Consider the following 72,089-nt stretch of genomic DNA (forward strand, 5'->3'; position numbering starts at 1 on the left):
GTTACATGAGCCAGAGGCGGTTGGCTCCAGCGAGGAGGAGGAGGAAGCAGCGACGGAAGAATCAGATGTCCGGATGGCGTGACTTTTATTCCAGGATACGCCGGGTCGCGGTCGGGTGAGACGGCCGTGGATTCGGCAGGGTTGGGGCGCAGTTGGTGGGGGGGGCGGCTGCGGACACGGCAGCGCCGAGTGGGTTTTTGTGTTTTGATCAGGCATGGGGTATTTTACTGCAGTGGTATATACGGTTGTGGAGAGTGCGCATGCACCGCCGGGGGCATGGACGGGATCGGTGGTTAGTGGGCGCAGGTGCGGCAAGCAGAGTGAGGGCGCATGAGGCGGCAGGGGAGCATTTTCGGGCAGAGGCGGCAAGGGCTGTGACAGAGTGAGTGGTGAGGAAAGAAGAGGGGGTGAGGTGGTGCGTCTGGATGACAGTGGCCAAGTGTGAGAGGTATGGGTACTTCGAAGGCCCGTTGGGGGGGGGGGCTCACCTGCTGGAGGATGTGAGGGATAAGATTTGAATGGGGGAAAGTGTAGAAATAATTTCGCTGCTCCCCCTGGAACAGTGGCACCTGGATTAGGTTAAGCCAAGTGATTCCGGGAAGGATAAGTAGAGGGAGGGGGGAGCGCCGGTGGAGGCTCACCCCTCGTACATTTGCAACGTGGCTGCGGGCATTTGCGTTTTTGGCAAGGGTATCAGGGGAAGGAATTGGGTAATTGGTTCGGCATGGTTTGGTTATATGGATCCATTTGGGGTGGCGTGTTAGGTCATATGGCGGTTTCGTCTGGCTTCAGTACGCCGAGTAATTTCAGCAAGGGAAGGTTGCGTGCCGGTATGCGGTAGGATCATACGGGCACATCCTTAGGGCTGCAGTGGATGGCGGCTCCTAGTCAGCCCCTTTTGGGGGGCAGTTGGCGGCTCGGGGCTTGGAACCCCGGCGACACAGACAATGAGGGTTGTTTGGGGGGCATAGAATGATGGGTGGTGCAGATTTGGCGCGGACGGTTGTCTTAAGCATAAGTGTTGGGTGGTGGTAAAGATCATAGTAATGCTGTGTCTTTCTATTTGTATTGGTGGATCTTCGCCTCCTTATTGGAAGTTTGCGCTGGGCTAGGGGACGCCTGGTGGTTGTCGGTGGAAATAGGGGTCAGGAAGTGGCTTTGGGCAGGATGGGTGGGCCATTCGGGGCCCTCCTTGTCATGATTGGGTTTCTCTGTTGGGGGGGCAGTGCCGGAAAGGAGCCGTATATGTATATATATAATATATATATATATATATATGTATTTCGGCTTGTTCAAAACGTATCTTATCTGGAGGAGTCATCGGTGTATGCCTGCTTGGCTCCAGAATTGTCGGCGGTTTATTATGTGTCGTTTGACAGAGGGTGGGATTTGGTAAAGGCGGTGAGCCGTGGAGCATTGATGGCAAAGGCGGTTTTGGAGGCGGCATTAGGTTGTTACTGGTCTACCCTGCTAGCTAGCAGTTCGGGTGCTGCGGGGGGGAGGGGAGTTATTATTATGTTGATCGGTGGGGGCTAATGGGTTTTGTCCCATTTTATGTTCCTTTGGAGGCGGTTATTCCTTGGTGGAGTGTTTGGTGCGTGGTGTGTCCAAGCCTACACCTCTCATTCATTATAGGTTGATTCTCTTTCCATCGGGTTGGCGGGTTGATGATTCGTTTGGGTTGATTGTTTCAGTGCAGATGGTGGTGGATACTCTTTTTTTTTTTTTTTTTGGGCCGGTTGGCGCAGGCGAAGACTGAGGGTCCAACGCCAGTGATACGGTTTGTGGGGGATAAAGTTTGATGTTATGGTCAGAGAGGTAGGCTTCGTGGGTAATGGGGTGGTCCTATGGGCTGTGATAGAGGCAGTTAGGCCAGCTAAGACGGTGTGGTTTCAGGCGGTGCAGTCTTTGCTGGGGCGGTCGAACCACGGGTGCAGAGTTACGCCGCTGGGGCGAGTGTCTGCTGGATGGCTGGCGATGGCTGCGCCAAGGGTGCAGCCATCGGATCATTTGTGTGGGTCACGAGGGAGATCAATGATGATCTGATGGTGTAGGAGGTTTTTTGTTTTTCTTACGGCGATTTAGTGGCCGCGGATTCTGGCTGGGTAAGGTGGTACCTGATGGAACGTGGCTGCGGTACTCGGTTGCAGCGGGTCCAGTTGTTTTCGGGTTGGGCATCGTGGGTAGCACTTCCAATCGGTGGTAGGGGTCGAGTTGTGGAGGTTGGCAGTTTTTTCCGAGAGGAAGGTGTGCTGTCATTCTGACTATCAGTTGGTGGAGAATTAGATTAATAGTTGGTTTGCTAATCCTGGGGCCAAGGGTGGCGTACTTGTGGCAGTTGGTTTCTCAATTGTATGCGTTTTTAAAAAAAAAAAAAAATTTTTATGCGTGGCACAACCAGTACTGGGGGTTCGCCAAGGGTATAGCAGCTGCTTTGTTTCCTTCCAGTTCTGCAGGTTTCGGGAGTTGAGGCCGGGTAGCAGACGAGGTGGGCACGGTGTGTCCGGAGGGCTTGTGGAGTCTGGCGTGGCTGTGTTGGGGAGCGGCTCGGAGCTCAGTGACTGAGGTTATTTGGTGCTGATATCCAGAAGTGTGGGTGGCGCGGATAACGTTGTTTGGGGCCATGTGTGAGGAAAGCCTGGTGGAGTATTTGGTGGCGGCGTTGGCAGTGGTGAGTAACGGTTTTCAGGTTGCTAGGCCGGCGTCGGCAGTGGAGCAGAGGGTGGCGGCTGTGGCTGTCTTGTTGAGGATTAGATGTGGAGAGATGTTTTCGCAGGATCTTAGTGCGCGGCAGGCCTTGAAGGGGTTTTGTCGTACGGGTGTGAGGGAGCGGGACACAAGGGTCCGTCTCCGTTGTTTTGTGGCAGCGTTTGGTGAGTGTTTTGTGGTTGCTATGTTCATCTGAGCACGAGCGGGTTTTGTTTCCTCTTGTCCACAATGGTTCGTGTTAGCCTTTTGGGGGGCTTTGAGATTGTGGGGTTGGTCAGCCCATCTACGGTTAAGAGCGGAGGTTGAATGTTGGAGGATGTGTCCGCGGTGGTGCAGTGGGTTGAGCGCCGGCTTCGTCGCTCACCGAATCAGGTTAGGCGGATGGTGAAGGTTGGTGTTGTTGTATGCGGTCCCGGGTGCGGAATTATGTTATGAGGACGCCCAGGGTTATTGTTGTGTCACATTAGTTAAGGTACCATTTTGTGGCAGTGCTGCAGACTTGATTGCAAGTGGCGGGGGTGGGCGCCCGGAATACTACGGGTCGTATTCCTTCTGGATTGGGCTGCCACGGAGGCCCCTCGGTGGTCTCAGAAAAAGGGTTGTGAAAAGTATTGGGAGGTGGGAGTCCTCTCGTTTGTCGGCGTTACGTTTGGCCTCAGTTGTTATTGGGTTAAGGCCAATGGGGGCGTTTGAGTAATTTTGGGAGTGGAATGGGTTGGTGTAACAGGTTGGTGTTATTTGTGGGTTTATAACCTCTGGGTTTTGTGGTGAGGGTGTGCCTCATTTGGATATTTGGGCATTCGTTGGTTCTCGGGGCCTCGGGGGTCTGAGGCTCGCCCGAATTTTGCCAGTTGGGTCTGGACGGGTCGATGGTACTGGTCCAGTAAGTGGGAGGCAGCGATTTGGTACCTCGAGAAGTTATTTATGAATGTTTAAAAAAAAAAAATTGTTGTTGGTTTGTTGCATTGTGGAAGACATACCCGGGCTTAAGCGTGGGGTAGTTTTGATAGTGTGACCAGGTTGGAATGGCGTGGGGCTCATGCGGTAGACAGTATCAATCGAGCCTTATTGGGGGCGGCGCCAAAGTTGGTGACGCTGAACTGGTGGTTTTGGAGATGCGATGGGGGTGTATCTTAACGTTATTGGTGCTGTTTTGTGGACGCTGTGATTGCGTGGAGGTGTGGTACAAGCTTTTGGTGTGTGGTGGGTCCAGGCCACGTAAGGAGTCACGTGCCCTGTCCTGTGGCGGGGGGTAGGTCTGGTCCAGAGGTGGTTGAAGGCAATGGTAACTGGACAGAGAGACACCATCTTGGTATGGTGGCTCCAGGTTCCGGGATGTTGCAGGCACGGGGTTCTGCAAAGTTGGGGGGTTAATCCGTAGGTGATTAATACCTCATCTCTGGGTCGGTGTGTTGCGGCCAGGGATACTGGAGTGAGAAGTGGTTCCTGGACTGGGCCTACCCAGGGTTGTATATTTACTGTATTGGTTACTGTGTTACCTATTGTTATTTGTTGGGGTCGCCCGTTGGACGGCGCCCCCTTGTGTTAGTATGTAAATAATAGGTAATAAAGGCTGCTGTGGCCAATTTTAAACCAAGTCACATGCAGTTCGTGTATTATTTACAGATGGTATTGGTGGGTAACACACATACAGCACGACTGGAGAATCCTTCCTCAATGGTCAAGAAAGCCATGGAACCCATAGGGTGGAGGGGCGACATGACTAGAGGGAAGGGAAGGAGTGATGGGGTTAATGGAAACAGGAATGGTTTGTTTATAAGGCAGAATAGAGGGATTGGTGGGTAGGAGGAGTTCCCTGGAGGAAGAGGTGGGACAGTTGAGGGGTGTAAGTAAAGGACCTTGACTTACCCCCCTCTCTCTTGACTTCCGGATATGGAACGATCCCCGCCCACCCTCCCTTGTGTTTAATACCGAGGGGAATTTTGTCTGGGTTGTTTCTTTGTCACAGCAGCGGGGGGTAGGTCTGGTCCAGAGGCGGTTGAAGGCAATGGTAACTGGACAGAGAGACACCATCTTGGTATGGTGGCTCCAGGTTCCGGGATGTTGCAGGCACGGGGTTCTGCAAAGTTGGGGGGTTAATCCGTAGGTGATTAATACCTCATCTCTGGGTCGGTGTGTTGCGGCCAGGGATACTGGAGTGAGAAGTGGTTCCTGGACTGGGCCTACCCAGGGTTGTATATTTACTGTATTGGTTACTGTGTTACCTATTGTTATTTGTTGGGGTCGCCCGTTGGACGGCGCCCCCTTGTGTTAGTATGTAAATAATAGGTAATAAAGGCTGCTGTGGCCAATTTTAAACCAAGTCACATGCAGTTCGTGTATTATTTACAGATGGTATTGGTGGGTAACACACATACAGCACGACTGGAGAATCCTTCCTCAATGGTCATGAGACTACCTTCATTTTATAGACAATCTTCATGGCTATCTCATACATAAATCTGACTTGCAACTATTTATCATATGATTAGTTATGCAGATTTTTGTCATGTCACTGCATTGTTACTGTTTTGCTCCTAAAATTCTAAATTTTAATTTTTTATTATTTTGTTAGTATTTTTTTAATCGACCTTTGGCTTTCAACACTGGGCATGTTCTCGATCAGATTCAAGCATGTCTCAACCGAAATCTGATCCCAGGTCTCTTCTACACGTTCCCAATGTTGGTGCATACTGGTCGCCTCCCTTGGGTATACAGCTTTTTCTTCAACTCTACCCACAAGCATTCAATTGGATTGAGGTTTGGGAACTGTGGGGCCAATCCAGCACCTCTACTTCATTGTCATTGAACTATCTATTCACCAATCTCGATGTATGCTTTTGGTCGTTGTTCTGATGTAAGTCTATGCTGTAATTTCCGACAAAGTGTTTTGTCTTGTAAAATACTCATATATAACTCAGCATTGAGACCCTATCGACCCTGGTCATATCCAGTGCCTTTCGCTGTGAAATAACCCCTTCTACTGTCAAGTTTTCTTACTTTTTGGCAAACTCCAGACAACTCTTAATATCATGATATCGAAGTCAAAGATCCTTCACCTATTTTGGGCCACCAGTCCAGACTTGTGAAATGTGCCTCTTACAGTGCTTACATGGATGTCTGTGATCTCACTATTGCAAAACATACAAGTGTTTTTCATGCCAGAACCGATAGACCTTGGGATGAGCCGACTTGTTGACTCTATTAATTTGCCTGGACGTCCACCTCTTGGCTTTTGAATAGATGAATGGACTTCATTTCATATTCTTCCACCTGTCCAGAGGCGTATCTAGGGGGGGGCTGGCTGGGCATCTGCCCCGGTCACAGCTGTTAAGGGGGCGCTGTCAGGCTCCCTGATGCACCACTCTGAGAGACTCCCTGGCGGCTGTGTTTTACCGCCCTCCATAGTGGCAGCCGGTTATTCTCCGAGTCCAGCAGTCAAGCTGACAGCCGGAGTCAGAGAAAGTGTGGTGTGCGGCTCCCTGTGATCATTTGCATGGACGGTGGTAGGTTTGTGTGACCTGTGCAGTGACACAGGGCGCCGGTGGACATCAGAGGGGGGGACCTCCCCCAGCCTCTTGCTCCTGCACATCTGTCAGATTTCAGCGTGATGGGGGATGGGCCCGCACGGCAGTGCTGCATAGTGCCCATGTACTCAGCCTGTCACCCTCCCATCCTGTGCACTCAGGCCTGTGTGCTCAGCTCTAGCACCGCAGAGGAGACAGAAGAGGAGAATCAAGCCAGCGCTGATTGACCTCACATTAACCCCTTAGTGTCCGGCTGCTGCCTCCATCTTACAGGAGGAGGGCGTTAGTCAGGAAATTGTGCTGCACCTGAGCTTACTGGGGCAACTAAGCAGCAGGTATTTATATCTTAGCTAAGTGTGTTTAAGTCTAATATATATCACCATATATCTAATGTATTAGTGACTTCAATGTTCATTGTATGTGTGCTGTATATGTCCAGTGTGTGAGTGCTGTATAGAAGGTGTGAGTGCTGTATAGACAGTGTGAGTGCTGTATATGGGGTGTCAGGGCTGTATATGGGGTGTCAGTGCTGTATACAGGGTGTCAGTGCTGTATACAGAATGTGAGTGCTGTGTATGGCTTGTGTGAATGCTCTATACAGGGTGTCAGTGCTGTATACAGAATGTGAGTGCTGTGTATAGCTTGTGTGAATGCTCTATACAGGGTGTGAGTGCTGTGTACAACATGTGTGAATACTGTATACCGGTTGTGAGTGCTGCATACAGGGTGAGTGCTGTATACAGCGTGTCGCGTGTGTGAGTGCTGTGTAAGGCAAGTGAGTGCTGTATACGGTATGTGAGTGCTGATTTTTTTTCCCGTTTTTCAGTGCACTATATAGTAAAACTAATGGTTTCATTCAAGTGGACAACTCATTCTGCAAAAAAATAAGCCCTCATATGGCAATCTTGATGGAAAAATAAAAAGTTATGGTTCTTGGAAGAAGTGGAGTAAAAAATGAAAATCGCCGGGGGGTGAAGGAGTTAAGGATTATCAGGATAAGGAGAAATGTAGGCCATTTTGTAGTTAAGGAGATTGCATAAGTGTTTAGGGTATAAGAGAGATATTTATAAAAGATATTTTAGGTATTCGAGCACCCCGTTAAAGGGAATCAGTCACCAAGTTTTTGCTCCCCCATTTGAGAGCAGACCCTGATTCCAGCGATGTGTCACTTACTGAGCTGTTTGCTGTTATTTTGATAAAATCAATGTTTTCTCTGCAGATCTAGCAATTATATAGAGCTCATTAATATGCTAGACTACCTGGCAACATGCCAAGTAGTCCTGTAATAATAATCTACTGTTGAATAAACAGTGATTTTATCGAAACTACACTAAGCAGCCCGGCATCAGGATCTCTGCCCCTACATTATGCTGCTCTCAGATTAGGTGGCAAAAACCTGATGACAGATTCCCTTTAAGTAAAAAAGAAAAATAAATACATTGGGATGAAGATGTTTTCTAAGGCTACATTCATACGACACTTACATTTTTGCGGTCTGCAAAAAACGGTCTTGTTTTTGCATAGATGCATCCGTGTGACACCTGTGTGCAAACCGCATGAGTTCCGTTCCGTATATACGGTCTGCGTGCCATCAGTGGACCGCAAAAAAACGGAAGGAGCATTACATACAATCCATGGTATCTGTCCAGATTCTCATCCCCATATGAAGTCTATGGGGAACAGAATCCAGCGCAAAGGGGTAGGAACAAATGCTACATACTCACCGATCATCGGGGTGGCTCACACTGCTCCCACAGCAGCTCTTTCTTCTTCTCGAGCCGGCCGCTCATTAAGCTCATACATATTCACTGCTTTCCTCACTCACCGGTGTCTGTGATTGGTTGCAGTCAGACACACCCCCATGCTGAGTGACAGCTGTCTGACTGTAACCAATCACAGATGTTTGTGGGAGGGTCTATATCGTACAGTAAAATAAATAATTTTAAAAAAAATGGCGTGCGGTCCCCCCCAATTTCGATACCCAGCCAAGATAAAGCCCCATAGCTGGGGGCTGGTATTCTCAGGCTGGGGAGACTCACATTATTGGGAACCCCCCAGCCTAAAAATATCAGTCAGCAGCCGCCTGGAATTGACGCATCCATTAGATGCAACAGTCCCGGGACTTTATCTGGCTCTTCCCGACTGCCTATCAGTGTAATAAGGAGTTAATAGCTACCACTAAGTCCTAGTCCTAGTCTATGAGACGCCCCCTCATCACCAATCTGTAAGTGAAAGTAAATAAAAACAAACACCTAAAAAATACTTTATTTGAAATTAAAGACTAAAAAGCACCCACTTTATTAACCCTCAAAACACCCCTCCAGGTCTGACATAATCCACACGAGGTCCCACGATGCTTTTGTGGCGCCCTGGACAAGCCAGGTCGTCACAGGTACTGCAACAACACACCCCACACCCCGAGATAGGCACACCAGTCACACACAAATCCTTGTTGCCTCCCTCCAGGGGCTGATGTCCACACCAGGTGGGGTGGAGCCAGGCGGTTGGCCCCACCCACTGAGGAGTTCACAGTAACTTCTTAGGGGCAGCATCAGGGCCAGGTTGTTTGGGCGGGAGAGAGCGGAAGCCGTATGTTTTAATAAAAGTGACTACTGTTAGTAACGTTAAAGTACCGTGCCTCCCGTTAAGGGAAGATTCATGAAAAATGCTTTGTTTAAATGTTGTTTACCTTTTTCTACAGTTTAACAAAAATAAAACCGGTGATGGACGGGCAGCCCGCGGACGGTCTGCATTTAACCAAGGGGGAATGTGGCGCCCTGGACAAGCCAGGTCATCACAGGTACTGCAACAACACACCCCACACCCCGAGATAGGCACACCAGTCACACACAAATCCTTGTTGCCTCCCTCCAGGGGCTGATGTCCACACCAGGTGGGGTGGAATCAGGTGGTTGGCCCCACCCACTGAGGAGTTCACAGTCCTGGAGGCGGGAAAGGAAGAGAGTTGAGTTGAGTTAGGGAGAGTGAAGGAGAAGGAGTGAAGTAGTAGTTGAGGAGCAGACTGACAGTGTCCGGGTACGTGCCCCGGGCACCGAGAGCAAGGTTGGCAGACGGTGGTGGCCGTCTGCAGGAGAGGCTTATTGACGCGGAACCATAGGACCGGGGACAGGCGGTGGCCCGCTGGTACCGAACCGGGGAGCGAAGAGAAGTCAGCACAAACCGGCAGGGCCTGCGGACCCCGACCAGGCTAGGAGTCACCGTTAAACTGGTCAAATCCGTTAGCGACCGGAACCTCCAAGGTTTCCTAGCAGCAAAGACCCAACTGAAGGCAACCGTCCAAACCGAGAAAGGGAAATACAACTACCACCACAGTTAGAATTCCCAGGGCCAGAGCCTGCGGGCAAAAGGGGCTCCTCCGGCCCATATCCAAGTTGGGGAGCGGGTTACCGGTGGGAAGCCATCGGGACCGAAGATACACAACAGGTGCAGGGAAAGGCAGCCACCACCAACCTACCGGGAGTAGCTACCGCAGAAGGCTGCGGGACCCGTCCATCCAACCGTTTGTTTTACCGGAGACTCTGTATCCATCATTGGCTGAGTGAGTACTACCGTGCCATCTGGCACCGCGCTGCCCCCCCGACCCTGCACCTCTTTAACCCGGCCTCCCCTTCCCACCTCACCGGGCCCCTGGACCACCAACCCCCCTACCAACGGAGGGGAGAGAAACATCTCGGCTGCTCCCTGTCATCGCTCCCGGGATCCCCGTCCAGAGCAGCGGTGGTGTCCCAACCTCACCACAAACCGTGGGTGGCGTCACGGACCAACTTTCCAAACCCAAAACACCCCTTTCACTGTCCGGGCGAGGAGCGCCGCTCGAATCCCCGGATCCGGCCCACCACTCGAGCCACCGAGCAGCAGCAGCAGTAGCAGCAGCGCCGGACCCGAGTGCCAGCGAGGGCGCAGCGGCGGCATCCTCCCCGCCCGCGACACAATGAGCGCTGCTATATCTGATTGTCACAGCAAGAGCCATAGAACATGACCGCCTGCTGTGAGATTCAGGCCGCAAGTGAAGTGAGACGCTTGGTCAGTGAAGACGTCACTCAGGTGATTTCCTGTCACCAGTGGAGGACTCCAGCTGTGATCGCACATCACCTGAGTGATGTCACAGCTAGTCACAGCCTGCGATAATTGATGTGATATGGCAGACCATGGAACTCCGTGACAGGCGCCGATGTCACGAGTTCAGTGGAGCTGATCACCGCATGTAATGTACTTAGCTAATCTCATAATGTCAGCGCTCATCATAGATAGATACAGTAGATGAAAAAGACATATAGTGTCCCAGTCCCCTGCATTTTGTAATTTTGCACCCTTTAGTGCCTTTCATGTTGGACTAAAGGGTGTTTAGCCTTGTACTTAGCCAAAAAATAGATAAATAATTAAAAAAACTACGTGGGGTCCCCTCTATTTTTTGTAGCTAGTTAAGGTAAAGCAGATGGCTGCAGCCTGTAGACCACAGCTGGCAGCTTCACCTTGGCTGGTAATCCAAAACAAAGGGCACCCCACACTGTTATTTTACATTAAATAAATAATTTAAAACAAAAAACTTGGGGTCCCCACAAATTCGATCACCAGCCAAGGTAAAGCGGACAGGTGTGGTCTGGTATTCTCAAACTAGGGAGGTCCAATGGACCCTCCCTAGCCTAAAAATAGCAGGCTGCAGTCGCCCCAGAAGTGGCGCATCCATTAGATGCGCCAATCTTGGTGCTTCACATCAGCTCATCCAGTTGCCCTGGTGCGGTAGCAAACGGGGTAATATATGGGGTTGATACCAGCTGTGTAATGTCACCTGACATCAAGCCCTGGGGTTAGTGATATCACGGCATCTATCAGATATCCAACATCACTAATCCCAGTCAGTAATAATAAAAAAAAATAGATGACAAACAAATGTTTATTTGAAAAAACACTCCCCAAAACATTCCCTCTTTCACCAATTTATTGGAAAGAAAAATCAAATTCGGGTCCGGCGTAATCCAATAAGGGGGTCCCACGACGATCCATACCATAGTCCCTGTCCCAGTGAATGAAGAACAGAATGTTCCCCCATTGGCTGGGAGTGCAGTGCAGTGACCTGAGCTGACATCAATAGGTCAGCAGCACAGGCCACCGCAGGGGATTATGAGCACCAACATCATAAGGTTAGCTAGGTTTACCTGCGGTGATGAACTCCACTGCAGTCCTGATGTCAGTGATCACCACTGACTTCCATTGTCCACCATGTTCACAAGCAAAGTATCACGCGCTGCACGTCTCGTCACCGCTAGTCACAGTCTCGGGCCGCTTGCGAGAATTGATGTGAGAATGCAGTGGGCATGGAAGTCAGTGACAAGTGCTGACATCAGGAGTGCAGCGGAGATCGTCACAGCAGGTAATGATCTAATATAGCCTCTTGATCTCAGCGTTTGTCATCCCCACAGCTGCTCACACTGCTGTGATGGGCAGATGCTGGCACACTGCAGTGTGAGAAGCTGCTGACACACTGCAGTGCGAGCAGCCGCGGGGCTGGTGCGGGAGCGGGACACAGACTGCAGAGGCACCCGCCGGAAGTCACATGGAAGTGCTTCTGTGTGGCTTCAGGGATTTTGCGGACCCATTGACTTGTATTGTGTCACAGTCCGCAATTATGGAACAGAATAGGACATGTTCTGTAATAAGAGAATGCACTACGGCATCCAATGTGTTTTTTGTAGGAACTGATGGCATACGGAAGTGCTTCTATGTGCCATCTGATCCTACACAAAAGACATTGAAAAGATCGTCTTGTCAGTAGGTCAGGAACTCAAGAGGACAAGCGGAAAGGTCGTCTGAATTAACACTTATATTTATCTAAGCCCCATACATGATTTACAAAAAAGCAAAACACAGAGTGTAAAATTGAAAAACTTACACATTTAGCATGCGCCAAATTGTCAACCTATTTTCTCCCGAAAGAAACTTTAACAAATAACTACATAAATCTTTTTGCAGCTTGTTAACTGGTCCCATATTTCTAGTAACTGATCCCGACTTGCTCTTTGATTTTTGAATCAAGAACACACTGCACTTTAGCTATTCTTTCCGTTCCTTTATGTTGCATATTTTAAATTAAAACAGGCCCAAGATTGTCCAAAAAAACAGAACCATTTACCTCTGTAACAGTGAGAAGGAAAGCAGAAGATCTGGAGCTCGATTTCAGAAGTGTTCTGACTCCTATGAATAGTATGACGTTCGGACCTACGGTATTTACACAAAATCTCAAAACTATTTTTTGACTAAGCTGAAGATAGCTTTTTGTTCTTAGATTTTCATGTTAAATATTGTCTATTCTTTTTGTACAATTCTTTCTTGTTTTTGAAAGCTCATTAAGAAAAGGAGAGCTCCAAGCAGCAAAACTTCCCCCCCAAACCCCCCCCCCAAACCAATATCTGCTACTGGGCATTTACGACCACCGGCATATCTTACATACCTGTGTTTCACAGCACACATTCCCTGGGGTATACATAACAAGCTGGTGTTGAAATCCTTCTGGGAAAAAAAGCCGCAGTGTTACTTACCATAGTGTTCTGGGAACAACAGCACAGCCTTGGGGGGAGTCATTCAAGTTAACACCCCCTGTTTCTTCCATCTTATAATTATTACTGAGCGAATATGTACATCAGTGCTGAAGACTCGAGTAATGTACGAAGTCCACGGCTATTGATCCACTGTACTGATGAGAGTGTATGTCACCCCCTGCACAGAGCAATATTTTGCCATGTTGTCATAACGATTTAGGACAGGTTTTCATATGTCCGAACCATCCGTATCAGATTTTATGGGTCTCAGCTGATGACTACTGACGTCAAAACAGCCTCAGATGTCATCAGACTTTTTTTACACCAGTTTTCACTGCAAAATTGGTGCGGTTTAGTTTACTAGTTCTATGGGGGGTAGTCCGTCCACTGAGGCAGTGTAATGACGGAGGGCAACTGTAAATGGATTCCATAGTTCGCCATTGGATCTTTCACATTTGTCTGGAAACAACAGCATGGAAGTGTGGCGCCCCTGAAGCTTCAGTCGCCACAGAGGTACTGCACCTCAGACAAAGGTTCATCTCCATAAACCTCTTTTTATTCCATCTCAGGTAAGGAGGAAATCAACACCAATTCACACAAAGCACAACACCCAGGCTCAGAAACACCTTATCAGAGATGGCAGAGGGCGTGATTATACCCGAAGCCAGGCTGGGGGGTGGAGTCATAGGAGTGGGAACACATCAGTATAAAGTGGGAACACATCAGTACAAAGTGAGAACACAATGTGAAGTGTGGAATTCAGTCTGAGGAGCAGTGGAGGAGCTAAGACCCGCTGCCTGGAGCAGGTACCACTCGGCCCGGGCACCAAGAGAAAGGGTCCTAGAGACCATGGGAGCTACCCTTCCGTGGCCTTGTTCCACACATAATCTACAGGTGCAAGGACTAGGTCACACCACGGGGATTGGTCCCTAGGCTAGAGAAGTATAACCTATGGGCTCCGCTAGCAAAACCAATGGCTGGGGTGACTCCAAACACCACAGCCACACACCACACATGAATTTGCTGTAAGGTGACCCAAAAGGACCAAGGGATAGAGCTTCAAGCCACCCCACAGAGTTCACTTGCACTGATACAGGGTTCAGTGAGCGAGGGCGCAAGGCAGGAGGACAAAACAAGTGCAGAGACGACCAGGAAAGAGTACACTTTAGAAAGGTGCACTGGACTCTACCTCCGAACTACCCAGGACCGGCTGGAGCCCATCACGGTGAATCCCGGCACTCCAAAGGTGGTCACTGGCATATCGTGTTATCTGGAAACCTGCTACAATGAGTAAACACCGTGAGACTGTATCCCTGCGTCGCTCCGTTATTAGCCTGCGCCCACCAACATAGACTACTACTACCACCCCCACCCGCCCTGGAGCCTAGCTCTACCTGTGGGGAGCTGCTCTATCTAAGCTGCATCACCATCTGCCCCAGAGAGCCCCATCTTGCAGTGGCGGCACCTAACTTGCCGCATACCACAGGTGGCGTGATGAATAGACTGTGATCATCCCCTTGATATTCCCACTGCAGCACCCCAGATCCAGAATCGCTGCCCGGTAACGAGTCATCCCACAGCCCTGGTGCGGGCGTGGCAGAAGACTTTATATAGCAGTGAGCAGCGAAGCTGCAAATCCAGCCCCGGTGTGAGATGAAACATTAGAAAACAAGAGGGTTTCGGTGTGTCTTTCTGGCTCTGTTTCTTTTCACTTACAAAGTACTATGTGGCCACTTTTTCTTCTTACTTTAATTCCTGCTGCTTTGTGGAGTATTCCAATCATTTTATTTCTCCTAAATCTGCCAAAGAAATGCATCTTTTTTATCTAGTTCAACTTTTTATGCCTTTTAAAAGGGGGGAGGGGTAGCTAATGGGATTCTCTGTGGGCATATCTTTGGGCTGCTCTATATACAGTTGTGTTCAAATGAATAACAGTGTGTACAAAAACATGAGTTAAGCCCAAAATCTTTATAATAGTTTTTATTTCCATGCATTGGGAACATTGCACACTGTTTTCTAAATCAAAACATGCAGAGAATTTTTATATATTTTTTAACTACTTTATAGAAAATATAAAAAAAAAATGAACATTGGGCTGTGCCAAAAAATAACAGTGTTTGCATTAGTCTTTACTTACTCAAAATATGTCCTCTTATTATTTAGGATTTAGCATTCGTGTGAATCACTAACCTAATATTTAGTTGTATAACCTTCAGTTTTGTACAACTGCTTCACATTTGTTGTATATGTGACGCCATGGCAAAACTAGGTAGTCACAAAAGTGTACAACCTCCTTGTCACCACCAAAAACCCACACTCAGGTACAACAAGCAGCCATTAAAGCCTAGCCACCCCCTTGTGACGCCCTGGCAAAACCAGGTAGTCACACAATAGGCCCCCGCACAACACCATCCCTCACCTAGGTCACACACAGCCGACCTGAAACGCTAGTCACCCCCCCTCAGGGCAAGACAGGCACACCAGTGGGTGGGACCAGGCGGTTAGGGAATGCCAACCTAGGGGTCTAGACAGCTCGGGGCGGGAAAGCAAGCAGATTAAGCTGTAGTTCAAGTTGAGAGGAGTATGGGCTGGAGCTAGTTGTAGCTCCAGTGGAGGAGAAGTTCAAATTGGACAGTGCCAGGGTTGGAGCCCTGGTACCTTGGCTAGATGGCAGACAGTGGTCTCTGTCAGCAGGAGACGGGAAGACGGCTCTGCAGATCCGAGGAGGACCGGGACAGGGTTGGAGCCCGCCAGTACCGAACACCGGAGACCCGACCGGAAACCGTGCACAGAGGGGGTACTCGGACCCTGAAGCCAGGACCGGAACCAACGGCCTAGGTAATCAACGGATTGAGGGCAGGATTATAGGTCCTGTTGCAACTAAAGTTCCAAAAGCAGACAACCACCTACAGAGAGGGATAGGGCAATCGCCAGGACCCATAGATCTCACGGGTCATCGTCAGCGGGCACGGCTCCTCAGGCACACAGAAAGCCGGGAGCGGACTCCCATGTTCCATACCGGGAAGTCTAAAAACACAACCACAACTAGTGCAGAGGAGAAGACGGCGACCATCAGACCAGGGGGGGGGACCAGAGTACAACCAGCCGCGGCGGCCGGCCACCAGCACCTTGGTTTACCAAAAGACTCGTGTGATTCATTTACGTGTGAGTAACCAAACTTCCCCTGGTCCATCCGGGCGCGCAAGCCCCTGCCATTGCCATAACCTGCACAGAGACACTGGGCCCCGGGACAACCATCCCTACCCACGGAAGGGTTAACATCCAGCTGCCAGCCCAACGTCCCCAGTAGTCCCGCAACGACAGCGGTGGTGCTACATCTCACCACACACTTTGTGTGGCGTCACAGACATTTTACAAGTAATCCCGTATAAATACGTCCCCCTTTTATTCGGAGTGTCCGCGCGACCCCCGGGTCCGGAAAACCCCTCGAGCCGTACCGTAAATCCGGATCCGAGCAGCCCCGGCTGCTGGCACAGTAGCGGCACACCCTCATGATAATAAGGGCACACCAGTGGGTTGGATCAGGCAGATGAGAACGCCTACCTAGGGGTCCTGAGGTGTCAGAGGCGGGAACACAGTAGATCGGAGTTGAGTTCAAGTTGAAGTGAAGTTCTAGTCTGACAGTGGAGTCAGGGGTAGGGGCCCTTGGACTACCTGGCTAAGTGGCAGACAGTGAACAGGGCCACAGGCGACGGAGATCCGGTCGCGGGAGACCTAAAGTGGACCGTGGCAGGGTTGTAGCCCGCCGGTGCCAACAGCAGGAATTCGGTCCGGAGGCTGTGCACAGTCGGGGTACCTGGACCCTAGGGCGAGGAAGGTTGCAAGCCCCCTTGTCAATTGACCAGCTGGGGACAAAGTTTCAGGCCTTGTTCTCCCGAAGCCCAGAGAGCGAAACGGAATCCCAACGCAGGGAATAGTGTGTCTGTCAGAACCCACAGAGATCCCAAGGGTCAGAATTCGCGGGCCACAGCTTCCAAATACATACAAAACCGGGAGTGGACTTCTCCGTTCCATGCAAAGTCATCCAAAAGGAGAGACAAACACAGCGTGCAAGAGGAAGGGACACCTGTTCACTAACCAGGGTGTGGGACACAAATACACCCTCCTATGGCAGCCGGTCTCTGGCAACTTGGTTTACCACTGGACTTGTGTGCAATTACTGAACTGTGAGTACACCATTGACCCCCGATCCAATCTGGCGCACCACCTGCAGCCGCCATCATTCCTGTGTACTGACACAGGGCCCCAGGACTACACCTCCCCTACCCGTGGAGGGGATCCCATCTAGCTGCCCCATTCCACCAGCCCCGGGCGCCCCATCACTAGGTAGCGGCAGTGTCACCATCCCTCACTGCAACCCATGGGTGGCGTCACAGACAATTCCCCCTGTACATAACCCCCTTTTTCGACGCTTGTGAGGATGGACGGCTGTGCGAGCCCGGGTCCGGTCACCACTCGAGCCGCAGCAGCGAACCTGGACCCGAGCGGGCTCCAGGGAAGCGGCAGCGGTCCCCGCCCGCAACATATAGAGTCACCACCTTTTGTCATGTGTCAACTCTTATTCCATACCAGGATGCTTTGACTACATCCCAGGATTTATTTGCATTTGTTGGCTTTGCCTCAGTAATGGCATTTTTTATGTCACCCCACAAGTGTTCTATCAGATTAAGGTCCGGGGATTGGGCTGCCACTCCATAACCTCAATTTTGTTGGACCAGAACTAAGATTTTGCTTGTTTACTAAAGTGTTTAGGGTCATTGTCTTGTTGAAACACCTATTTCAATGGCATTTGCACTTCAGCATAAGGCAACATGACCTCTTCAAGTATTTGGATATATATAGACGGGTCCATGATCCCTGGTATGCGGTAATTAGGCCTAGCAACATAGTAAGAGAAACATGCCCATATCATGAAGCTTGCACCACCATGCTTCATAGTCTTCAAAGTGTACTGTGGCTTGAATTCAGAGTTTGGAGTTGTCTGACGAACTGTCTGCGGCCCTTGGACCCAAAAAGAACAATTTTGCTTTCATCGGTCCATAAAATGTTTCTCCATTTATCTTTAGGCCAATTAATGTGTCTTTGGTAAATTGTATTCGCTTTAGTACATATCAATTTTTTAAGGCTATGTGCGCACGTTGCGCAAATACATGCAGTTACGCTGCGCTTTGTAGCGCAGCGTAACTGCATGCGTCCTGCGTCCCCTGCACAGTCTATGGAGATTGTGCAGGGGCCGTGCGCACGTGGCGCTTTAGAGCGCAGCGCTTCGGCTACTGCCGAAGCGCTGCGTAAAAAGAAGTGACATGTCACTTCTTTCCTGCGCTTTGCCGGCAGCTCCTGCTCTGTCTATGGGAGGAGCTGCAGGCAGAGCGCATGGAATCGGCTTCACTACGGACATTTTCTGCAGCGATTAGAAGCGCACGTGTGCTCTTCAGATCGCTGCAGAAATTTCTGCAGTGAACTGTACGCAACGTGCGCACATAGCCTTACAGTGGAACTTTGTAGACACGTCTTAGTAATAGATTAGCTTCACACAGACGTCTTCTGTCACAGCACTCACAGGTAACTTGAGACGTCTTTGATCATCCTGGAGCTGATCATTGGCCGAGCTTTTGCCATTCTGGCTAGTCTTCCATCCATTTGAATGGTCGTCTTCCATTTTCTTCCAGTTCTCTCTGTTTTTGCTTTCCATTTTAAAGCATTGGAGATCATTTTAGCTGCACAGCTGATGATTGTCTGCACTTCTTTATAGGTTTTACCCTCTCCAATCAACTTTTTAGTAAATGTACGCTGTCCTTCTGAACAATGCCTCAAATGAACCATATTTCTCAGGCTTTCCAGGAAAAATGCAAGTACATCTGCTGGCTTCACCCTTAAATAAGGGCCACCTTCTTCACACCTGTTTCTTCACGGAATGATTGACCACACTAATGTAAGTCCACACTGCTGTTATTTTGAACATCTCCCTTTCAATTAATTATTCAAATACACAGACTCAAAAACCTGCAGATCATGAATGCCGAGTCTGGTGGTTTTCTAAGAATCTACTGCACCAACTGGTACATTGTCTGACATGTGGTAATATAAATTATACTGAAAACAGTGAATAATCTAGTTAGTCATATTGGACTGCTAATAATTGGAACACTACTGTATATATGTTGCAACTTATAGAGAATGGGGTAAGAAGTGCTCCTGCGAGAGGATGTAGTTTATTGATGTAGCATACCCAGGACTGTGTAGCTGCCGGTGCCACCTAGTGTCTGAGAATCTAGTGTAGAAATGTATTATAACTGCATTAGTTATATACACTACATATACAGTATATATATATATATATATATATATATATGTGTGGCGCCCCTGACCTGGTCAGGCACCACTGAGTACTGCACCCATGCTGGGGGCGGTGCAATACAGGTAATCCAGAAGGCTGACCGAGGTGTGACTACACAGGCACATAGTAATCAGGTCTCACTCATCTACCTTTGATAGGGACCCCTGGGGAATCCAGGAGGGGGCGTAACCTCCATGTCCACTCAAGGGGTGTGGTGGAGAGCCTGGTTGCTAGGTGGCGTAGGCAGGAACAGTGGGGAGAGGAAGTTGAGAGGAGTGAGGAGTCTGGAGTGGAGCTCAGAGAGAGTAGACATGCAGGACCCACTAGTGAGCCAGTCTGAAGTGGAGCTCAGGGAGAGCAGACGCAAAGAGGAGACCTGAAGCTGCCACTAGTCAGACAATGTACGCGCAGTGACTACCAATGGGGGAGACCGGTCACCTGGTAGTGCCACCCGAAATTCACCCTGGGCTAGAGAGCGCAAAGGGGTGGCAGAGTAAGGGGACTGCCAGGGAGGTAACAGGCCTGCAAGGGTAACAGGTCCCAGTGCAGATGTGGAGCCCAGGGCTGCTGCAGCGGTCTGGTGCTTTACTTTCAGGAACTCCACAGGACGGTCTGGTCACAGGTGGGGAACCTTCTCTTTTAATTTTCGTGACGCCACTCTCGGTATTGCGGTCAGGGTGACTGCCACTGCAGATTAAGGGGTGCCTGGGGGTGATGGTGGTGCAGTTAGTTGTAGTGGCCTCCCGAGAGTGAGGCAAGCCCCAGGGCCCTGTGTGAGTGTGTGGAACCACAGGTCGCAGAATGACTCAAACACAGTCCAAAAAGTCTTTTAACGTGTTTACTCACTGTTTGGTGGTCACTGAGATGCCCGGGCGACACTGCGATAACCAGGTGGAACCAGGAATTCCAGAAGGCCGTTCTGAGGGTAGCTGTCCACTCGCCCTCCTTGCACTCCTTTTGTTTGAGAGGATCCCTTACTTGAAGTATGGTAGGATTCCTCCAGGGAAGCTGTTTCCAACCCCGCTCCCCTCTCTGGCCCGTCTCCCGGCAGCGTGACCTTGGTGGGATGGCTTCTGGCCCTGTCCCCTTATGGGCCTCCTGATTGCTGCTTGGCTCGGACTCTGTGTTGTGGTGGTGGTGAGGGCATGAAGTACCCCCACCTGAAGGTTGAGCAGTTCTGGATGATTAGCTGTCTGCTCTGGGGACCTGTCTCCCCTTGCGTGCTGGAATACCAGGGATCTCCTTACTCGGCCACCTTTCTCTGGGTGTCTTTTAGGCTGACCCACAGGTACCCTTTCTCCCCCGTTTTCAGCTACTGCACTCCGCAGGGCCTGGCTAGCATGAGAGCCCCTCTGCTCCCTTCCATACTCCTGAACACTCTGCTTCAGACTCCTTGCTCCTCATTCTCTTCCTGTCTGCCCTGCTTCTTAACAACCAGCCTCTGAGCACACCCCTTGATGGGAATTGAAAGTTAACCCCTTCTGGCTACCCAAGGGTCCCTTCTAATGGTGTGGGAGACCTGGTCACTATGTGTTTGTGTGTGCACCTCATCCTGGCCTTTGGAGATTACCTTGAAGCACTGCCCCAGCATTGGTTCAATACTCTGTGGTGCCTGACCAGGTCAGGGGCGCCACATTCCCCCTTGGTTATCAGCAGCACGTCCTCGGGCTGCAAAGACAAGAAGAAAAAGGGAATTACAAAATTTTCCCACACAGGGGCAACTATTTACATTTAAACATGTTGGTACCATTCCACCACCAACCACCCACAAGTTCGAAACCCACCCAAAAACCTCCAGGAGGTAGGTCACCGGTCCTTTTGGTGACCAGATCTGGGACATCCATTTCCCCAGACCTTTCCTCCAATCCTCCTCTCCTGAGGAGGGTGGTGTAAGATACACCCGATAAACAGGCGTACCCGCTTCCGAGTGTTGGAGGGCAGGCCCCATAAACAGTGCCCCCTTGTTGGTGCAGAGCCATGCCCCTCAACAGGCAGACTCTGGAGTTGGTACCAAGGAGGTAACTTTTTTACAAGGCGAGAGTTCGTGGTTATAGCCAGTTCATAACCTATGGTCCATGTTTTAAAGTGCACATAACCAAGTGCAAAGAAAAACATTTTAAAGAGTTCTCACAATAGTCCTTGTGGGCACATTTCACTTAAACGTTACTCAACTGTAAACAGGTTAAACAATACATGTTATACTGACATTTTGGATTAAACTGTACTTTCTCTGTAGCGTAATGGGAGCTGACCAAAGTTGCTGCGGGTCGATCTACGCAGTACTAGGGTAAGTTAACACAATGAGTTTTTCGCGGCATCTTTGCGCGTTTTTCGGGTACGTTTTTGGCCTCAAAACTGCATGACTTTGCTTCCCCAGCAAAGTCTATGAGTTTTCATTTTTGCTGTCCGCACACAACTTTTTTTTAAGCTGCGTTTTTGAGCTTAAAAAAAAAAATGGATATGTCAATGCAATGCATTGGAAAAACGCATATAAACGCAGAGATCAAAAACACAGCAAAACGCAGCCAAAAACGCACCAATTCGCGGTTAAAGCGCATGCATTTTTTGCCCCTTTTTTGCCGCGGGTGCGTTTTTGTGCGTTTTTAGCGGCCAAAAATGCACAAAAACACAGCGTCAAAAAAACGCAGCGTGTGCACATAGCCCTATACTGTCATCTGTCTGAGGTTGTTTCCTCCCACCCGGTATATATGTCTCAATGTGAATAATGGGTGTACTGGGTGCTGATACCAGTGCATGGTCTTGTGATTCAGCTACGTTTGGCTCTTCAAGGTTCTGAACAGGTTCTTCTGGTTCTCTTACTTCTTCTCTGGGTCGAGGGAAGGTAATGACTGGAATAACAACTGCTCCATTGTATTGAGGCCAACTTGCTGGAAAATCTCCAAGTACAGTATGGATCATCTTTTCACTTGGTTCTTCGACTGGCGAAGGGTTGGGAACTTCTTCAGGGATTCTTAGCTGTTCAGGACATCTCTTTAGGCGATCTCTAGAAACTACAGCTGTTGTCTTTCCTCCATCTTTGCTGATAAGGTATGTCTTTTCACGGATAAAGGCTACTTTACACACTGCGATATCGGTCCCGATATCGCTAGTGTGGGTACCCGCCCCCATCTGTTGCGCGACACGGGCATATCGCTGCCCGTGCCGCACAACATCGCCCAGAGCCGTCACACATACTTACCTGTCCGGCGACGTCGCTGTGACGGGCGAACCACCTCCTTTCTAAGGGGGCGGTCCATGCGGCGTCACAGCGACGTCACTGAAACGTCACTGAACCGCCGCCCAATCGCAGCGGAGGGGCGGAGATGAGCGGGACGTAACATCCCGCCCACCTCCTTCCTTCCGCATAGCGGCCGGGAGGCAGGTAGGGAGAGCTTCCTCGCTCCTGCGGCGTCACACGCAGCGATGTGTGCTGCCGCAGGAACGAGGAACAACCTCGTTACTGCTGAAGTAACGATAATTGGGAATGGACCCCCGTGTCGCCGATTAGCGATTTTTCACTGTTTTGCAACGATGCAAAATCGCTAATCGATGTCACACGCAACGGCATCGCTAATGCGGCCGGATGTGCGTCACGAATTCCGTGACCCCAACGACTCCGCATTAGCGATGTCGTAGCGTGTAAAGCCCGCTTTAGCGTCGATGGTAACACAGTATAGGGTTCTTCTTCCCAGTGATTGTCGAGTTTATGTCATCTTCTCTTTCTCTTGAGGACTACGTCTCCAGGCATCAAAGGAACAGCAGGTGCTTTTTGATTGTAGGCTTTTTCTTGTTTCTCACGCTGCTGAGTCAAGCTTCACTCCACACACTCTTGTACTTTCTTGTATTGGGCTTGGCGGTTGGAATCCCAATCAGCACCTTGTAGAGGGTCTTTAGGGGTCTCAACTTCCATTTCCAGATCTACTGGCAGTCTTCCTGGTCTGGCCCTCATCAGGTATGCCGGTGTACAGTTCGTGGAACTCACAGGGATGTTGTTATACATGTCCACTAGGTCAGGTAGCTTTTCTGGCCATTGACTTCGTTTTTCTAGTGGGAAGGTTTTCAGGAGGTCGAGAATAATGTAATTCATCTTCTCACACATGCCGTTAGTCTGAGGGTGGTAAGGCATGGTATGGATCTTCTTGCAGCCATAAAGGTTACAAAATTCCTTAAACACCTCAGCTTCAAAGGCTGGTCCTTGGTCAGTGATCTAGATAACCATGTGGTCGACAGAAATGTGTCTGGAAAGCTCTGGCTGCAGTCTGGCCTGTCAAGTCCTTCAGTGGTACTACCACCAGGAATCTGGAGTAGTGGTCAACCATAGTGAGAGCGTAGTTGTAGCCTTGTCTCCTGGGCGCCAACTTCACATGGTCCAGGGTCACGATCTCCAGGGGCCGTTTAGTTTGGATTGACTAGAGTGGTGCTTTCTGGCTGTGATGGTCTTTTCTTCTAAGATTGCAGGGCCCGCAGTTTCGACACCACTTCTCTAGGGCAGATCTCATGCCCACCCAGTAGAATCTTACTTTAAGTAGTGCCTCCAGTTTCTTCCAACCAAAGTGGCCTGCGCCATTGTGATAGGCTTCTAGCACCATCCTTGTATCCTTCTGTGGTACAATTCACTTGCCACACCTTCTCATGCGTCCTCGGGTCAATGATGCTCCTGTAGAGTTTGTCTTGATAGATGAATAATCGACCCCTCTCCTTCCACAGGTACTGTGCCTCAGGTGGGGCTCCTTTGTCAAGGCTGGCGCCAGGTTGGGTTATCAGCTTCTTTACCAAGCCTACCGCTGGATCATTTTCCTGGGTCTCCTTCCAGTTGTAGTGAGGTAGTGTATTCAGGGTCACCTCTTGGCGGTTGGCACGTGACTGCCGACACTGTTTGGCCCCATGGCGATGGAACGCTGGCAGCTCAATCTCTTCCAGATCATCTACATCTTCACCCTTGTCTGCTAGGTGAGGCATCCTGGACAAAGCATCCGCGTTGCCATTTTTGCGGCAAGCTCGATACTTGACAGTAAAATCATAATTCGCTAGTCGGGCTACCCAACTTTGCTCCATGGCACCCAATTTAGCAGTGTCCAAGTGGGTCAGGGGGTTGTTGTCCGTGAAGACGGTGAATTTGGTGGCTGCCAGGTAGTGCTTGAATCGCTCTGTGATAGCTCAGACCATGGCCAGGAACTCTAGCTTAAATGAGCTATAATTTTCTGGGTTCCTTTCAGTAGGCCTGAGCTTCCTGCTGGCGTAAGCAATCACATGTTCTTTGCCTTCCTGCACCTGTGAAAGCACTGCTCCCAGTCCCACATTACTGGCATCTGTATACAGTACAAATGGTAGACTGTAGTTAGGGTAGGCTAGGATCTCTTCACCAGTCAAGGCCCCTTTCATTTGTCTGAAGAAGTGTTCTTCTTCTTCTCCCCAGTGAAATGGTGGGCCGGAGGTCTTTCCTTTCTTCTTTGCTTGGCCTACCAGGAGCTCTTGCAAAGGCGCTGCCATCTTCGTGTAGCCCTTGATGAACCTTCTGAAGTAGCCTACCAAGCCAAGGAACTGACGTACCTCCCGGGCGGTAGTGGGTGTGGGCCATTCCTGGATGACTGTGACCTTCTCTGGGTCCGGCACTACTCCTTCTGCGCTGACCACATGACCCAGGTACTGGACCTTTGGCTTCAGTAGATGGCACTTGGATGGTTTCAGCTTCATCCCATATCGAGATAGTGCTTCAAAGACTTCAGCCAGGTGTTTCAGGTGGTCCTCGTAGGTCTTGGAGTACACGATGACGTCATCCAGGTAGAGCAAGACAGTTTCAAAGTTGAGATGCCCCAGGCAACACTCCATCAGCCTCTGGAAGGTCCCGGGGGCGTTGCAGAGTCCAAATGGTATGCTGTTGAACTCAGAGGCCCATGGGGGTGGTGAAGGCCGTCTTCTCCCGATCTTCCTCTGCTACGGATACTTGCCAGTAGCCACTAGTGAGATCTAGGGTAGAAATGTAGTTAGAGGCTTTCAAAGCAGCGAGGGATTCTGTGGTGCCCTGGACAAGCCAGGACGTCACAGGTACTGCAACAACACACCCCACACCCCGGCTAGGCACATCTAGGTCAAACACAAATCCTTGTTGCCTCCCTCCAGGGGCTGATGTCCACACCAGGGGGTGGGCCAGGCGGTTTGCCCCGCCCACCGAGGAGTTCACAGTCCTGGAGGCGGGAAAACCGACCAGGGGAGATAATTTGCTAGATCTGGTCCTGTCAAATAGACCGGATACAATTTCAGATCTACAGGTCCGGGAGCACTTGGGCACCAGCGATCATAATATGGTAAGCTTCAACATAATATTCAATAGAACATTTCAAAGGGGGAATGCTAAAACCTGGAATTTTAGGAAAGCTGATTTCAACAAATTAAGGGAAGAGCTTAAATGTGTAGATTGGGACAAAGTTATGGTAACTGGGGATACCGAACATAAATGGGGTAAGTTTAAGGATATACTACTAGAGTCCTGTAAAAAACGTATACCCTCTGGTAATAAAATGTCCAGGAATAAAAAGAAACCACTATGGATAAATAAGACTGTACAAAGTAAAATAAAACAAAAACAAAGGGCATTTAAAATCTTAAAGGCTGAGAATACAGAAATAGCATTTCAGAAGTATAAAGATATCAATAGGAAATGTAAAAAAGAAATCAAACAAGCAAAACTAGCTACTGAAACAAAAATCGCCAATGACATTAAAATAAATCCCAAAATCTTTTATAAATACATTAATGCCAAAAGGAAAACAAAGGATAGTATCGGCCCCTTAAAATATAATAACAAGTTAGTTATAGAGGACAAACAAAAGACTGAGATATTAAATAGGCATTTCTCATCTGTATTCACCAAGGAACTGACTGTACCAGGGATCATTCAACAAGTGAAAAATCAAAGTCCACCACCCGATATAATTAATTTAACACAAGATAAAGTACGCCTACGTCTGAGTAAATTAAACATTGACAAATCCCCAGGGCCAGATGGCATTCATCCACGAATATTGAGGAAATTGAGCTCCGTAATCGACAGACCGCTGTATCTCATCTTTTTAGACTCACTTGTAACAGGGTTGGTGCCTCAGGATTGGAGCATTGCTGATGTGGTACCGATATTTAAGAAAGGTAAGAGGGTAGATCCAGGCAACTACCGTCCAGTAAGCCTGAGATCAGTAGTATGCAAAGTTTTTGAGGGCATTTTAAGGGATGACATGCAAAAATATATTGCAGAAAATAATATGATAACTGACAAACAGCATGGATTCATGAAAGATAAGTCGTGTCTAACCAACCTGTTGGGGTTCTATGAGGGGGTAAGTTCAAACCTGGATATTGGTAATGTAGCTGATGTGATTTATTTGGACTTTGCAAAGGCATTTGATACTGTCCCACATAATAGCCTTATACTAAAGCTCCAGAAGCAAGGACTAGGGGACACAATATGCAACTGGGTAAGGAATTGGCTAAAAGATAGGAAACAAAGAGTAGTCATAAAGGGTACATTCTCTAAATGGGCTATAGTCAGCAGTGGGGTGCCGCAGGGATCTGTACTTGGACCGATTCTTTTTACTCTCTTTATTAATGACCTTGTGGATGGGATTGATAGTACAGTGTCAGTCTTTGCCGATGACACCAAACTATGTAGGATATTAAAAACTGACCTGGATAGTACAATATTACAAAAAGATCTGGATAAGATGTCAGAATGGGCAGATACTTGGCAAATGAGATTTAATGTTGATAACTGTAAAGTAATGCACCTAGGACGGAGTAATCCTATAGCTGCGTATACATTAAATGGAAGTAAACTCGGGACTACAGAACAGGAGAAGGACTTGGGTATTCTCATTACAAATAAGCTGAGCAGCAGCACTCAATGTCAAGCAGCAGCTGCTAAAGCAAACAAGATTTTAGGGTGTATAAAAAGAGAGATCAGATCCCGTGATCCCAACGTATTGTTACCCCTCTATAAATCACTTGTAAGGCCACATCTGGAATATGGGATTCAGTTTTGGGCTCCACATTTTAAAAAGGACATTCAGAAGTTAGAGTCAGTTCAAAGGCGGGCAACTAAACTATTATAAGGAATGGAAGGCCTCACATATGATGACAGGTTGAAAAAGTTAGATATGTTTAGCTTAGAAAAAAGACGTCTCAGAGGAGATCTCATTTATATGTATAAATACATGTGTGGTCAATATAAAGGACTGGCACATGACTTATTTCTTCCAAAGACCGTACTAAGGACCAGGGGGCACTCACTGCGAGTGGAAGAAAAGCGATTCCGACAGCTAAATAGGAAAGGGTTCTTTACAGTTAGAGCAGTCAGACTGTGGAATGCCCTACCACAAGAGGTAGTAATGGCAGATACTATAACAGCTATTAAAAAAGGGCTGGATGATTTCCTCAGTACACAAAACATTGTTGGTTATAAATGACTTAGTGACTAAATGTAGAACTGGTGGAGGAAGGTTGAACTAGATGGACCTAGGTCTTTTTTCAACCTAAGTAACTATGTAACTATGTAACTATGAAAAGGGATCAGTTCAGATCAGTTTTGAGTTTGAGAAGTGAAGTGGCAGTAGAGGAGACTGACCGTGTCCGGGTGCGTAGCCCGGGCACATACAGCAAGGTTGGCAGACGGTGGTGACCGTCTGCAGGAGAGGCTGATTGAAGTGAACCGTAAGGATCGGGGACGGGCGGTGGCCCGCCGGTACCGGATCGCGGAGCGAAGAGAAGCCAGCACCATTCGGCGGGGCTTATGGACCCCGACCAAGCTAGGAGTCGCCGTAAAACCGGTCAAATCCGTTAGTGAGGGGAACCTCTGGGGTTTCCCAGCAGTCAAGACCTGATTGAAGGCAACAGCTCAAATCGTGAAGGGAAACACAGTCACCGCCAAGGCTATAGTTCCCAGGGCCAGAGCCTGTGGGCAAAAGGGGCTCCCTCAGCATCCATCCAAGCTGGGGAGCGGGTTACTGGTGGGAAGCCATTGGAACCGTGAACACAACACAGGTGCAGGGAAAGGCAGTCACCGCCAACCTACCGGGAGAACTACCGCAGCCGTCTGTGGGACCCGTCCATCCAGCCGTTTGTTTTACCGGAGACTTTGCATTCATCATTGGCTGAGTGAGTACCACCGTGCCGTGCGGCACCACACTGCCCCCACGACCCTGCACCTCACCAGGCCCCGTAACCCGCCTGCCATCCCTAACCCTCACCGGGCCCCGGGACAACCAACCCCCCTACCCACGGAGGGGAGAAACAACATCCAAGCTGCTCCCTGTCATCGCTCCCGGGATACCCGTCCAGAGCAGCGGTGGTGTCACAACCTCACCACAACCGTGGGTGGAGTCACGGAAAATATCCCTAAACCAAACCACCCCCTTTCACTCACGGGTGAGGAGCGCCGCTCGAGTCCCCGGGATCCGGCCCACCGCTCGAGCCACCGACCGAGCGAGCAGCAGCAGCAGCCGGACCCGAGCAGTGGGTGAGCGCAGCGTCCCCTCCCCGCCCACGACAATTCCTCTATCCGTGGCAAAGGGTAGGCATCCTTGTGTGTTATCTGATTTATCCATATGTAGTCTACACACATCCTCATCGTGACATCCGTCTTTTTCACCAGGACCAGGGGAACTGCACAGGGCCTGCAACTGTCTCTTATGACTCCTGCCTCCATCTCCTTCAGCATGTCCTTCGTGCGCTGGTAATGGGCTGGTGGTATGGGCCTATATCTTTCCTTAATGGGAGGATGACTGCCTGTGGGTATGTGATGTTGCACCCCTTTGATTCTACCGAAGTCTAGTGGGTTCTTACTAAAGACCTGCTCGTATTCCTGCACGACCCTATGAACCCCGTGTTTCTGGTAGGTGGGTGTAGAGTCAGTCCCCACATGGAGTTTCTGGCACCAGTCCTCTAAGTGCTTTTGGGAGGTCTCGTCCTCTTTTGAGTCGGCTTGTGTCAGGGGACCTACAGGTGTTATATCGTCATTTGGGCAAGTAAACAGTTTGGCTATGGTAGCGTACCTTGGTAGTCTGGCTTCCTCCTCCCCACAGTTCAACACTCGTACAGGCACTCGTCCCTTGTGTACGTCAACTACCCCCCTGGCTGTCAGAATCGTGGGCCAGTGTTCTGAATGAGTGGGCTCTAGTACAGCCTGGTAATCCTATCCTCTGAGACCTACCGCTGCTCTACACCACATCATCATTTCACTCCGTGGGCGTATCACAATGGGGTTAGCATCCATTACCCGTACACTACTAATCTCACCGCCAGTCTGTTTTACCTGCTGCTTCCTCAGAATGACTCGGATCTCTTTTTGCAAGGCTCTCCGCGATCCGCCCTCAGCACCTTCAGCAATCTGGTGAAGCAACAATAATACTTCCCCTAGGCAATTTTCTATGACATTTGTGCCTATATCATTTGTGGATTCCTTTCCCTCGCATCAGTATCTACAACAATCAGTCCTTGTCCTTTCATTTCTGTTCTTCCCACCTTTATGGTTACCTCTTTGACTCCAATCTGGCCTATAGGTTGTCCATTGGCTGCATAGATGATAAGGTCAGGGTTCGGTGGTCGGAGATCGTCGTCCGACCAAAACCTATGATAAAGGACATACAGGATTGTGGTTACCTGAGAACCAGTGTCCAATAATGCCGGGGTAGGGATCCCATCCAGGACGATGGACAGGACCGGATGTCCACCTACGTACTGATCACGGCAGTGAACTGGGCCTAATCTTCTTAATCCTGAGGACTGGCCCTCGGCCCCAGGTTTGGCACGTTTAAAGGACAAGCCCTTGCATAGTGGCCTGCCTCCTGGCAACGACGACAAATGGGTTGTCCAGATGAGTCATAGCGATCACTCCTCCTGCCTCGGGTTGTAGGACCTCTTCTCCCCCGCATCCAAGGGACGTCCTCCAGGCTGTCAGCTAGCAGGATCCGATGAGGGACTTTGGTTTCTAAGGGCAACTGCATTGCTTTCAGGATTCGTGCGACGTCCTTGCTGAGCTGTTGCACCTGGGAGGATAGTGTATTTTGGTCTCTGCTGGCGTGTTGAGTCCTTTTGCAGTTATCAGGGCCTGCAAGGAGGATTCTGCTCCTGCAGCCGGGGACTGGCAGGCCATGTTGGTGAGACTTTGTCTGTGTCCACAGGAGGTTGGGGTGCTCTCACTGCCCTGTCTTTCAGAATGGCAAATTCCACGTCAGGGTGTTCCAGGGACCACAGCTTCATCTGCTTCCCATCCTCAGAAGAGTGCAGGCCCCGCAAGAATTGTTCTTTCATCATCCGGCTTCCTTCCTGATCACTGATAGGGTCCACCAGCTTGAGAGCCCGTAGTGCAGCCTGCAGCCTGAGGGCATAGTCTCTTATGCTATCTTGGGGCTTCTGGCGGCAGTTATAGAAGTCCGTCCTCAGCTCTCCCTCGGTGCGGTGTTCAAAAGCAGCTGCCAGTTTTCAAAGATGGCTTCTACAGAGCTCCGGTCATCACTGGTCCAGGACTCAGCCTCCAATTCTGCTGCTCCAGTCAATTGTCCCAGCACCACGGCGGCTCTCTGCTTTCCGGTCATTTCGTACATGTCCAGCAGGGTGTTGATCTTCTTCTTAAATCCAGCCAGTGTGTCTATTTTACCGGCATATTGGGGCAGCCAGTGCGCCCCTGGGACGTACGGTAAGGAAAATCGGCATTATCGGGGAGACTTCGGCTGGCGCAGCTGTGACTGCAGCACCGGCACCAGGCGCTGCTGCGCTCACTGCGCCGGGGGCTGGCATTGCTTGGGCTGCATCGCCCTGACCGGGGGCATTACCTCCCGCAACGTCCATTTTCCTCCCGCTTTTCTTTTTTAAATCTGCGCGCTCCCCCCACTTCCGGGGTCAGAATGCTCTGGGGATTCTGGGGCGGCCACACCTCTTCGTGGGCAAGGCTCTTTTCCCTCGCGCGGGCTGCAGTGCGCGCTTTGGATGATGGCAATATGGCGGCGGTTCAATTTTTGCGGTCGGACCTCTGAGGCGCACGGTCACCTGTCTGAACAGGTCTAGTCCTTATCCTGTTCGTGACGCCAGAAAAGATGTGGAGCCCAGGGCTGCTGCAGCGATCTGGTACTTTACTTTCAGGGACTCCACTGGACGATCTGGTCACAGGTAGGGAACCTTCTCTTTTAATTTTCTTGACGCCACTCTCGGTATTGCGGTCAGGGTGACCGCCACTGCAGATTAAGGGGTGCCTGGGGCTGATGGTGGGTGCAATTAGTTGTAGTGGCCTCCCGAGAGTGAGGCAAGCCCCAGGGCCCTGTGTAAGTGGGTGGAACCACAGGTCGCAGAATGACTCAAACACAGTCCAAAAAGTCTTTTAACGTGTTTACTCACTGTTTGGTGGTCACTGTGAGATGTCCGGGTGACACTGTGATAACCAGGTGGAACCAGGAATTCCAGAAGGCCGTTCTGAGGGTAGCTGTCCACTCACCCTCCTTGCACTCCTTTAGTTTGAGAGGATACCTTACTTGAAGTATGGTAGGATTCCTCCAGGGAAGCTGTTTCCAACCCCGCTCCCCTCTCTGGCCCGTCTGCCGGCAGCGTGACCTTGGTGGGATGGCTTCTGGCCCTGTCCCCTTATGGGCCTCCTGATTGCTGCTTGGCTCGGACTCTGTGTTGTGGTGGTGGTGAGGGCATGAAGTACCCCCACCTGAAGGTTGAGCAGCTCTGGATGATTAGCTGTCTGCTCTGGGGACCTGTCTCCCCTTGCGTGCTGGAATACCAGGGATCTCCTTACTCGGCCACCTTTCTCTGGGTGTCTTTTAGGCTGACCCACAGGTACCCTTTCTCCCCCGTTTTCAGCTACTGCACTCCGCAGGGCCTGGCTAGTATGAGAGCCCCTCTGCTCCCTTCCATACTCCTGAACACTCTGCTTCAGACTCCTTGCTCCTCATTCTCTTCCTGTCTGCCCTGCTTCCTAGCAACCAGCCTCTGAGCACACCCCTTGATGGGAATTGAAAGTTAACCCCTTCTGGCTACCCAAGGGTCCCTTCTAATGGTGTGGGAGACCTGGTCACTATGTGTTTGTGTGTGCACCTCATCCTGGCCTTTGGAGATTACCTGGAAGCACTGCCCCAGCATTGGTGCAATACTCTGTGGTGCCTGACCAGGTCCTGGCTACAAGCAAACGGGCCAAAAGAAGGGGAGAGAGGCATCAGTAACTTCCCTGGGCGACCCCAGCAGGGCTTCAAGTAGAGGTCACCCCAAAACACACAGGGCTAGGAAGGCGAGTTGGTAGTCACCCTCATCAGCCAGCCAGAAGGATACCTGGTTCCAGCCTGGTTCATCCCAGCTACGCCCGGGTTACTCACCTGCCATCAACTGTGAGTAAAAACCCTGAAAGACTGTTTGGACTATGCTTGAGTCATTCTGCGACCTGTGGTTCCACACACCTACACAGGGCCCTGGGGCTTGCCTCACTCTCGGGAGGCCACTACATCTAACTGCACCCAACATCAGCCCCAGGTGTCCCCTTACACTGCAGTGGCGGTCCCCACTGACCGCAATACCGAGAGTGGTGTCACAAAATTCCTAAAGAAGCAACCTACCTGTGACCAGACTGTTCCTCCACGTGGAGTCCCTGAAGGTAATGCACCGACACAACACCTGTGGGGCTTCACATATACACAGGGCGGCACGGTGGCTCAGTGGTTAGCACTACATTCTTGCAGCGCTGGGGTCCTGGGTTCAAATGTCACCAAGGAGTTTGTATGTTCTCCCCGTGTTTGCGTGGGTTTCCTCCGGGTTCTCCGGTTTCCTCCCACACTCCAAAGACTTACAGATAGGGACTCTAGATTGTGAGCCCCGTAGGGGACAGTGTTGCCAACGTATGTAAAGCGCTGTGTAATTAATAGCGCTATATAAATGAATACAATTATTTTGTTTACCTTCTTTTTAGGTTTATTTCTAGTTTTTTCACACACTATATATGACTTATGAACTTCCCTTTCTTTATATCATCCTCTCACAGGTCTAATCTCACACTGTTATATTTCCCTTTGTTTCTCTTCTTTTTACCTTTATTTTTAGTTTTTGTACACACTACGTATATGTGACCTGTGATTTTCACTGTCTTTATATCCTCCTCTCTTATATTCTCATATCTCATACTGTTGTATTTTCCTTCGTTTTCCTCCTTTTTATGTTTCTCTGTAGTTTTTGCACACACTATATGTGATCTATAGAGATGAGCCACCCCCCTAGAGTTTGAGTTCGGTTCGGTTCGTCGAACGGAGGACAAGTTTGTCAAACGTTCAACGAACGTTCAGCAAACCAACTCGAACCCCATTGAAAACAATGGCAGGCAAACACAAACACAGAAAAATACATTATACATGTACACATACAGTTAATAAACATTGCCATAACACTTACAGGTCCCCGCGACGCATCCTGTATTCTGTCTCCCGCCGCTTTTCCTTCCGATAATCGCTGCCTCCTCCCGGTAACCAGCACTGATTATCGTGACGTCAAAATAGCATGTGACCAGTCACGTGTCTATTATCTCATTGGCTACAGACTGGTCACATGGCTAGACATCATGCTAGGTCCTGTCAGTGCATCTCTCCGGTACACGGTGCACGCTCCAGCATCTCCGTGTACCGGCGAGATGCTCTGGCACATGGTCAGCTTCCCCGTTCCTGCATATGGGCACTCTTTACAGAGTCAGCCCACATGCTGGGACTTGCTGCCAGAGCCGGTAAATAGCAGCACCGGGAATCACGTGATCGGAGATTGCCGTTGCTATAGTAATGGTGGCAGCGGTGATGTCACCACTTACAGCCCGCAGCCTCTGCTCACTCACTGAGTGGTTAGACTGCACGGAGCAGCAGCGTCTTCCTCCCATGCACTGCTGTCTGATGTAGCAGAGCTGCATGGGTTGAAGGAGAAAGAAGACAGAAGACCAAGATCATGGAGGGCTGACAGGGAGTAATAAACATAGAGTCTCTAATGTGTCTGTGTATTTATTTGTATTAAAGTGTTTTTTCTCTGTCTGGTGTCTTTTTTTTTAACCCTTTATTGGAGATTCTTAATGGCCGGGTCAAACTTGCCTGACATTAAGAATCTCTGTCTTAATACTAGCTAGTAAAACAAAGCTAGTATTAACCCATTATTACCCAGCAAGCCACCCGGCTTCAGGGCTGCTGGAAGAGTTGGATACAGCGCCAGATGATGGCGCTTCTATGAAAGCGCCATTTTCTGGGGCGGCTGCGGACTGCAATTCGCAGCAGAGGGGCCCAGAAAGCGCGGGCCAACCTGTGCTGCGGATTCTAATTCCCAGCTGCCTAGTTGTACCTGGCTGGACAAAAAAATTGGGCAAAGCCCACGTCATTTTTTTTTTAATTATTTCATGAAATTCGTGAAATAATTAAAAAAAAAAATGGCTTCCCTATATTTTTGGTTTCCAGCCGGGTACAAATAGGCAGCTGGGGGTTGGGGGCAGCCATACCTGCCTGCTCTACCTGGCTAGCATACAAAAATATGGCAAATTCTACATAATTTTTTTGGGGGGCAAAAAACTCCTGCATACAGTCCTGGATGGAGTATGCTGAGCCTTGTCGTTCTGTAGCTGCTATCTGCTCTCCTGCATACACTAGTGAATGGAGCATGCTGAGCCTTGTAGTTCTGCAGCTGCTGTCTGCTCTCCTGCATACACTAGTGGATGAAGTAAGCTGAGCCTTGCAGTTCTGCTCCCCCTGCCTCTCCCTCTAGCATACTGTCCTGGATGGAGGATGCTGAGCCTTGTAGTTAAGCAGCTGCTGTCTACTCTCCTCCATACAGACAGACAGCAGACAGCAGCTGCAGAACTACAAGGCTCAGCATACTCCATCCAGGACTGTATGCAGGGGTTTTTTGCCCCCCAAAAAAATTATGTGGAATTCACCATGTTTTTGTATGCTAGCCAGGTACAACAGGCAGCTACGGGCTGCCCCCAACCCCCAGCTGCCTATTTGTACCCGGCTAGGAACCAAAAATATAGGGAAGACATTTTTCTTTTTAATTATTTCATGAATTTCATGAAATAATTAAAAAAAAAAATGACGTGTGCTTCGCCCAATTTTTGTGTCCAGCCAGGTACAACTAGGCAGCTGGGGATTGGAAACCGCAGCGCAGGGTGCCCAAGCTTTTTCTGGGCACCCCTGCTGCGAATTGCAGTCCGCAGTCACCCCAGAAAATGGCGCTTTCATACAAGCTCCATCTTCTGGCGCTGTATCCAACTCTTCAGCTGCCCTGGTGACGGGTGGCTCGCTGGGTAATAATGGGGTTAGGGCTAGCTGTATATTATCAACTGGCCCTAAGCCCGAAATTCATGGTGTCACGCCAATATTAGACATGGCCACCATGAATTTCTAGTAAAGATAAAAAAAAACAACACACAGAAAAATATTTTTATTAGAAATAAAACACAACACAATTAGTGACTCCATCTTTATTGAAATAAAGAACCCCCCTACGCAGTAATCCTGGGTCAAGGGTCCCGCGCCGTCCAATCTGGATCCAATATCACCTGATCGGTTTGCTGGAAGGCAAAGCGATCAGATGATGTGTCAGGTTCAAGGGCCTGAATCACATGACACAGCAGCTGATTGTATAAACGTCTTTTATACAATCAGCTGATGCATCAGTGCAAAAAAACAAACAAACTACACACTTCTGTGCAGACTCCCGTCCGACAGCAGCAGCTGATAGTTTAGCTGGCCGGGCGGTAAAAAGCCGGCCTCACCGCTCGACTAATAGTGACAGCTGATGCTGTCAGGTGACTGCATCAGCTGATCATCGCCAGGTCTGAGAGAGAGAAAAGAGAGAGAGGCGAGAGATAAGAGAGAGAGAGAGAGAGAGAGAGAGAGAGAAGAGGAGAGAAGAGAGAGAAGAGAGAGAGAGAGAGAGAAGAGAGAGAGAGAAAAGAGAGAGAGAAAAGAGAGAGAGAGGAGAGAGAGAGAGAAAAGAGAGAGAGAAGAGAGAGAGAGAGAGAAGAGAGAGAGAGAGAGAGAGAGAAGAGGAGAGGAGAGGAGAGAGAGAGAAAAGAGAGAGAGAAGAGAGAGAGAGAAAAGAGAAAAGAGAGAGAGAGAAGAGAGAGAGAGAAGAGAGAGAGAGAAGAGAGAGAGAAGAGAGAGAGAGAGAAGAGAGAGAGAGAAGAGAGAGAGAGAGAAGAGAGAGAAAGAGAGAAGACAGAGAGAAGAGAGAGAGGAGAGAGAGAAAGAGAGAGAGAGGAGAGAGCAATGCAGCCTCATTCTGTGAACTGCTCCGATTTTAGAGGTGTGGCCCGCGGCTCACAGCTGATGTCCGGCTCCTCTCCTCAGTGCATAATTAAATTAAATTAAATTAAATTATAATTTTAAATTAATAATTATAATTTAAAATAAATTAAATTCTTTACCGGGGCGGCCGGGACTTGAACTCGTGAACTAATGCTTCCTAGGCAGTAGCTCTAACCATCTGGTGACAGCACGGCTCACTTCAGGTGCTGCGTGGAGAGGACACAAAGCGCTCGTGCTCTACGGGACTTCCTGTCATCTTCATGTAGCAGAGCTGACAGTGTCGTGTGGATTACTTCGGACCTGGATAGTTGTTTGGGGATTAATAAAGAGGTAAATGAGGGTTTTTTTGTCTTTTATTCCAAATAAAGGATTTTTCGTTGTGTGCGTTTCTTTACTTTCCCTTACAGGTTAATCATGGAAGGTGTCTCGGGGAGACGCTTGTCATGATTAACCCCGTTATTACCCGATTGCCACCGCACCATGGCAATTCGGGGTGAGCTGGGTAGAGTCCCGGGACTGCCTGTTATGATCCGGAACCATGGAAGATCACCACAAATCATTGGCAAAAAGGTGACAAGAGCCTTGGCAACTAATCTGGCCGCCATCTCCTTACTAACCAACACAACTAGAAGTAGTCGAGAGGTCAACTAACATCCTGTGCACCGCGAACCCAGCCGGAGAACTAACTATCCTAAAGGTAGGAAAGATGAATAACACTCTGCCTCAGAAAATAGACAAAAATAGCAAGCCCCCCCACATTCAAAGACTGCGGTGATATAGGAAAAACACAATACACAGGTAGATGACAGGATTAGCAAAAGGTGAGGCCCTCGCTGAATAAAATAGGAAAGGACAGGAAAGGGACTGATGGTAGCCAGAGAAAAACCCTACAAAATACCAACTTCCTTATAGTACAAAAAGGCCCTCAGATCGCTCGATCTGAACTCCGTCCTATACCAGGTGCCCTTGTCATACCAATGAATAGAAAACAAGAATTATAACAAATTCAACAAGCCATAAACACATGGACCCAAAGGAGCTATACTCCACACAGAACTGCAGGGAGTTCCTCAACAATCCACTGAGGGGGAAAATCCCTGGAAGGAAATAAACTGAAACCAACCACAACAAATGACAACCCCAGATAAGCAAAAGAACCAGGCAATAAATAAAGAGCAAGAACTTATCTGGAGTGGATGTGATGTAGAGCAGGATTAAGAAGGCTAGAGATACAAAGAACAACTGACATCTGGCAACAGCCTGCAATCAGACCAGGACTTAAATAAGCAGAGAGTTAGGAAAGGAAACACCCACTGCACAACCCACCTGGTCTCTGTCCAAACCCTTCCTGGCCACCAGCACCAGAGGGAGCCTCCCAGCAGCCAAGACATAACTAACATTCACAACAGTACCCCCCCTTGAGGAGGGGTCACCGAACCCTCACCCACGCCACCGGGTCGCTCGGGATGAGCATGATGGAAGGCGCGAACCAACCTGTCCGCATGAATGTCAGAAGCCACAACCCAAGAGTTATCCTCCTGCCCATAACCCTTCCATTTCACAAGGTACTGAAGCTGACGCCTACTGCGACGGGAATCCAGAATTTTTTCAACCTCATACTCCAGATCCACTTGTACCAAAACAGGGTCAGGAGGCGCTGCTGCAGGAACTGCCGGCTCCACATGTGTCTTCAACAAGGACTTATGGAAGACATTGTGAATCTTAAATGACGCAGGCAGAGTCAAAAGGAAAGATACAGGATTAATAATCTCCGAAATCTTATAAAGGTCCAATAAATCTGGGATTAAATTTAGGAGATGGAACTCTCATAGGAATATTTTTAGAGGACAACCACACCATGTCCCCTACTTTAAACCGGGGACCAACAGTCCGACGCCGATTGGCAAACTTTTGGGCAGTTTCTTGGGACTGAAACAATTTATCCACTACCTGCCCCCAAATCTGCTGCATTCTGTCGACCACCGAATCCACCCCCGGACAGTCAGACGCCTCAAGCTGCCCTGAGAGAAACCTAGGGTGATACCCAAAATTGCAGAAAAAGGCGGACACCAACGTGGTAGAGCTAGCTCTATTGTTAAGGGCAAATTCAGCCAAAGGCAAAAACGAAACCCAGTCATCCTGATCCGCAGAAACAAAACACCGTAAATAGGTCTCCAGGGTCTGGTTAGCCCTTTCAGTCTGACCGTTGGTCTGGGGATGAAACGCCGAGGAGAAAGACAGCTGAACACCCAATTTGGAGCAAAAAATCCTCCAAAACCTGGATACAAACTGCACCCCTCTGTCAGAAACAATGTTTTCAGGAATACCATGCAAACGGACAACATGTTGAAAAAACAAAGGTACCAACTCTGATGAAGACGGCAACTTAGATAGGGGAACCAAGTGGACCATCTTCGAGAATCTGTCACAGATCACCCAAATCACAGTCATTTTCTGAGAGACGGGAAGCTCTGAAATAAAATCCATAGAGATGTGCGTCCAAGGTTTCTTAGGTACAGGCAAAGGCAATAATAGCCCACTAGAACGTGAACAACAGGGCTTGGACCTAGAACAAACTCCACACGACTGCACAAAACGACGGACATCTCGGGACAGGGAAGGCCACCAAAAAGAGCGTCTCACAAGATCCCGAGTACCAAAAATGCCAGGATGACCCGCCAAAACAGAGCAATGAACCTCAGAGACAACTCGGTCTCTCCATTGGTCTGGGACAAACAGTTTCCCTGTAGGACATCTCTCAGGTTTATCCCCCTGAAATTCCGCCAGTGCCAACCACAGATCAGGCGAAATAGCCGAGAAAACTACACCATCATTCAGGATAGTAGACGGTTCGACAACCTCCAAAGAGTCAGCGCAGAAACTCCTGGAAAGGGCATCGGCCTTAACATTCTTGGTGCCCGGCAAAAAAGAGACCACAAAATTAAACTGGGTAAGAAACAAAGCCCACCTGGCCTGCCGAGGATTCAACCTCTTGGCCGATTCCAGATAGATGAGATTCTTGTGGTCCGTAAGCACCACCACTTGATGCCTAGCCCCCTCCAACCAATGCCTCCACTCTTCAAATGCCCACTTCATAGCCAATAATTCCCGGTTCCCCACATCATAATTCCGTTCAGAAGGAGCAAACTTCCGAGAGAAAAAGGCACAGGGCTTAAGTTTACCCGAAGTAGCATCTCGTTGAGACAGAACAGCACCTGCTCCGATCTCTGAGGTATCGATCTCAACTTGAAATGGGCGAGACACATCAGGTTGCTGCAGAACTGGGGCAGAAGGGAATTGCCTTTTAAGCTCCTGGAAGGCCACAATAGCCTCAGGGGTCCAATGCTCAGCATCAGCTGCCTTCTTTGTCAAATCTGTCAGAGGTTTGACAATGGCAGAAAAATTGGCTATAAATTTACGGTAAAAATTAGCAAACTCCAAAAACCGCTGCAGGCGTTTTAGAGAAGTCGGTTGCACCCAGTCGCAAATAGCCTGAACCTTAACCGGGTCCATTTCAATAGCGGAGGGAGACAGGATGAAGCCCAAAAAGGAAATCCTTTGCACCCCAAAGAGGCACTTTGACCCCTTAACGTACAGTGCATTATCCTTAAGTATCTGAAAAACCTCCCGTACTTGCCCCACATGAGAGTCCCAATCATCAGAAAAAATCAAGATGTCATCCAAATACACAATCAAAAATTTACCAATAAGGTCCCGAAAAATATCATTCATGAAGGCCTGGAAGACGGAGGGTGCATTAGTGAGCCCAAAAGGCATCACTAGGTACTCAAAATGCCCCTCAGGAGTATTAAAGGCCGTCTTCCATTCATCACCCTCCTTAATACGGATGAGATTATACGCACCCTTGAGATCCAGTTTTGTAAACCATTTGGCACTCTGCACTCTAGAAAACAGATCAGACATCAGAGGCAAAGGGTACTGATATTTGACTGTAATTTTATTAAGAAGACGGTAATCAATACAAGGCCTCAACGAACCATCTTTCTTAGCAACAAAGAAGAAGCCAGCACCCAAAGGAGAAGATGAGGGCCGAATATGCCCCTTCTCCAATGATTCTCTGATGTATGACCGCATGGCATCATGTTCGGGCACAGACAAGTTGAAAATCCGCCCCTTGGGAAATTTACAACCGGGCACCAACTCAATGGCACAGTCACAGTCCCGGTGTGGGGGCAGAGAATCAGATTCCTGGTCATTAAATACGTCACGGAAATCAGACAAGAAAGCCGGAACATCAACTGCCTGAGCAGACGTGGACGACACGGAAAGGTCCTGATGCAAACCTTGACAACCCCAACTAACTACCGACAAGGATCTCCAGTCAAGAACCGGATTATGGGTCTGCAACCACGGAAATCCCAGTACCAAGGTATCCTGTAGATTATGCAATACTAAAAATGTACAAGTTTCCTGATGCGCTGGTGCAAATCTCATAGGCACCTGGGTCCAAAATTGGGGTTTATGTTCTGCCAAAGGGGTAGCATCAATGCCCCTTAAAGGAATAGGAGTTTGCAAAGGAACCATGGGAAAACCACAATCCCTAGCAAACCCAAAATCCATCAAATTGAGCGCTGCCCCTGAGTCCACAAAGGCAAATGCAGAAAAGGAAGACAATGAGCAAATCAATGTGACAGACAAAAGAAACTTTGGTTGCAAAGAACCCACAGTGACAGAAGTAGCCAATCTCCTTTCACGTTTAGGGCAGACAGAGATGTTATAAGAAGCGTCTCCACAATAGAAGCACAGTCTATTCTTCCGTCTGAACCCCTGCCGACTAGCATTAGAAAGGACCCTATCACACTCCATAGGCTCCAAAGGCTGTTCCACAGGCACAAAACCAGCAGGTATCTTCCTGCGCTCACGTAAACGCCTATCAATCTGAATGGCCAAGGTCATAGAGGCATCAAGACCAGAAGGGATGGTGGGAAATCCTACCATTACATCCTTCACAGCATCTGCAATACCCTTGCGAAAAAGAGTCGCAAGCGCATCATCATTCCATTTGGTAAGGACCGCCCACTTACGAAATTTCTGACAAAACGTTTCTGCAGAATCCAAACCCTGAGTTAAGGACAACAAGACCTTTTCTGCTTGGTCCACAATATTGGGTTCGTCATATAATAATCCCAAGGCCTGAAAAAAGGAGTCCACATCATTGAGAATCGGATCATCAGACGCTAAAGAGAAGGCCCAGTCCTGAGGGTCACCACGCAGCAAGGAGATGACAATCTTAACCTGCTGTACAGGATTCCCTGAGGACTTAGGGCGCAGGTCAAAAAATAATTTACAATTATTTTTGAAGCTCAAAAATCTCGACCTATCTCCCGAAAAAAATTCAGGAACGGGAATTTTAGGCTCTGCAAGGGGAGTCTGTGCAAGATAAGACTCTATATGACGAACCTTAGCATCAAGATGAGCAACACGCTCACCCAATTCATCCATGCTAGGCAAAAGAAATCTTCCACAGAACCCAAAGAAGAGGAGGAAAAACACCAAAAAAAACCAAAAAACTGGCAACTAATCTGGCCGCCATCCCCTTACTAACCAACACAACTAGAAGTAGCCGAGGGGTGAACTAACATCCTGTGCACCGCGAACCCAGCCGGAGAACTAACTATCCTAAAGGTAGGAAAGATGAATAACTCTCTGCCTCAGAAAATAGACAAGAATAGCAAGCCCCCCCACATTCAAAGACTGCGGTGATATAGGAAAAACACAATACACAGGTAGATGACAGGATTAGCAAAAGGTGAGGCCCCCGCTGACTAAAATAGGAAAGGACAGGAAAAGGACTGATGGTAGCCAGAGAAAAACCCTACAAGATACCAACTTCCTTATAGTACAAAAAGGCCCTCAGATCGCTCGATCTGAACTCCGTCCTATACCAGGTGCCCTTGTCATACCAATGAATAGAAAACAAGAATTATAACAAATTCAACAAGCCATAAACACATGGACCCAAAGGAGCTATACTCCACACAGAACTGCAGGGAGTTCCTCAACAATCCACTGAGGGGGAAAATCCCTGGAAGGAAATAAACTGAAACCAACCACAACAAATGACAACCCCAGATAAGCAAAAGAACCAGGCAATAAATAAAGAGCAAGAACTTATCTGGAGTGGATGTGATGTAGAGCAGGATTAAGCAGGCTGTAGATACTAAGAACAACTAATATCCGGCAACAGCCTGCAATCAGACTAGGACTTAAATAAGCAGAGAGTTAGGAAAGGAAACACCCACTGCACAACCCACCTGGTCTCTGTCCAAACCCTTCCTGGCCACCAGAGGGAGCCACCCAGCAGCCAAGACATAACTAACATTCACAACAGTACCCCCCCTTGAGGAGGGGTCACCGAACCCTCACCCACGCCACCGGGTCGCTCGGGATGAGCATGATGGAAGGCGCGAACCAACCTGTCCGCATGAATGTCAGAAGCCACAACCCAAGAGTTATCCTCCTGCCCATAACCCTTCCATTTCACAAGGTACTGAAGCTGACGCCTACTGCGACGGGAATCCAGAATTTTTTCAACCTCATACTCCAGATCCACTTGTACCAAAACAGGGTCAGGAGGCGCTGCTGCAGGAACTGCCGGTTCCACATGTGTCTTCAACAAGGACTTATGGAAGACATTGTGAATCTTAAATGACGCAGGCAGAGTCAAACGGAAAGATACAGGATTAATAATCTCCGAAATCTTATAAAGGTCCAATAAATCTGGGCTTAAATTTAGGAGATGGAACTCTCATAGGAATATTTTTAGAGGACAACCACACCATGTCCCCTACTTTAAACCGGGGACCAACAGTCCGACGCCGATTGGCAAACTTTTGGGCAGTTTCTTGGGACTGAAACAATTTATCCACTACCTGCCCCCAAATCTGCTGCATTCTGTCGACCACCGAATCCACCCCCGGACAGTCAGACGCCTCAAGCTGCCCTGAGAGAAACCTAGGGTGATACCCAAAATTGCAGAAAAAGGCGGACACCAACGTGGTAGAGCTAGCTCTATTGTTAAGGGCAAATTCAGCCAAAGGCAAAAACGAAACCCAGTCATCCTGATCCGCAGAAACAAAACACCGTAAATAGGTCTCCAGGGTCTGGTTAGCCCTTTCAGTCTGACCGTTGGTCTGGGGATGAAACGCCGAGGAGAAAGACAGCTGAACACCCAATTTGGAGCAAAAAATCCTCCAAAACCTGGATACAAACTGCACCCCTCTGTCAGAAACAATGTTTTCAGGAATACCATGCAAACGGACAACATGTTGAAAAAACAAAGGCACCAACTCTGATGAAGACGGCAACTTAGATAGGGGAACCAAGTGGACCATCTTCGAGAATCTGTCACAGATCACCCAAATCACAGTCATTTTCTGAGAGACGGGAAGCTCTGAAATAAAATCCATAGAGATGTGCGTCCAAGGTTTCTTAGGTACAGGCAAAGGCAATAATAGCCCACTAGAACGTGAACAACAGGGCTTGGACCTAGAACAAACTCCACACGACTGCACAAAACGACGGACATCTCGGGACAGGGAAGGCCACCAAAGAGCGTCTCACAAGATCCCGAGTACCAAAAATGCCAGGATGACCCGCCAAAACAGAGCAATGAACCTCAGAGACAACTCGGTCTCTCCATTGGTCTGGGACAAACAGTTTCCCTGTAGGACATCTCTCAGGTTTATCCCCCTGAAATTCCGCCAGTGCCAACCACAGATCAGGCGAAATAGCCGAGAAAACTACACCATCATTCAGGATAGTAGACGGTTCGACAACCTCCAAAGAGTCAGCGCAGAAACTCCTGGAAAGGGCATCGGCCTTAACATTCTTGGTGCCCGGCAAAAAAGAGACCACAAAATTAAACTGGGTAAGAAACAAAGCCCACCTGGCCTGCCGAGGATTCAACCTCTTGGCCGATTCCAGATAGATGAGATTCTTGTGGTCCGTAAGCACCACCACTTGATGCCTAGCCCCCTCCAACCAATGCCTCCACTCTTCAAATGCCCACTTCATAGCCAATAATTCCCGGTTCCCCACATCATAATTCCGTTCAGAAGGAGCAAACTTCCGAGAGAAAAAGGCACAGGGCTTAAGTTTACCCGAAGTAGCATCTCGTTGAGACAGAACAGCACCTGCTCCGATCTCTGAGGCATCGATCTCAACTTGAAATGGGCGAGACACATCAGGTTGCTGCAGAACTGGGGCAGAAGGGAATCGCCTTTTAAGCTCCTGGAAGGCCACAATAGCCTCAGGGGTCCAATGCTCAGCATCAGCTGCCTTCTTTGTCAAATCTGTCAGAGGTTTGACAATGGCAGAAAAATTGGCTATAAATTTACGGTAAAAATTAGCAAACTTCAAAAACCGCTGCAGGCGTTTTAGAGAAGTCGGTTGCACCCAGTCGCAAATAGCCTGAACCTTAACCGGGTCCATTTCAATAGCGGAGGGAGACAGGATGAAGCCCAAAAAGGAAATCCTTTGCACCCCAAAGAGGCACTTTGACCCCTTAACGTACAGTGCATTATCCTTAAGTATCTGAAAAACCTCCCGTACTTGCCCCACATGAGAGTCCCAATCATCAGAAAAAATCAAGATGTCATCCAAATACACAATCAAAAATTTACCAATAAGGTCCCGAAAAATATCATTCATGAAGGCCTGGAAGACGGAGGGTGCATTAGTGAGCCCAAAAGGCATCACTAGGTACTCAAAATGCCCCTCAGGAGTATTAAAGGCCGTCTTCCATTCATCACCCTCCTTAATACGGATGAGATTATACGCACCCTTGAGATCCAGTTTTGTAAACCATTTGGCACTCTGCACTCTAGAAAACAGATCAGACATCAGAGGCAAAGGGTACTGATATTTGACTGTAATTTTATTAAGAAGACGGTAATCAATACAAGGCCTCAACGAACCATCTTTCTTAGCAACAAAGAAGAAGCCAGCACCCAAAGGAGAAGATGAGGGCCGAATATGCCCCTTCTCCAATGATTCTCTGATGTATGACCGCATGGCATCATGTTCGGGCACAGACAAGTTGAAAATCCGCCCCTTGGGAAATTTACAACCGGGCACCAACTCAATGGCACAGTCACAGTCCCGGTGTGGGGGCAGAGAATCAGATTCCTGGTCATTAAATACGTCACGGAAATCAGGCAAGAAAGCCGGAACATCAACTGCCTGAGCAGACGTGGACGACACGGAAAGGTCCTGATGCAAACCTTGACAACCCCAACTAACTACCGACAAGGATCTCCAGTCAAGAACCGGATTATGGGTCTGCAACCACGGAAATCCCAGTACCAAGGTATCCTGTAGATTATGCAATACTAAAAATGTACAAGTTTCCTGATGCGCTGGTGCAAATCTCATAGGCACCTGGGTCCAAAATTGGGGTTTATGTTCTGCCAAAGGGGTAGCATCAATGCCCCTTAAAGGAATAGGAGTTTGCAAAGGAACCATGGGAAAACCACAATCCCTAGCAAACCCAAAATCCATCAAATTGAGCGCTGCCCCTGAGTCCACAAAGGCAAATGCAGAAAAGGAAGACAATGAGCAAATCAATGTGACAGACAAAAGAAACTTTGGTTGCAAAGAACCCACAGTGACAGAAGTAGCCAATCTCCTTTCACGTTTAGGGCAGACAGAGATGTTATAAGAAGCGTCTCCACAATAGAAGCACAGTCTATTCTTCCGTCTGAACCCCTGCCGACTAGCATTAGAAAGGACCCTATCACACTCCATAGGCTCCAAAGGCTGTTCCACAGGCACAAAACCAGCAGGTATCTTCCTGCGCTCACGTAAACGCCTATCAATCTGAATGGCCAAGGTCATAGAGGCATCAAGACCAGAAGGGATGGTGGGAAATCCTACCATTACATCCTTCACAGCATCTGCAATACCCTTGCGAAAAAGAGTCGCAAGCGCATCATCATTCCATTTGGTAAGGACCGCCCACTTACGAAATTTCTGACAAAACGTTTCTGCAGAATCCAAACCCTGAGTTAAGGACAACAAGACCTTTTCTGCTTGGTCCACAATATTGGGTTCGTCATATAATAATCCCAAGGCCTGAAAAAAGGAGTCCACATCATTGAGAATCGGATCATCAGACGCTAAAGAGAAGGCCCAGTCCTGAGGGTCACCACGCAGCAAGGAGATGACAATCTTAACCTGCTGTACAGGATTCCCTGAGGACTTAGGGCGCAGGTCAAAAAATAATTTACAATTATTTTTGAAGCTCAAAAATCTCGACCTATCTCCCGAAAAAAATTCAGGAACGGGAATTTTAGGCTCTGCAAGGGGAGTCTGTGCAAGATAAGACTCTATATGACGAACCTTAGCATCAAGATGAGCAACACGCTCACCCAATTCATCCATGCTAGGCAAAAGAAATCTTCCACAGAACCCAAAGAAGAGGAGGAAAAACACCAAAAAAAAACAAAAAACTGGCAACTAATCTGGCCGCCATCCCCTTACTAACCAACACAACTAGAAGTAGCCGAGGGGTGAACTAACATCCTGTGCACCGCGAACCCAGCCGGAGAACTAACTATCCTAAAGGTAGGAAAGATGAATAACTCTCTGCCTCAGAAAATAGACAAGAATAGCAAGCCCCCCCACATTCAAAGACTGCGGTGATATAGGAAAAACACAATACACAGGTAGATGACAGGATTAGCAAAAGGTGAGGCCCCCGCTGACTAAAATAGGAAAGGACAGGAAAAGGACTGATGGTAGCCAGAGAAAAACCCTACAAGATACCAACTTCCTTATAGTACAAAAAGGCCCTCAGATCGCTCGATCTGAACTCCGTCCTATACCAGGTGCCTTTGTCATACCAATGAATAGAAAACAAGAATTATAACAAATTCAACAAGCCATAAACACATGGACCCAAAGGAGCTATACTCCACACAGAACTGCAGGGAGTTCCTCAACAATCCACTGAGGGGGAAAATCCCTGGAAGGAAATAATCTGAAACCAACCACAACAAATGACAACCCCAGATAAGCAAAAGAACCAGGCAATAAATAAAGAGCAAGAACTTATCTGGAGTGGATGTGATGTAGAGCAGGATTAAGCAGGCTGTAGATACTAAGAACAACTAATATCCGGCAACAGCCTGCAATCAGACTAGGACTTAAATAAGCAGAGAGTTAGGAAAGGAAACACCCACTGCACAACCCACCTGGTCTCTGTCCAAACCCTTCCTGGCCACCAGAGGGAGCCTCCCAGCAGCCAAGACATAACTAACATTCACAACTGCCGCATCTAATGGATGCAGCAATTCCGGGCGGCTGCTGGGTGATATTGTTAGGGTGGTGAGCTCCACATAACGTGGCGCTCCCCATCCTGACAATACCAGCCTCCAGCCATGTGGCTTTATCTTGGCTGGTATCAAAATTGGGGGGACCGCATTTTTTTTTTTTATTATTATTATTTATTTATTTTACTGAACGATATAGACCCGTCCACCGGCAGCTGTGATTGGTTGCAGTGAAACAGCTGTCACTCATTGTGGGGGCGTGTCTGACTGCAACCAATCATGGGCGCCGGTGGGTGAGGAAGGCATGGAATACCTGATTGAATAATGAAGCGGCAACCATTTTCAAAAGAGGAAAAGCTGCCGGAGATTTGTGACAGCCGTACAGCGAGGCGCCCGTGATCGGTGAGTAGGAAAGAGAGAGGGATTGTGCTGGGGACGCAGGACGCATGCAGATACGCAACATGCGCACATACTTACTGTGAAAAGCCACGCTTTTGGTGATCGAACCGTTCTCGAACGTAACTCGAACTGCCGAACTTTTAGCAAATCGTTCGAGTTTGTCGAACGATTCGAACACCCCCTAAAATCACTCAAACATGAAATTGGCGAACCGTTCGATTTGAGCATCGCTCATCTCTAGTGATTTATGAATTTCAATGTCTTTTTAGCCTCCTCTCACAGGTCTCATCTCATACTGTTGTGTTTTCCTTTGTTTCTCTTCTTTTTAGTTTATTTCTAGTTTTTCTACACACTATATCTGACCTATGATTTCCACTGTCTTTATATCATCTCTTATATCCTCATCTCACACTGTTGAATTTTCCTTTGTTGCCCTCCTTTTTAGTTTATTCCTAGTAGTTGCACACTATATGTGACCTATGATTTCCACTGTCTTTATATCCTCTCTTATATCTTCATCTCATACTGTTCTATTTTCCTTTGCTTCCCTCCTTTTTAGTTTATTTCTAGTTTTTGCACACACTATTTCTGACCTATGGTTTTTAATGCCTTTTTAGCCTCCTCTAACAGGTATCATCTTATACTGTTATATTTTCCTTTGTTTCTCTTTGTTTTAGTTTATTTCTAGTTTTTTTGCTCACAGTATATGTAACCTATGGTTCTCAATGTCTTTATATCCTACTCTCACAAGTCTCATCTCATACTGTTGTATTTTCCTTTGTTGCCCTCCTTTTTAGTTTATTCCTAGTCGTTGCACACTATATGTGACCTATGAGTTCCAATGTCTTAATATCCTCTCTTATATCTTCATCTCACACTGTTCTCTTTCCTTTGTTTCCCTCCTTTTTAGTTTATTCCTAGTTTTTGTACACACTATATGTAACCTATGATTCTCAATGTCTTTATATCCTCTTCTCTTATATCCTCATTTCATACTGTTGTATTGTCCTTTGTTTCCCTCCTTTTTAGTTTATTTCTAGCTTTTGCACACACTATATGTGACCTATGATTTTCACTGTCTTTATAACCCCATCTAGCAGGTTTTTATCTGGTACTGTTGTGTTTTCCTTTGTTTCCCTCCTTTTATTTGCCCTTATTTCCATGTCTTCCTCCCACTCAATATTTTATTTGTTCCTTTCCTAGGCTCCTTCGAGCCTCCCCCTCTCCAGCAGTCTCATTCCCTGGCCAGACTCAGCACTGACAGCTTTAAGCTGCTCTGTGCACTGAGCGTCTGGCTGTGTTAATATGATTTATAAGGACAGTATAACACCAAGCACATTGCAGTCTGTCACTGCAGTCTCTCTGATTAAAATTCTGCTCCCTCCCTGACTGCAGCAAGCCACAAATGGAATATTCTACATAATTTCCGAAAATGCTTGTTTTTATCACCCATTTCTCCTGGATCAGGTGACCTGAGATTCAGCGCTAGTGACTCCCTTGCCATACCTTGGCTTTTACTAGGTCACATTTACCAAGTCCCCAGACTATTTAATCACCAGCCTCTTAACAATTTTCATGCTGGAGCGATTTGCAAGACTAGACCGCACCAACTCAGCTCAGAGAAGGTAGAAATTGTAAGAATGGCCAGCAATAAACATAAGACACACTATAATATACTGATATTATTACCATGCATGTCGATATAATTACTTTGGAAGTCAGAGGTCTTGCATGATAGATTGTAGGAGCGGGATAGTAATTACTGCCTCTCTTTTAAGAATTCTATTCAAAACACTATAAACCGCTGCTTGTAAAATCATCTCATTGCGTTTCAGTGCAGGTTAAAGGGCTGTGGAACACCATACCGGATCAATATAAAAATGGCAGACTTGGCACACCGGAGCATTGTGATTCATTTCAATACACTTTTTTCATATTTTTACTTCACTACATGACAAATGCTTCAATAGACTTACATTATGCACCCGCCTTCTGTTTTTACTAGAGTGTCATAGTCAAGATGTCGCCTCTATAGTGTTTCAGAAGAATTCTTTAGAATATTTATGACACATCCATACTAGTTCCATGAAAATTGTCCCTTTCCTATAGTCATTATGTCACTGATGTACTGATATTGCTGTTTGATCAAGTAAGTCTGACAAAAGCTCACAAAAGATATATACCATTCTAAAGAAAAAAATAGTGATGGGAAAGGAAATCGTGAATTGCTAGGCTTCAATACAGTCCATAAAATTTTGAGGGGTTGTCTTGTCCACACTTAGCAAGTTATCACCTATCCAGAGTATGGTGGTGGAATATGGGGGGTTATGCATAATTTTGTGTAGGTTCGTATTTTAGGTGTGGTGCTCTGTCCATTCTGTGTATTCCTTGTGTGCATATTGTCCTGTTTGCAGGTTAATCACCCACTTCTGGGCTTTTGTCCCTACGTCTGGGGGAGGGGAACCTAGGATCCACCTAAACTCTCTGCTTACCTTGGGGATTATTCATTCTGGCTGACAAAGACAAGAGAGAAGGAGTAATATTGATCCTCTGAGGGAGAAGCTGCGGCTACAGGCAGCACCCCAGAGAGACTGTGAGAAACCCTGATAATCCTGGAAAAGAACTGCTGGGGGATTGTGACTGATCCCATTACTGGACTACTTTACCCTCTTTGTAGTGGATTGTTTGATGGACCTTCTGACTTGCTTGGAATAAATGTTCGTTGGATTGTTCAATCATCTCTCGCTCTGTTGATTGTGTGGTACTGGAGAAGGACCCCATGACACAGAGTATTGATAATAACTTGCTGATTGCTAGGGTGATCGATTACTAAGACCCTATCAATAACAAGAATAAGCCTCTAAAATGTACTTTCGAAATGGAGCAGGGACTGCACCCTCTTCCCTGTTCACTGTGTATGGGATTTCCAGAGATTGATGAGTAAGCATCTGACTATTTTTGACAGTCCCATAGAAAATTAATGAAGAAGCACTGCATGTGCACAGCCACCACTCTATTTAAATGGGTTATTAAGGCTCCCATACACAGTGGACTAATATTGGAAAACTTGATGAGTTCGGCTGATACTTTATTGCTGAGGTGCACAATATTTTTTGACTCAATTGCCATACTGTCATACTGACCAAATTCGAAGGCACACAAAAAACTAAAGGGGTACTTACATGAATATATATGGAGAAGTACTGTCCGTACAGAAATACATCACCAAGACTGCCGTCAATATATGAATGAGTCAGCAGAACAAAGTTTTGAGACATTTTCAGTTTTCATTTTTGCAGGATTTGGAGAGTTTCTGCTCAGATTTTGCTCCAAAAACTCAGCGTGAATATAACCTAATCTGCACAGAGGTTTTGGAGCAGAAACTGAGTAGAAACTCTCCAAATCTTCCTCAAAATTTTTAAAGTTTTATAGCCAAGAAGCATGTAACCTGTAATGGATTGCTTCATGTGTACTGGATCAGAACCACCATTAGTACATAAATCCAGCAAAAAAAAAAATGCTGTCAGTTCATGAATTCAGCACCAGAACCACTGTCAACACAGGACTCCAGCAGCAGAACCACCATCAGTTCATTAATACAGCACTAGAGCTATCAGTAAATGAATATAAGACCAGACCAGTACATGAGTGCAGAACCAAGCTTAATACAGCGATCAATTGCAATGTCAGGTCAGCTCAATTTACACTTGTATTTCATAAACCTGCACCTCCCAGTTTGATCTTAATGATGAGGAGATACTGGGAGTTGTTACTTATCAGCCTTCATCATACTGCGGACCATACAGGAACTGTAGTATTTAATTACATACAATCAGTAGCACAAATAAACCAATATTTAGGTACATTACAGAATTACAGATGATATTTTTTCTGATTGAAATCATTTCCATCCCTTCTGTCACCATGTAGTACAGACGCTATGATGAGTTTCAATGCTCAAAGCTCATCTATGCAAACCTCTCCGACTTCTGCAGCACATCCTAAAATAGCGCCCTTAAAATTAAAAGTTCATTATAATGTAGCATGAATAAAAATATTGCCCATGCTGTGCCCCTGAAAAAAATAATTGCCCCTCACTGTGCTTCATGCACAAAATACAACCCCTACACTTTCCATTTTATGATACATTGCCTCCATACTATCCTCCCTTATAATTTTTAAGGGAGGAGATTGTGGTGGCTATAAATTATATCAACTCCACTGACTTCTCTTATCAACGATAATCATCACATTGTCCTCCCTAATGAATTATAACTACAATGCACATTTTACTTAAGAACTATGGCCTCCACACTGTCCTCCCACATGCTGTCCCCATTTTCAGTAATCCCCCCCATGCTGCTACGTCTCCTTATTGTCACTCTGCTTTACTGCACTGTCGAAACATAGATGCTTCTCTCCATGCTGTCCTCCCCATGTTGCTCCTCTCCCAATGCTCCCACTTTTCCATACTGTCCCTACACGCTCTCACCTTTTCATTCTGCCCCCAGTGCTCTCACCTTTTCATACTGTCCCTCAATTAACCCACTTCTACATACTGTACCTCTACACTTCCACCTCTGCATAATGCTACCCCCATACTTCTCTGTATACTGTTTCCTCCACACTGCCCCTCTAAATAATGTTCTATCACACTGCTTCTATCCATATTGTTCCCCTCATACTAACTCTCTATATAATCATCCCCCTAAACTGCCCCTCTCCCTGATTCTCCCCATGTTGATCCTCTCCATACTGCTTACCAACACACACACACTTCCCCTTTACATATTGCTACCCCATGCTTCTTCTCTCCATAGTGTACACCAACACTGCCTCTCTATGTACTAGGCCTCCTCACACAATTTTCCCTTTACTGCACCATAATATGCCCTCACAGTAACACCAACCACCTCCTATGTACAATAATAGTCCGTAGATTGTAGATTCAGTATTTAGCTCCTCCATAGAGCACTTACCGTTTCCTGCTGTCTCTGTGCCGTGGCACTGACAGCAGTTGTGTGATAAAGTCAGCAATGTGATGCTCTCCTCATACCGTGGGGCGGGGAGACCATGTGTTCAAAAGTATTCAGAAAGACGTAAGTACAATTGAATACAGAAAGAATGGAACCGGCGTCTATCGGTTGTCAGTGGACCTGCATCTCTGTGCACTGAAGGCCTGCTCTAATGCATCTGCCATCCAATATTTGGAAGAGTTGTCAATTAGGCATGTACATTTTCAGGCCACAGGTACAGTGTGTCACCACCAGAAATGTGTGTCGTCAGCTTGAACATTAAGAATATAGGATCGCTTGGCCAAGCAAGCACTCCTGTATATGGGAGAGATGACCAAGATAGCTGCCTGCTAACCATCATTTGTCCATCAGCCATCTAATATGTATGGCTAACTTTACTCTTGGGGTTAATGAGTAGAAGTCCAGTAGACACAGAGTTATCACTTATCCTGTGGATAGGCATAATATGCCAACTTGGGACAACCTCTTTAAGGATTCAGGTAATAAGACTATTTATGCTTTATCATGTGGTGATATTCGTGGCATTTAGCTATATTTTGAAGTTGTGTATGCATCACTATCAAGTTATATCAAGTTATATGCATTTTAGTTGCCACCAGCCAAGTGTGGGCAGAATGGTCAATAACAAAGATAAATGGCAGTATATCTTATAGCTGTGGGGCGCTTGAGGCCTAAACTTGAAGTAGAGCACTGTTTGATCATATTATAGCCACTGCCACTATTGATATGCAGGGAGATATTTTAAGACTGAGGCCATGTGTTTAACCCCAATCTGGGCATCATTTGCATAACGTTTGCTTGTTTTCATTTTGCGTGGTTTCATCTGGGTAGGACGCTCCTCTCCTACATGCCAAGAACATGCTTTGGATAATTTGCTCTTTATGACAATAGCCTTATTGGGGAGATTTTCTCATCTAAATATGCCAGAATTATGTATTTAATATTTCCACAAAAAAAAAACCCTTTCTTAAATGGCATGTACCACATTTATTAGTGTGGTTTACCAGGAAAGGTGAGAGGTTTAATGGCAAATTTTTGCACAAATTTCTGGGGCACGTTGGCCAACTAACAGTTGGTGTAAACCTACATAAGTCAGTCTAAAAATGCAATAAATTTATCAAACTACAAGAACCACAAAGTTAAATTCTGACAAATGTTAAGACTGCCTAATTTAAGTTTAAAGCTGTTTAAAACTAAATCTGGTTTAGTAAATCTGCTTCCGATAATGTTCTTTAGAGACTCTATTCACATGGACAGCTTCTATCGAGTTACTGCCAATTAATACTGTATTTTCTGACTTTCTGTACTGTAGAGTCACGGCCCCAAAGCTTCTTCTAGCTAAAAAAAAATCCTTAAAAAAAATAACTAAAAAAATTAATAATTTTCTAAAGAAGTATTACATGGCACTAAGAAGAATTGTAATGATCTTACACAGTCCTAAGGAGTGGGAGCTGCTCCTTAGGGGCACTTTGCACACTACCACATTGCAAGCTGATGCTGCGATGCCGAGCGCGATAGTTCCCGCCCCCGTCGCAGCTGCGATATCATGGTGATAGCTGGCGTAGCGAACATTATCGCTACGCCAGCTTCACATGCAGTCACCTGCCCTGCGACGTCGCTCAGGCCAGCGAACCACCTCCTTATTAAGGGGGCGGGTCGTGCGGCATCATAGCGACGTCATACGACAGGCGGCCAATAGAAGCGGAGGGGTGGAGATGAGCGGGACGTAAACATCCCGCTCACCTTCTTCCTTCGTATTGCGGCCGGGACGCAGGTAGGAGATGTTCCTCGCTCCTGCGGCTTCATACACAACGATGTGTGCTGCCGCAGGAACGAGGAACAACATTGTAACATCGGTCCTTCCCAATTCATGGAAATGACCGAGGCTACACCGATGATACGATTACGACGCTTTTGCGCTCGTTAATCGTATCAAAAATGCTTTACACACTACGATATCGCCTGTGACGCCGGATGTGCGTCACTTTGAATTTGACCCCACCGAAATCGTACCTGCGATGTCGTAGTGTGCAAAGTGCCCCTTACAGTGGCTCAATGTTCTAACAGAAATCGTATCTAAAATGGTTTTCTGAAAATCATATGAATTGACAAAGCATATGGGAAAGGGTTATTCTGTTTGGCTTTTTTATCCTTTCCAGGCAAATATGCTTCAAAAAGTTTTGTTTTTCCTCATTTGTAAATTTTTTCATGGTTGTACCATTGTGTTCTTCTAAATGTTCAAACTTTGCGGTGACATCTCCCCTTTTACAGTCATGCTGTATGAACCAATATTTTAACCCTTACTAATGACTGCCTTATCACTGCCCCTTAGCCAAATAACAAACAATGTACTTCAGTATTTGGTTGGATGGGGTTCGGCCACAGCTTTTATTTAAATTCCAACCAGTTAAAATCAGGTGAATTACATATGTTTTTTAAAAGGAATCTGTCAGCAGATTTCTTTAATTTGAAGACAGCAGAAGATAGGGGCTGAAACATAGATTTCATGGATATGTCATGTATTACACTCTGTATTGTTGTTTACTTATAGCCAATATTCTAGCACTATATCTATAGGACATTATCATTGCTGTGAATAGCTGCCTTGTGCCAAGTCATTGGACCACAAACTCTCCTCTAATAAGTAGCTCTATGTCAATAGACTATATATACAGAGAGCTGTAGTGGGGGAGGGATTAGCTTTCTGAGCTCTGCCATTGATAGTACTCATCCCAGTGTTATACTATGAGCAATGCTGACCAGCGTTTTGTTTCTTATGCCAATTCGGCATGAGCAATAAATCTCAGCATGCTGCTATTGGCAGCATATCTCAGATAATGCACACCCATACAACTCTGTGGGTGCATGTGAAACACCGGATTGCACTCAGATGACATCCAAGTGCAGTCAGATATATGCAGAGACAGGCAAAGTAGAAGATGTGTTGTAATCTCTCTATCTTCTCGTCACCTTTGCTACAATTCTCGCATGCAAGGGAACCGGAGCCCAAGTAGATGTCACTCAGCCATGCTTGCAGCAGCGTTTGAGCCAAATGTCATTAGCACATCACATCCAATTCTCTAGCATCATATGCTACCCGCTTGTGTGACCCTGGCCTTAAGCAATATGTCCACTACCATTCTCCCACTGAACAATTCAGAAACAAATAACTGAGTGAATATATGATCATACCTTCAAAAATGCAATTTCAGAAAGGGCGAAAAGGCAGGTAACTCCAGAGAAAGCAGCTGGAAAGAGGCAGGTTAAGGTATGCATGGGGCTTATATTAATACTAGAAGGTGGCCCGATTCTAACATATCGGGTAGTCTAGAATGTGTATGTAGGTTAGCAGATTGAATAATAAGGTAATGAATGGACTGGATGGGTTAGGTTTAATTTAGTATTCTTATTATTGTTTATTGGTTTTAAAATGACAAACAACAGAAGGAACAGTTTTAATAGATGAGTCTAATGTTAATGATGTCCATGGCTTGTAATGAAAGAAGTGTAAAGTTAAGTAAAAATATGCTGATGCTGTTATGGGGCCCAATGCTGGTATGTGCCCCCATCGTGATGCAGCCACCATCTTGACATGTGCCCCCATCCTGCGGGGTAATGTGTCTGGGGGGGCGGAGTGCGGGGGGGTGGAGCCGAGCGGGGCCATGGCGCTGAGGACGTCAGTGCTGGGGACTGCATGGCTGGGGACAGGTGACTATCCAGGTGTGTGTGTGTGTGTTCAGTGTATACATGCGGAGGGCGGAGTGCGTAATGCGGGGGGTGGAGCCGAGCAGGGCCATGGCGCTGAGGATGTCAGTGCTGGGGACTGCATGGCTGGGGACAGGTGACTATTCGTGTGTGTCTTCAGTGTGTACATGAGGAGGGCGGAGTGCGGGGGTGGGGGATGGAGCCGAGTGGGGTAATATGTGCGGGGGGCGGAGGCGAGCGGTGGGTATATGCCGGCTGGGTTGCCGGTGTGGGCTCCCGGGGGTGCAGCACTCACCGGGGAGTTGGGGCTCCTTGTGGGTGCGGGGAAAAGTGTCGAGCGTCGTCCTGTCGGCCTAGTTCGGGCTGTTCAGTTAGCTGAGCTGTTGGTCGCAGGCTCTTTAGCGCGCGCGGTGTGGCGACGGTCACTGTAATGACGTCATTTTGGAGCAAGACAGATAGACAGAATAAGGCAATTATATATATACTAGAAGGTGGCCCGATTCTACGCATCGGGTATTCTAGAATTTACGTATTGTGTAGTTCATGTATGATTTTTGTTATATATATATATATATATATATATATATATATATATAGATGTTGTTGTGTGTAGTTACCAAGTGTTTGTGTAGGCGCTGTACATGTTCTGAGTGTCGCGGGGGGTGAGAGCGGTGTTGTATGTGTGTTGTGTGTGTTGCGTTGTTTGTGGAGCGCTGTGTGTCTGTAGCGTTGTGTGTGTGTGTGTGTGTTGTGCGGTTTGTGTGTGTGTGGTGTGTTTTGGGGGGAGGTATGTTTTGAGCAATGTGTGTGTTGTGCAGTATGTGCGTATATTTGTGTGTGCAGCGTTGTCTGTGTGTGTGGGTGTCTGTGTAGGGCGTTGTTTGTGATTCCTAGTGTGTGTGTGTTGTGCAGTGCGCGTGTGTGTGTGTGTTGGGGGGAGGTGTGCACCTCCCATCGTGCTCCATCCCCCATGCTGCGCACCCCCCATCGCGCTGCATCCCCCATGCTGCGCACTCCCAAACGTGCTCCATCCGCCATGCTGCGCACTCCCAAACGTGGTCCATCCGCCATGCTGCGCACTCCCAAACGTGCTCCATCCGCCATACTGCGCACTCCCCATCGTGCTGCATCCCCCATGCTGCGCACTCCCAAACGTGCTCCATCCGCCATGCTGCGCACTCCCCATCGTGCTCTATCCGCCATGCTGCACACTCCCAAACGTGCTCCATCCGCCATGCTGCGCACTCCCAAACGTGCTCCATCCGCCATGCTGCGCACCCCCTATCATGCTCCATCCGCCATGCTCCGCACTCCCAAACGTGCTCCACCCGCCATGCTGCGCACTCCCAAACGTGCTCCATCCGCCATGCTGCGCACTCCCAAACGTGCTCCATCCGCCATGCTGCGCACTCCCAAACGTGGTCCATCCGCCATGCTGCGCACTCCCAAACGTGCTCCATCCGCCATGCTGCGCACTCCCAAACGTGCTCCATCCGCCATACTGCGCACTCCCCATCGTGCACCATCCGGCATGCTGCGCACTCCCAAACGTGCTCCATCCGCCATGCTGCGCACTCCCAAACGTGCTCCATCCGCCATGCTGCGCACTCCCAAACGTGCTCCATCCGCCATGCTGCGCACTCCCAAACGTGCTCCATCCGCCATGCTGCGCGCTCCCAAACGTGGTCCATCCGCCATGCTGCGCGCTCCCAAACGTGCTCCATCCGCCATGCTGCGCACTCCGAAACGTGCTCCATCCGCCATACTGCGCACTCCCAAACGTGCTCCATCTGCCATACTGCGCACTCCCAAACGTGCTCCATCCGTCATGCTGCGCACTCCCAAACGTGCTCCATCCGTCATGCTGCGCACTCCCAAACGTGCTCCATCCGCCATGCTGCGCACTCCCAAACGTGCTCCATCCGCCATGCTGCGTACCCCCCATCATGCTCCATCCGCTTGGGAGTGCGCAGCATGGCGGATGGTGCACGATGGGGAGTGCGCAGTATGGCGGATGGAGCACGTTTGGGAGTGTGCAGCATGGCGGATGGTGCACGATGGGGAGTGCGCAGTATGGCGGATGGAGCACGTTTGGGAGTGCGCAGTATGGCGGATGGAGCACGTTTGGGAGTGCGCAGCATGGGGGATGCAGCACGATGGGGAGTGCGCAGTATGGCGGATGGAGCACGTTTGCTCAGCCTCTCTCCTTCCAGCCTCCCTCAGCATCAGCCTCCCCCTCCCAGCCTTCCCCAAGATCAGCCTCTCTGCTCCCAGCCTCCTCCAGCACGCCGTGCTCCTCTGCCGACACTCACCCACACCCGATCGCATCCACTCACCCACACAACCGATCGCATCCACTCACCCACACAACCGATCGCATCCACTCACCCACACACCCGATCGCATCCACTCACACACACCCGATCGCATCCACTCACACACACCCGATCGCATCCACTCACACACACCCGATCGCATCCACTCACACACACCCGATCGCATACACTCACACACACCCGATCGCATACACTCACACACACAGACACTGACGATATTGCACATACGCGCTGATACTCACAACATCCGGGGATATCACATGCTTCTGGCCATGTGATCCTCCGTCAGGTCCTGGAAGCTCACAGCACAATATCGCCGCCGAGAAGCAAGCGATATCCCAGGATGTTGTGAGTATTTGGATGCGATGTGATGTGTGAGGTGTGTGTGAGTGTGATCTGATTTGTGTGTGTGTGTGTGTGTGCTGTTATGTGTGTGTGCTGTTATGTTATGTATGTTCCGCAGCTGCAGGACCTTGATGTGTGGATGCGATGTGATGTGTGTGTGTGTGTGTGAGTGTGAGCCGGTGTACACTGGTAACTATGATACACATCGGGTAACTAAGGGACCTTAGTTACCCGATGTGTATAATGGTTACCAGCTTTCACGGCCTCCGTTAAGATCCCAGCATCGCAAGGTTATGTGTGGCGCTGCCGGGATCCTGACGGAGCCGGTGTAGAAGCAAGCGATATCCCAGCATGTTGTGAGTGTGTGGATGTGATGTGTGAGGTGTGTGTGAGAGTGAGTGTGATCTGATGTGTGTGTACTCACCTGGGAATCGGAGCCCCGTGTCAGTTGGGCCACAGCGAGCGTGCATTGCGTGAGGGGGGCGGGGCCTGCAGAGAGCCGGGGCGAGAGGCCAATCCGTGTGGGGGGGCGGGGCCATGGCGAGCCCAGCGGCCAATCAGCTTTGTGTCACCGTAAGGACACAATTTCGGAGCATGACAGACAGACAGACAGATAGACAGACAGATAGACAGACAGACAGACAGAATAAGGCAATTATATATATAGATATATAGATAGGTGGTGTCACCAGATACAGTTATGTCCAGAAATATTTGGACAGTGACTGAACCTTCATGATTTCAGCTTTGCATGCCAATATGTTTTATTTAAAATGAAACAACTGAGTTGCAATTAAAGTTTAGACTTTCAGGTTTAATTAAAGGGCTTGAACAAAAATATCCTGTGAAACATTCAGGAATTGCAATGATTTTTATACAAAGACTCCTGATTTCAAGGGCTCAAAAGTATTGGAAAAAATTACTTTACCATAAATACAATGTTCATTTTTAATACTTTGTCGTGAATCCTTTGCAGAAAATGACTGCCTGAAGACTGGAATTGTCTTTCCAGGAAGGAGACAAACTCTAGCGCCACCTATTGGAAGTAGCAATCCTGAAAGTCAAAAGTGGTCTTTTAACGAGCCTTTTCATATGACTTAGGATTTATACCAGATCAGAACCTCTATTTGTAGACACGGTGTTTCGGGGTGATTGCCCCTCGTCAGTGCAAAGTATGGGATCTGATCTGGCTTATGAGAAGCTATAGTGGGGACCACGGGGAAGACTATTTTCCTTGCGGAGACCTGACAAACTGGAAGACTGGAAGTCATGGAAATCACCAGAGCCTGGGTTTCCTCCTTTGTGATGCTTTGCCACCTTTACTGCATCTGAGTTCAGTTGTTCCTTGTTTGTGGGTCTTTCTGCCATTTTGTCTTAAGCATGTGAAATATAGCTCAATGGGGTTGTTATCTGGTAATTTACTTTGCCATTGCAGAATATTTCACTTCTTTGCCTTAAACTCTTGGGTTGCTTTCGCAGTACGTTTTGGATCATTGTCCATCCATACTTTAATGCTTTATCCAATCAACCTTGCTGCATTTGGTTGAATTTAAGCTGAAAGTCTCACCCTGTAAACTTCAGAATTCATCCGGCTGTTTCTGTCTTCAGTGACATCATCAATAAACATTAGTGACTCAGGGTCATTAGTAGTCATAGAGAGAGGGGAGCCAGCACGATCTGAAAATGGCATGCGTCATATAAAAAGTGCAAATTCACAGATTTATTCCAACTGTACTATAATATGAATTGAGATTTTTAGCAAATAATTGATCAATTCTTTGAGCCACCCCTGCCAACGTCACGGCAAATCTCAATAGGGGGGTCCTACAGTATATTATGTATTTCATGTGCCATGCGGCCTCCTAGATAAAGTTAAAAGCAGAACCATAATGGAGCACACATACCTGTAACCTGTATATATAACCGCTTTTATGTTGCAAAAGAGGCAATTGTGGATAGAGGCCAGCCCAGGTCCCAGCATGTGGAGCAAGCTCTACACATACCAGGACTATATCAGAACTGACCCTCCCAGTGGCAGACAGCAACCATTGATAAAAGCGGACCAGATCCAAGTATGGTGCTTAATTAGCAATGCCTGTGGAAAGGGTGAGGCAACTTAATGTGAACAGCTACCAACAGGAAGAATATATTGCAAACCAAGATCAGGCGTGCATAGCATGGTGGTGACCAGCCACCAGACATTTGTAGCATAACTACAACCAAACAGAGAGAGAAGGGAGCCAGCACGATCTGAAAATGGCATGCGTCATATAAAAAGTGCAAATTCACAGATTTATTCCAACTGTACTATAATATGAATTGAGATTTTTAGCAAATAATTGATCAATTCTTTGAGCCACCCCTGCCAACGTCACGGCAAATCTCAATAGGTGGGTCCTACAGTATATTATGTATTTCATCTGCCATGCGGCCTCCTAGATAAAGTTAAAAGCAGAACCATAATGGAGCACACATACCTGTAACCTGTATATATAACCGCTTCTATGTTACAAAGCAATTGTGGCAAAGGCAATTGTGGATAGAGGCCGCATGGCACATGAAATACATAATATAGTGTAGGACCCCCCTATTGAGATTTGCCGTGACGTTGGCAGGGGTGCCTCAAAGAATTGATCAATTATTTGCTAAAAATCTCAATTTGTTTTTTGTAGTACAGTTGGAATAAATCTGTGTATTTGCACTTTTTATATGACGCATGCCAATTTCAGATTGTGCTGGCTTCTTTTTCTCTGTTATGACTGTAGTTATGCATATATTCTGGTGGCTGACCACCACCATGCTATGCACACCTGATTTTGGTTTGCAATGTATTCCTCCTGTTGGTAGCTGTTCACATTCAGTTGCCTCACTCCTTTCCACAGGCAATGCTAGTTAAGCACCATACTTGAATCTGGTCCGCCTTTATCAATGATTGCTGTCTGGCACTGGGAGAGTCAGTTCTGATATAGTCCTGGACTGGTATGTGTAGAGCTTGCTCCACATTCCGGGACCTGAGCTGGCCTCTATCCATAATTGCCTCTTTTGCAACATGGAAGCGGCTATATACAGGTCACGGGTATGTGTGCTCCATTATGGTTCTGCTTTTAACTTTATCTAGGAGGCCGCATGGCACATGAAATACATAATATAGTGTAGGACCCCCTATTGAGATTTGCTGTGACGTTGGCAGAGGTGGCTCAAAGAATTGATCAATTATTTGCTAAAAATCTCATTTTTTTATTGTAGTACAGTTGGAATAAATCTGTGTATTTGCACTTTTTATATGATGCATGCCAATTTCAGATCGTGCTGGCTTCTTTTTCTCATTAGTAGTCATGCATGCCCGGCCATCACACTGCATTTACCATGTTTTACAGCGGATGTGATCATGAGCCGTTACAAGCTTTCCCCATACTTTCTTCTTCCCATCATTCTGGTACTGGGTGATCATAGTGTTATCTGTTTGTTTGTTTTTTCTAACCTGGCTTTTCTATTTTTAAGGCTGATTTATGGTGTGTGCTTTGTAGTGATCCCTCTGTATTTGCTCTCCTGAAGACTTCTCTTTAAGGCTGACTTAGATACTGAAACACCTACTTCCTGGAGAGTGGTCTTCACTTGGGTGGATGGGGTGAAGGGGTTTTTCTTCACCTGGAAAAGGATTCTGCAATAATTCACCACTGTTGTCTGTTGCGGACGTCCAATGTTTTTTGAGTTCCCAAGCTCACCAGTGCTCTCTTTTTTTTGCGGGATGTACAAAATTGGTGATTTTGCAAGTCCCAACATTTCGGCTATCTCTCTTATGGATTTTTTTCTTTTTTTCAGCTTAAGCCTGTTTCTCTTCCTTTAAGGTCTCCTTTGACCGTATGTTGTGGGTTCACAGCAAAAGCTTCCAAATGCAAATGCAACACCTGGAATCAGCTCCAGACCTTTTACCTGTTAAATTGATGCTGGATTAATGAGGGAATAGCCCATGCAGCCCATTAAAGAGCTTTTGAGATAATTGTCCAATTACTTTGGTCCCTTGAAAAAGAGGCAGCTACATATTAAAGAGCTGTAATTCCTAAACCCTTACTCCGAATAGGATGCGAATGCCTTCAAATTAAAGATAAGAGTCTGTACTTTAAGCTCATATTGATTATATAACTGTATCTTAAATATGTTTTGGTATACAGCTAAAATTATTACTAAACTTGTGTCACTGTCGAAATATTTCTGACCTAATTGTAATTGGCTTATGGTGGTGCTTGAATTGAGAGCCCAAACAGGCCGTACTAACAGTAGAAGAAAAGAAGGTCAGGAAGAGACAAGGCTCCTGCTGCTTAGCCTTAAAAGGAAATCCATCCTGTATCAACCCAATAGGGAAGCTATCGGGCAAAAACTGGGCCGTATTTTATAGGAGCTTAAACCTGACTCCAGAAATGAGAGAGACCTTCCCTAAGCGATGTAGTGGCTTGGTGTACTTTTTACTGCACTTTGTAACCACGGCCATGGAGCATTCTCCATTTGCTGCTCTAGCAGCTCTACAATGTCTTAATACAGGTGATATTTTGCCCTTTCATATTAATGAAATTAGAGTTATACAGAAGTAGTGTAGGAACCATGGAAATATGGGTGCTATATTATGGCTCCTTACAACAATGATGTAGTACAGAGCAGAACTAAGTCATGTGCATGAGGCCTAAGGGTAAGGCAGGACTACAAAGTTGGGATGCAGTTCCTGTGGTCAAAAAAATGCTTGTGGGCAACTGAGCATGTTATTGACTGACAGCGTACCCCAGGAACCCTGTTGCATTAATAGGGAATTCCTGGGCTGGGCGATTGGACCCTGTGATGTTAACAGGGTTCACAGTCTCCTGATCCAAGTGCTATTTAATTTGGATCAGACCCCTATTATTTCAGAGCCACCCAGCTCTGTATTCTCTGCCTAACCTTCGGGTTGCCAGCAGCTCCTTTGTCATCTGGAGTACGGTGGGCCCCGACTGTCGATTTGGATATATACCACCTTATCTTAATCTGACAGTCCTCCAGTAACACCAGTGTTCTGATGAGGTACAATGGACTAGTCCTCTCACTCATTAGCATATTATAGAGGATCTTTAGAAATACTTTTGTAATGGGGTGCCGGGGGTGCCTCGGGGATTGTAGTCGTGGCCCCTTTTTCTATCAGGCTTACCCCCGGCTCCGCCGTCACTATTGGGACAGGAGATTGTTTGGTGGGGCAGAGTGTGGTGGTGCAGATAACGTCGTCAGTTGTACAAAGACTTGACAGACGTAGGTCGGTTGAACCAGAAGGCATGTTTATTGTACGCATCTTCATAACAGAGGCAATAATCAGATGGTTTCACGACTTCTGCTGGGGGAAAAACCTTTCCTGGACGTCTCCTCTAGTGGGGATGTGCCCGGCTACTCCACTTCACCTAGGCTCCCACTCCGGCTATCACAGTCTTGACCCACACAATTCTTGCTTCACCTTTGAGGACACGTTCTCTTTCCTTTCCTTTGCTGTTCTGTCCACCCAGCTCCCACACTCTGCCCCTTCTGCTTCTTCTCTCCCGTCCCGGACTCAACTGCCTTCCACACACACTTCTCTCCCTTCCCCCTAAGCTGCCGGCTCCTCCTCCCTCCTGCACAGTTTCTATGGGGACAGCCGTCCCACCCGGCCACTAGGGGAACCCAGCTATACAGTGCAAATACAATAAAACATCAACATAAAACATCAACAGCTTTGTCTACCCCAGCGGGGGTATTTTCAGGGGGAAACACTGCACCTCTTTGTAAGGGGTCTGCCCACCCCTTACATTCCTCCCCTCTTTCTGCCTAAGCCTTCCGGCAAGGCGCGAACCTGGAATACACAATTTAGCAACAAGACAAACTTTGAATAAAACTTTAAAACCTTCATAAACAAAGTCAACCACTGAGCGCACAAGTTCTGCGCCCGGAGTCCCTCCTGGGAGCTCCCGGTCTTTGTAGACGGTGTGCCCGGAGGCCGTTACAGCACTCCCGGTCTTGGCTGGTCTTCTGCCCGGAGGCTTTCACAGCACTCCCGGTCTTTGTAGGTAGGAGTACAAACAGTGGAACTTTTCCGGTTCTTTTAACAATGCCGGTACTCAACACGAACAGGTCCATTACCTCCGGTCTTTACGGGTCACACGGGGTGGTAAGCGCGCTGCCATTCGGCCCGCTGAGCCCTCACATAATCAGAAAGGGACTGACCTGGCAAGCGGCGCAGCCTCCGGAATGGTTCGTAGTTGACTTGTGGTTCTGGCGCCTCTGTCTCCGGTTTTGCCTCTTCAACCCCCGACAGGGGTGATGGGGTCGCTGAACGGGACGGCTGGGGACTACCCACAACGATCACCGGGTGTGTGACCATGCTCTGGTGGATCGCTAACACCGCCGGTGTCCCCTTTTCTGGGTCAGCACTCCGTCCTGTCAGGACTTCTGGCGCCACCGCCAGAGTGTTTCTCGGCCGGGAAATCTCAGCCAGCACCGGTCTCTGTTGTGTACGTCTCCGGTACTGGCACTCTTCCCATTCGATCTCTTGCTGCCACTGTGCGGCCTCTTGTGTCATGGGCATCCGGGTCACTCCCACGGCAAATAGGCCCCAGCATCCCACCTCTCTCCGGAACTTCACCTTTTCTCCCGGGTACAGCGTATGAAGGCGTTGTGGTAAGCCCTCAATGTCCAGGTTAACCCGGTTGTAGAAGAAATGGTCACCGGTCTCTTCGTCCTCAATGAATCCATAGCCCTCCGCCTGATTAAATTTGACCACGGTGCCAACGGTGCACTGCCGATCAAACTCGTCGCTAAGGGGACCGGCCATCATCTCGCGGGCCACGGTCTCGGCCAGTAACCTTTCCTGCACCGGATCGGGTTCAGGCGGTGGGGACTTTCGCTGAGTCAGGGGCGTCGGCTTTACCGGCTCCCAAAAGAATTCCCACTCGTCTTCTTCTAGCTCCCGGGCATGTCGCTCTTCCGGGGCTGGAACTGCTGTGTGTGTTGGAGGTCTCACCTCGCCTGGCGTGAACACCTCCGGACACTGGAGTGGTGCTCCCAGGACTTCGCCTCCCGGCCGTAGCTGCGCCGTGTAGGTGGCCCGGACTTCAGTCGAGGTCTCACCGGTCGCGGCATCCCAGGAAGTGACCCACGTTACTTTTGTGGGCCGCTCCGGTCCTCCTGGCACAGCCGGTAGGTTAAGGGTAAGTCCTTCCACGGTCGCAGTCTGCTTCGGGCGTCCTGTCCCCAGGCTAGTTGCTACCAGCGCGCCCACTGCAGCATGCTGTTTTCTCGGGGTCTCCATCTCGCTCGGAGTCGGTCTCTGAGTTGGCGTTTCTTGCAATGGCGCTGGGGCAGGTGGAGATGCTGGGGAAGGTGGAGGCGGGCCTTCTTTTCTCGCTCTTGGATACACTCCACCCCCAGTCTCGCACATCAAATCGACCCGGCCGAGGCGGCTCTTCTTTTTTCCTGTAACGCCGCCCACTTCACATGTCTTCATCAGCATCCTGGGACCAGCACCTCCCCTCTTTGAGCGGTGCACTCCGCACTTCTTTTTCTTCACTGGCCAGCCCCAGGCTTTTCTTTTGGCGCCAATTCTTCGCGCGCTCACTGTGTTCGTGAAGACGGCGGCCATCTTGCCGCCATCTTGTGCCCGGTCCAACGCCTTAGGCACTACTTGTTCTTCCCACAGTGGAATCGGGACCCTTCGCCAATAATCCGGATCCTGCCGACTACGCCACATGTAACGGGGTGCCGGGGGTGCCTCGGGGATTGTAGTCGTGGCCCCTTTTTCTATCAGGCTTACCCCAGGCTCCGCCGTCACTATTGGGACAGGAGATTGTTTGGTGGGGCAGAGTGTGGTGGTGCAGATAACGTCGTCAGGTGTACAAAGACTTGGCAGACGTAGGTCGGTTGAACCAGAAGGCATGTTTATTGTACGCATCTTCATAACAGAGGCAATAATCAGATGGTTTCACGACTTCTGCTGGGGGAAAAACCTTTCCTGGACGTCTCCTCTAGTGGGGATGTGCCCGGCTACTCCACTTCACCTAGGCTCCCACTCCGGCTATCACAGTCTTGACCCACACAATTCCTGCTTCACCTTTGAGGACACGTTCTCTTTCCTTTCCTTTCCTGTTCTGTCCACCCAGCTCCCACACTCTGCCCCTTCTGCTTCTTCTCTCCCGTCCCGGACTCAACTGCCTTCCACACACACTTCTCTCCCTTCCCCCTAAGCTGCCGGCTCCTCCTCCCTCCTGCACAGTTTCTATGGGGACAGCCGTCCCACCCGGCCACTAGGGGAACCCAGCTATACAGTGCAAATACAATAAAACATCAACATAAAACATCAACAGCTTTGTCTACCCCAGCGGGGGTATTTTCAGGGGGAAACACTGCACCTCTTTGTAAGGGGTCTGCCCACCCCTTACACTTTTTCGAAAGATCTCTTTATCTATGCTACTAGATACAGGCTCGGTTAGGCAGGGATTAGCAAAATGTACCCAGAACTACGGGTCTGGGTGCATATGTCGCGGGCGGAGGGGTTGGGAACGCCGCTCCTCTGGGAATCGCTGGCGCTCGGGTCCGGTGCTTCTGCTCCTCGTTGGCTCGAGCACGGGGCCGGCGCCTCCTCGCCCACGAGTGAAAAAGGGGAAGGTTTGTGGTGGGATGTCGGTTGTGACACCACCCACGGCTTGTGGTGATGGTGGGCACCACCGCTGCTGGTGACAGGGGATCCCGGGAGCGATGGCGGAGAGCAGCTAAGGTGTTGACCCCTCCGTGGGTAGGGGCTGTTGGTCCCGGGGCCCCGGTTGGGATGCAGGGAGGAGGGATAGGTGCAGGTGCCGATGCGGGGAGGCAGCATGGACGCGGGTGCAACGTTGCAGTGCAGCGCGGTGCCGGATGGCACTGGTGTACTCACTCAGGTAGACAAGAACAGAGTCTCTGGTAAACCAAACAGCTGGATCGACGGGGCCCACAGTCGGCTGCGGTGTTTTCACTCTCCCCGGATGGGTTTATGGTGGCTGTCGTTTCTTGCACCTATGTGTATGTGTTTGACTCCTATGGCTTCCCACGGGTAGTCCACTCCCCGGCGTGTACGTGTCGGGAGAGCCCGTTTTGCCCGCAGGTGCTGGCCCTTGGATCTCTGGCCCTTGGCGGTGGCTCTTATCCGGACGGGTTGGGCTGTTGCCTTCTGACGGGACTTGGTTGGGAATGAACCCCTGAGGTCCAGACCGCAATCAGAGAATTTGACCTTTACGGCGGCTTCAGAGCCTAGTCGGGGTCTGAGTACCCTGCCTTGGTGCTTGGCTTCAATCTTCTCCCCGGTTTGGTACCGGCGGGCCACCACCCGACCCCGGTCCTACGGTTCCGCTGACCTTCACCAACTCCTGCAGACAGCCACCACCGTCTGCCGACCTTGCTGATTGTGCCTGGGCTCCGACCCAGACACACACAGTCTTTACTCCTCTCAATTCCACCTCTCCACTTCAACTCTCCAACTCCAATAACTCACTACTTTTCCCGCCTCCAGGCCTGTGAACTCCTCGGTGGGCAGGGCCAACCACCTGGCTCCGCCCCACCTGGTGTGGACATCAGACCCTGGAGGGAGGCAACAAGGGTTTTGTTTGACTGGTGTTCCTGACCAGGGGAGGGGGTGTGTGTATGTGGTGTTATTCTGTGACCCCTGGGGTCCAGGGCGTCACACATATTGCACCTGACTGGTTCCTTTTAAATTACATTTAGGCACAATGGAAATGTATGAGTTTTTTGTAATAAATGAGACATCACTCTGCTTATGTTTTGCTGACCATTAGTCCACAAAAAGATTGTGTGAATATGCAATAGGCTATAATTTGCACATGTGTTATCTGTTAAACAAATCAATCGGATGTATGAATGGGACCTTAAACTACATTCACAATTTGTGGTCAAATTGCTTTTTTGTAAAATAGTTAGCAGAAATATTCCCTATTTTTAGGGGAAGGGAGCCTATTTATCTGATTTACACATGGAACAACATTTGTTAGTTCTTCTCCATTTTTATTTTTAGGGCAGTCCTAAAAGGCGTTAGAAAAATATGAAAAAGTAAAAAACCGAGCACATGGCTCCTCTACTTTGTTATGGTCTTTAAACTGAGTGCGTGAAGACAGCAAGCAAGCCTGCGAGGAGTTAATGCAAGGCTTCAGATTAATTTCCAAGGTCAAATCTATCCCAGTGCTATTGAAAACATTAATGTTGTCGAAGAGAGAAACTGCTTGAGAGAATGGGAAAGCTGGAATGGGACTTTTTTGACAAGCTCCAGAGCCCTGGGAGTGCTAGCGGATTCACACTCTCACACTGCATTAGTTTTTAATTAAGCTTTTAAGGTCACTGCCAACAAATGGGGCATTGGTTCCAAAGGAAAAAAAATAAAACAAAAAAGGAGCTAAATTGTTTCATATCAGTGAAATGAAACCAGAAAGTTAAAGCCGCAGCCCCCAATCAAACGTAATTGTGATGATCAAATTTTATGAGTCAGTGCTTTTAATTCCTTTTTTTTCTGGATAACCAACATAAATGCTGCACAGAGAGAGACAAATTCTGAAGCCTTTAAATGGGCACATTTGTAAGCACCATTTGCTGGTGGTGAGCAATATTTTTCAAAAGGGGAATATCTTATTGTTCGTGTGTAAATTCTCTAAATAATATAGATATAATGTAAGAGTTATGTAAGGGTTATGTTCATGATTAATACTAAAAATTCAGGTGTAAATGTTTTTGACTTTTAGAAGGCTCCAGAAAAGCCTCTTGAAGTCCTCCAAATCTGATGCTTTTGTGATCTAGACCAGGGGTCTCAGACTCGTTTGGGTATATGGGCCAAATTCATGCTTTATTTTGATTTGATTTTTTTTACATTTTATCGACTTTTTCTACGTAATATAGTTTTACAGTTAGCACCATATAGTAATTTTGGCTAACATCTTGTAGTAATGTTCCCATCCTGGTCCTAATCTGTGATGCCCCAGGGCTGTGGGGTACTCAGTCCTGGGCGTGTGTGACACTCAGGGGAGTCGTGGTCGCGACCAATGGCCGTTTCCATGACCCTGGGGGTCGGTCCGAATAAAATGGGGGCAAAAATAAAAGAAAAGAGTTTGTCGACTACGCCACTTGGGGTGTGCGACCAAGTTATTTGAAGCCGCCACTGCAGGCTTCTGCTGGGGGCTGATGGAGTAGTGCAACTTAGGTGTTTTGGGCCCTCCGCAAGCAGGGCTGGGCCCCAGCAGTGGATGATGGGGATTAAAGTGGGGAACAGTCAGTGTAAGTGTAGAAAATGACCAAGAACACAGTCCACATCAGTATTGCAGTTTCCACTTGCCTTTACTTTGTTGCGGTGGTACCTGAACCCACAGGTGCCGGCTCCAGGTGTACCCCCTCCCCTTGTTCTCCGTGCCAGCTGTGACCTAGGTTGGCTGTCCTCCGTGCACACACATTGTGGTTGGACTCCCGTGGCCTGGAGCTACTTGACAGTCCCTTTTCGTTCCTTGGCCCTTATGCAGGCAGCCTGGACTATTTAAGGGGTTCAGTGCCCGGTCCCCCTTTTGCTGCTTGTGCCTCAGACTTTTTGGCTTGGCGATGGATCCTGGAGATCTTCTCACCTGGCAGAGTTAACAGCTGACCATAAAGTGTCCCACTGTCCTAGGATCTGCACCCTGCCTTGTGCTGAGTCCCGTGAGCCTTGGTTCCAGACTTCCACAGGCCTCCCGTGGTTCCTGGAGTCTGACGCTTCCACAGGTAACCCATGGTACCTGGAGTCCTGGTTCCGTACTCCACAGTCACTCACTCCTTTTACAGCACTCCGGTGGTTCTTCAGGTCAGTTTCTGTACTTTCCACTTTCTACTACTACTACTCCTCTGTTCCTCTCCTTCCTCTCTCGACTCTCTACATCCTCCAACTCCCTTCTGACAGACTGTACACCACTTCCTCCCGCCAACTTTCTAACTGATCACTGGCCCCTCCCCTTGCTGGTTCTCTCCCTACAGATTGTGTGGCGACTATCCAGTCAGTGCCCGTCCCTTTTACCTGTTTCTAGGCAGTCTCCCAGTTTGGTGTTGGGGTTGTGTGTGTGGCCTGAAGGTGCTGGTGTGTTGACTGGCACGGATATTTTGGGGTTTGGGTTTTCCACGGGTTACATTTGTGGCACCTGGTACCTCAGGGGTGCTACAAATCTCTTAGTAATGCCCACATCCTGGTCACCTTCTTGTAGTAATGTGCACCATTCTGGTGTCCATTCAATTGTAGTTCCCCCGTCCTTATTCCCTTGTAGCAATGTGCCCCATTCTTGTCACCATCCTGTAGTAATGTCCCAATCATTGTCCCCTTGTAGTAATGTGCCCCATACTTGTCCCCCTCCTGTAGTAATGTGTCCATGCTTGTCCCCATGCTCTAGTAATGTGCCAATCCTTGTCCCCATCCTGAAGTAGTGCGCTCATCATTGTCATCACCCTGTAGTAATGTTCCCATCCTTGTCCCCATCCTGGGGTAACG

Source organism: Anomaloglossus baeobatrachus, chromosome 2 (assembly GCF_048569485.1).
Source record: "Anomaloglossus baeobatrachus isolate aAnoBae1 chromosome 2, aAnoBae1.hap1, whole genome shotgun sequence".
In the NCBI taxonomy this organism is placed as follows: domain Eukaryota; kingdom Metazoa; phylum Chordata; class Amphibia; order Anura; family Aromobatidae; genus Anomaloglossus; species Anomaloglossus baeobatrachus.